At 45.0% G+C, this 61,468-nt stretch overlaps 1 protein-coding gene, 1 non-coding gene and 1 pseudogene across 2 annotated transcripts; 1 reads left to right on the forward strand and 2 right to left on the reverse strand.

Moving 5' to 3' along the window:
* Nucleotides 1–984: 984 nt before the first annotated feature.
* LOC125917949 (SH3 domain and tetratricopeptide repeat-containing protein 2) lies at nt 985–35,287 on the reverse strand. The gene is made up of 12 exons (XM_049624015.1): nt 35,112–35,287; nt 26,426–26,524; nt 23,281–23,408; nt 19,969–20,074; nt 18,367–18,510; nt 17,115–17,316; nt 16,260–16,333; nt 13,614–13,809; nt 5,823–5,956; nt 3,247–3,288; nt 1,425–3,122; nt 985–1,318 (listed from the first exon to the last, which is right to left on the reverse strand). Exons 1-12 carry the CDS (start codon nt 35,161–35,163, stop codon nt 1,134–1,136), a joined length of 3,060 nt encoding a protein of 1,019 aa, XP_049479972.1. The 5' UTR covers nt 35,164–35,287; the 3' UTR covers nt 985–1,133.
* A 2,837-nt stretch (nt 35,288–38,124) lies between these two features.
* Nucleotides 38,125–38,228, forward strand: LOC125917950 (U6 spliceosomal RNA). The gene has a single exon (XR_007456339.1). It is a non-coding gene; the product is annotated as a U6 spliceosomal RNA (small nuclear RNA).
* A 13,398-nt stretch (nt 38,229–51,626) lies between these two features.
* Nucleotides 51,627–53,700, reverse strand: LOC125917948 (dnaJ homolog subfamily C member 8-like; annotated as a pseudogene).
* Between the last annotated feature and the right edge of the window lie 7,768 nt (nt 53,701–61,468).

Genomic DNA, 61,468 nt, shown 5'->3' on the forward strand with positions numbered 1-61,468 from the left:
AGCAACGTTTGTCATTCAATTAGCTTCTCCCCAACCACCTCTCTCTCTGCTCAACACTGGCAATTATCCCTGCTGTATTTTAGATGTCATTCATAATTATGAGTACAACGCCACACTGCTAATCTGTTGCAAAACGAAGTCAGATCTCTTGCAAACCATGCAGAATGTAATGGAATCAATTAAAGGCCTGCTGGAAAGCAGAACGGCCAGCCACACCGCGGGTGAATGAGGAGTAGGCCGATTGGACCCAGTGTGGACGTGAGAGAAGAGAAAACCAGCAGAAGATAGCAGGATGCTTCACGTGAGAATGATTCAAAGGTCAAGGGGTTAAAAGAAGCTTTGGGGTAAAACAGTTAAGGTTTGGTGTATTTTTGCAAAGAGGAGGCTTTTTAAGAGAGGGCTGAAAAGTCAATCGCAAAACAAAGGATATTCCATCGAGCTGTTATGCAATCTTGTGCACACAATTGAGCTAAAAGTCAACAGTTCTTTTGCTGTTTATTCTATGACTTATTGCATGGTTGCAATTCTAACCTAAGTCTCTTAACTGAAAGGTGAAAATAAACTTAGGTCCATCACTTCCAGATGCATTTTAAAGGTAAGGTTGCAAATCAAATGTTTTTACTGTCAAATTTTACCCACCCGCCCCCCACCAGTGGATTGACTTACTTTGTGTCCTTTCTCTATTACCCATTGTCCACAGGTAACCAAGACCTCCTGAGGGGTCCAGTCCTGTATCACTGCCACCTCTCTAAATTAGGCCCCCTTGGGGCTTCCGGGTGGCTCCGTCGGTCAAGCCTCGGACTTCGGCTCAGGTCATAATCTCGCGGTTTGTGAGTTTGAGCCTCGCCTCGGGCTCTATGCTGACAGCTCAGAGCCTGGAGCCTGCTTCGGATTCTGTCTCCCTCTCTCTCTGCCCTTCCCCTGTTCTCTGTGTCTTAAAATAAATAAGTAAACTTTTTTTTTTAATACTATAAGGTCTATGCCACCGTTCTCATCTTTGACGAGGAGGCTGAGGTACAGAGAGATTAGAGAACTTGTTCGAATGTGCATGTGAACTTCACGTCCTGAGGAAAAGAGTGCTGCTTCTCCTCAAGGAAGGTAAGCTGTTTCCAGGGCTGTCCCCGAGCCCAGACTCACCTGGCCGTGTTCAGGTTCCGATAGAGCTGCCCGAGGGACTCCAACAGCCTCCCCTCCATCTCTCGGTCCCTGAGTTGCTGAGCTAGGGCCAGCCAGTGCTCATGGTAGGTGATGCATGCCTCGGGGTTTGGGGATACAGAGCTGTAGAAATGGCAGAGGGATTTGGTGACCTGAAGCTGACCTGAACATAAAGCAGGGACATGAATGAGATCACTTGAGATAGGACGAGGGCAAAACGTGATCGAACACTTTTCTCTGAAGCGTGCAACAGTGTGGGACATACTCACTCTTTAGGTGCCGATGCCTTAAGCCCAACAGCAATGCCATTTCATAACAAAGGCGGCCGCTGGCCAGCTGATGTCCAGATACCAGGACTTGGGCCAACCAGAGAAGCACCTGTACTAATTCCATGTCTGTCTCCACGCTGGTCTGGAGTTCAGAATAGAGTCGGACGGCCCGCAGGAGATAGTCCTTGGCTGGTTGCCGAGCCCAGGACTTAAGAGTTAGGTGGCCAAGATTGGCCAAAGTCACCGCCTGGTTACGCACGTTCCCCATTTCCTGAGCTCTGTTCAAAGCCCGGAGATAGTTCTTGGCTGCCCTGTTCACCCGGCCTTCACCTTGAAGTGCAAGGCCCAGGAGGTTATGGACCACCCCCTTTTGGGTGATGCTCTCCATCTCCTTCTGAGAGTATAGCAGCGGCTCAAGAATGTCCAACGCCTTCTTTGCCTGGCTGGCTACGAGATAAGCCCACGCCAGGCACAGGGAAGACTCGAAGGCCTCCTGCTCACCCAGCAGCTGCCCTAGCACCAAGGCCTGGCTCAGGTAGTGGATGGCGCCATCAGGAGACCTGTGTTGGAGGTACACTTTGGACAGGATGAGACACAGGGCCCTCTGGGTGCTGCGACTGGCCTGCTCTTCACAGGCAACCAGCGCCTGCCTGAGCGCTGGGCAGGCCAGGGCAGAAACTTCACCCCAGCTTAAAGAGGGAACTCCAAGGAGCTTGGCGGTGTTCTGGAGAACCAGGTAGACCTGCCAAATTGGAAGGGACATCCCTTGGGCACTCTGGGTACCACGTTGCTGGACAGAGGCCACCGCAAGGTGTGGAAGATATTTCTTATCGTACAGAAAACTCAAGACGGTGGCCACGGCATCCAGGTCAGGAGGGTGTCCAGAGAGGAGTTGCAGACGCTCGGCAAAGGGCAGGACCTCCTCATGCCGGCCTAGGTCCAGGAGCAATCGGATGGCCAGGAAGCAGGCCCTGGCCTCCAGAACACAGCTGCCAGCCACAATCCCCTGGCGTAGCACATAGGCCACAACGTCAAGCTCATTCTTGGTGCTGGACTCACGGTCAGGCAGGCAGGCCAACAGGGCACCTGCCTTTTCCAGCAGGGCTGAGCCTTTATGCCTCAGCCTCTGCCTCAGGTAGATGGCAGCCAGATTGATGTACAGAGCAGCCACCAAGGATAGGTCCTCAAATGCCCCATCGAGGATGTACATAGCCTCCTCAAAGTACACCCTGGCCTGAGAGAGTTTGACCCTCCTGACGCTCAGCCGGCCCAGGAGGAAGCAGAGCCGGGCATGGGCCCAGGTCATGTGGTTCCTCTTGGCCCACTTCCTTGAGGCCTCCAGGTAGGCCACAAGTTCGTCCTCCTCAGAGAAGCTGTAAAAGGAAGACGTGAGGAAAGAGAAGGAGGAGTCGTAGAGGCTCCTAAAGTGGTCAGCGTAGCCCTCGTGATCCAGAAACGCCAGCATGGGGGCGAAATTCTCAGCCTCCTCCTCTTCCTGACCAGTGTTTAGGTCCACGAGCAGTTCTGGGTCATCGAGGTCATCGGGCTCTGGCAAGTGATAGCTGTCTGAGGCTGCTGAGAGGAGCTCCTCCTCCAGGCTGGAGTCCTCGGAACTGCTGGACTGTCTGGAGCCCACGGCCTGATGCTCCTCCCAGGCTCTACCAGTCCTGGCCTCCTTGAAGCCTTCAGGCTGGGACGCTGTAAGGGACAGGCAGAGTTGGGCAACCCTAAGCACCTGCCACTGTGGGGGCCAGCTCCTGGCAAGAGGGCAGGAGGCTGTTCTGAAGGACCGGAGGTCAGGTTCGGCATGATCTCTACTCACCACTTAGATCGTTTGGAAGATTCTGGATGGATTCAAACCCACCTGGATAGAGAGGAAAGACAGACCTGGTGTTAGGTCAGAATAGGCCACCATGCCTAGGCCTGCAGGTATATACCCCCGACCCGTGGTCCCCTCAGGGCCCTTTGTGTTTAAATTTCTCTAAGAAACTGGGCAGAATCTTCTCCTTTATCATCAGCTTAAGAGCTGTAGGGACCTGGAGAGCATCTTGTTTAAGCCACTCACTTCACGGTTGGGCACTGAGGTAGAAATAAGACCCAGAGCCAGAAAAGAAAAGTGGAGAAGCTAGAAACACGAGCTCTCTTCTAGGAGGTGTGGGAATGGGGAGGATGACAAAATCTAAAGGCCCAAATCTCCCAGGCAGATGACAACAGAGCCATGATCAAAACTCCCAAGCATGGCGCACTTTGTGGCATGTGGCATCATGCCACGTGGACACCCTTCCTTCTTCCTTCCTCCATTCGTTCATCGTTCATCTTCTCAACAGTCATTGATCCAGTATGTACGATGGGACGCGGGACTAGGTGACCAAGGGTGACTAATGAAGCAACTAGAGTGAAGAGGCCACTGAGCGTCCTGGTTTTGGTCCTCACGTAACCTCATGGGATGAGGTAGAAGGAACAGTCTTGAGCACAGCATTTAGATATTTTGAGTCTGAGGTACTCGCAGGGGCTCTAGGCTGAGAATGAAGTAGATCTGTAGCCAAAGAAAAAAGTTGAGACTTGCAAATACAGATTGAGGACCCACAGCCCCTCCCAAGGAATGGGCCCAGGCCCTAGGAGAAGTGTTTGGACAAGAAAGCAAAGCAGCTGGTGGAGGGGAGTTTGTGAATGAGCCAGAGAAACACCAGCATCTCCCGGCAGGTGGGAGGCAGTGAAGGAGATTGGAAAGGCACAATCCGAGAGAAAAGAGACACAGAGACCAAGGTGCCTGTGGGACCATCGCCTGACATCACAAAAGTGGAAGAAGGCTGGTCGAGAACCAAGAAGGCACCTTGAGTTTGGCAGCAAAGAACTTAACTCTCTTAGCAAAAGCAGTCATGGTACAACTGTGGAAACGAAGACCAGGTTCGTCTCCATGGGACAGGGGCTTCTGGAAATAAGATTCTAACTCTTCCTGGCAGAGAAACAACAGCTGCCTGTGCCCTCACTCTGCGCTCTCCAATGAACTTTGAGGACAGCAGGCCCTTCACCAAGTCAAGCCTCTGCCTACCACTCTCTGTGAGAGTCGTTGTCCATACTTGAGATCTGTAAGCTCTGAAGGGTAGAAGGCCCCATGGCCAAATGTGGGAGAGATAGGGAACCGGGCTCTGGAGAGCTACCGTTGTGCCCTGGCCCTCCCTGACGTTGAGAGCACATGAGAGTCTCACTGCAGCCATATCTCTCCAGGCCAGGGCCACCAAGAACACAAATGGTGCGTGAGTTGCAAAAAGATGCTCCCTCTGGGAGGAAGAAGTACCCACAGGCACTCCTTCCTGGGGCACAGGACTTGAGGAAGCTGGAATTTACCAACAGGATGCCCCTCTGCTGGTTGCCTTGGTGACAGTGGAAACCTTTATAACCACTAGGCTCTGCCCTGCATCCAACAGAGAGGCACTCTCGCTCTTTAGATAGGAAGCAATCGGCTACCTGGGACCTGCTCCTAGATCTCTCCCAATCATTGGATCAACGGTTGGTAGATCCCTTAGATCCAAGTCTGTGGCCTGCCCCTGCTGAAGGCAGACCCGAAGTAGTCCTGGATTGTCGGACCTCAGCAACCCCTGCCAGACAACGTCCACAGCTTCAGCTTCCTGGTCCAGCCTGGTAAGGGATGTGATCTGTTTGTGGCAAGAAAGTTCTGCCAGGGCTGATGCAGATGCCTGGGCTAGGTGCTCCTCACAAGTGCTCCTTGTGCATGGTGAAAGATTCTAATGCCCACCTCTGCTCCAGGGAGCGGGCCTGTGTGTTCCCTCGGCAGATTCTCTGTCCTGGGCCCATGAACTGTGCCCCATCTGACCTGACCACACAGGGGTGGACACAATATCACCAGCACTGAAGAGATGGGAGAACCACTCAAACCACTCAAACCACTGTCGTCCTTCCTGACACAGAGCAGCGGGCCTTTCCAAAATAAGGAAAAGGAGTGGCAGTCGTTCGCTCAATCAGTCATGCAGAAACTGATGAAAACTGCCAGCACCGAGGTCCCCCCCCCACCCAAAGCCAACACACCCCAACAGACGAATGTCATTCTGTGTTGGGGCCAGTGTGGTAGAGGAGGGAGGGTCCTGACTAGAAAGTGGGGAAAGGCGGTTCTTGGCCTGGCTCAGGCACAAATTCACCAGGAACTCAATTTCCAATCTATAAAATGAGAGGAGAAATCACCTCTTAGAACCTGTAACCTTCTACAGTCCTGCCTTTATCATTGGGGACCTAGACCCCCTTCAGCCCTAGGGGGAGAGACCTCAGTCTCAACTCAGGCAGTTTTCTTCTCCAAGATTAGAAGGGAAGGCTCAATCTGGTTGACCTCGCATGCTATCGCTGAGCTGAGCTTTCAAAGGGGTCTGAGGAGCAAATACTCACTAAGCCGGTAGACAGACGCTATGTCAGTATGAGCAAGGGTGTGGAGGAAGCTGGCACACTCAGCTTTCCTGTCACTTCCCAGGACCCACAGAGAGCATCTTTCCTCATCGCTGAAAAAGGCGGAGCTCTTGTTCCTGCATTGAAGAGAAAAGACATGGATGTTGATCGGTGCCAGGCCCCAGATGCAACCGTTCTCTCTCCAGCCCAGGATATAGCGAAGGCCACAGAGAAACCGCCAACTCGCTTGCCATAGCTGAAATCAGACTCCTCAGCTCATTGTTGCATAAGGTATTTGCCTCTCCTGCCAAGGAAGAAAAGCTATCAGCACCGCACTCATGAAGAGATGAGCTATGCTGCTGCTGAACAGGTCGAAGTGGAGATGAAAACACCCCTCCTGTTGAAACTCCATCTCTCAAGAAAAACAAAGGCCCTTCTCTCGACCCCTCCCCTTTCTTGGAGACCACCCAGTGCCCATTTTTAATGGAAAGAGGAATTTGTTGCCCCCAAAGGGAAGGGTTGAAAAGGGACCGTTAAGAGATATTTCTTTGTCAGGGACGGGTGGCACAATCTAGAGGAGCGATGAAGAAAGTTTGACTATGGTCAGAAGGGACTTTTCACAACTGCTGTCATCTCATTTCACGACACAGAACAAAAGCACTATGTGGCATTCAGAGAGTGGATGGGAAGTGGGGAGAAGGAAGGTCAAGGGCGGCAAGAAGTGACTGCAGATAACAGAGATCCTTATACTTGCTGTGCTGTATAAACTCGTTGTTAAAACCAATTTGCTTACTAGAAATTCGCCATCGAATCAAAGAATGTGGAAGCTAGAAGTGCTTTGGGAAGAATTCAATCCAGAATCTACCTGAACAATTTTTAAGATCTCTTTCAGGTCTAAATCAGGCTGGGTTTTTTTAAACCTCAGAATCCATTTTTTTAAACAAAAATAACTTGGAAGGCCCGAGAGTTAATAACGGCTACTAGTTGGGGGGCGGGGAGCTTATCGTGAATCAGACCGTCTGAGCTCATATAGTCTACACAATTGCCCTCTGAGGCAGGAGCTATTCTTATCACTTTTTGCAAAGGATGAAACTGACACACAGAAAAATAAAGTCGGTGGTTAGGAAGTGGTACAGCAGGATGTAAAAAAAGCTTCTCTAGTTCAAGCTGAATTGAGGGAGGGGCAGGGATGAGAGTGCTGTGGTCTGCCACCTACATTTGTCCCCACAACTCAGGTCAACCCGGTGATGAGAAGGCCAGGAGCTAATGTGAACGGCTCAAGGTGGCACCACCAGTTCGTGGCAGAACGGGCACGAAAGCTCTGTCCCGACACCGGGCCCAGGACTCTTTCCATGACACTTACTGACTCTGCACCTCTCTGGCCTGACTTCCAGATTCTCCCAGACCATGAGAGCAGCCATCCTCAAAAGAGCACCTAGCTGAAATCTACAACTAAACTTAGCTGAGGTTAAAAAAAAAAAAAAAATTATAGGATTTCAAATCTCTGTAGAACCCTTACATTTTACACAGGATTTCCTGAACTCGCTATTTCATTTAGCAACATGCTCAGAATGACACAGCTAGAAAGCGGTCAAGCTGAGACAGAAACTGTGATCTTCTGCCTGTGTGCCTGTTGCCTCATAGCTGATCTGCTAATGGCCTGAGTCCCAGCTATTTAGAAAGAGTCCAAGATGCCTCACAAATTACATTAGGGTTTCCCTGGCATGGAAATTGGGTTAGAATGGTAGGACTTCTAGAAATAGGGCAGGCTGAGCTGCTCCACAGGGGGCTACTCTCACCCTCATACACAGACAAATCCTAGATAAAACGTGACGTGGATGAATATTCTCATACATTCTTTAACCTGAAAGGAAGCAAAGGAAATGCCTGGGAGCCAGAAACAAAAGGAGAAACCAAAGTCAAGTTGAGAAGCCAGAGCAGATGGCCCAGAGACCCCAGGGGTTCTCAGCTGGGATACTTGCCCTCAGAGTTGGGGCTCACCTTATAATGCCACACAGGGACAGGAGATGTGACTTTGGGTCTATGTGAAGCCGGGAAGCTGAATTGAGCTCCCTACATAGCTTTGAGCTCCCTTTGAGCCTGAAGTCTGGAAGAACTACAACTTCTGTAAAGAGGAGATGGGAAAACTTGCCTGCCAACAACACATTTTCCATCTGTGTGAGTCTCTGGAAAAAATCAAACACCTGGACTCACACCATTAGAAGGTGTGGGCTCTGAATTACACTGTACAATGGAGGTATCAGAGTCAGAGAGCTTAACATTGAAAAACCAGCTCTGGACCTTGAGTTTCCTTGAGTTCCTAAGTTTTCAAGGAAAACAAATGCCAAAACTGCTCTACTGGGATGTTTTCTTCAGTCCGGCTTCATGCAGAGACCATGTTTTAAAATGTTGGGAATTCATTCACGTAACCAAAAATACAAACGCGAGGAAAGGAGCCACGGACAAAGAGTGCCAGCAGGTGCACAAATAGGTAAATGAACACTACAAAAGCTAGAAATAGCAACACCCTAAAGAGTAATTTATAATAGGCATGGTTAACATGATGAAATAAAAGACTGAATAGAAGCTACAGAGAAAATATGAACCTGGTCAGTAGCAACAAGTATATGTGAAAAATAGCAAAATACAAATTCTAGACATGAAAATAAAGGCATGGACACTTAGGACGACATGAGTTGAGTTAAACGGCAGGTTTTGTCTCAGCAGAGGAGAGAATTAGTGAAACTGAAGACGGTTCTGAGGAAATCACCCAGAATGCACCTAGAAGAACAAAAAGATGAAAAATGGAAAAGAACCGATTAAGCGAGATTGAGGATAGAATGGCAAGTCCAACATACCTCTGATAGGAATATTCCGGAAGAGAGACTAAAAAGAATGAGAGAGAGGCAATATTCAAAGGGAGAATGACTGAGAATTTTCCAGAATTGAAGAAAGACATGAGTCTTCAAATTGAAGAAGTACACCACGTCCTAAGCAAAATAAATAAAAATAATAAAAATTTTAACATGACTTCCATTTCTTTAGGGTTATTGGTCTTTTCATGTTTCCCGTTTCTCCTAATCCTTCTTTCTGGGTTCAACGATCTATTACTTGACTGTTCGATTTACAGGATGAAAGTTAAACAGAAAAGATAAGGGCATAAATTAATGAAATAAAAACAAATAAAGTAGAAGAAAATAATAAAGGTAAATGTGAAATTAGTGAAATAGAAAACAAACAATAGACGGTCAACATCAGAAAAATTGTTTCTGAGGATTAATAAAATGGACAAAACCCTGGCAAAACAGATTTGAAATTTTATATTAATAGTTATTTTCCCCTCCACTTTGAAGGCTATTCCATACTCAGCTAAATTATCATTCACAAGTATTTTTTAAGTATATTTAAGACAAACAAGGACTGAAGACTGAGAGTAGTTACAACTCACAGATCTCCAATGAAATAACTACTAAAAGATACATGATGTGAACAAGGGAGTGGACACCTTGCGATAAATATGTAACAGAAAAATCACATCTAAGTATATCATAGTACAAAACATTAGTAAGAATAACCTTTAAAAAATGAGGAAAAAAGGTGCCTACCTGCCAAGAAATGGCTGTGAGATTAACAGCAAATTTATCATCAGCAAAAATAGATGCCACAAGAAATGGAATTATAGGGACACCCGGGTGGCTCAGTCAGTTAAGTGTCTGACTTCGGCTCAGGTCATGATCTCACGGTTCGTGTTTGAGCCCCAAGTTGGGCTCTATGCTGACAGCTCAGAGCCTGGAAACTGCTTCAGATTCTGTGTCTCCCTCTCTCTCTGCCTCTCCCCCACTCATACTCTGTCTCTCTCACAAAAATAAAATATTTTTTAAAAATTCTTTAATAAAAAAAAGGCAGAGATAAACAATATGAAGTATAAAAAAGGGGATGTAAGAAACAGAATTTTTCAAACTTCTAATACTATGAAATACTGGCTTTACTCTTATATTCTTTTATCTGATATTGAGTGCATTAATTTTTCAGTTTTGCTTATTTTTTAATTTACACATTTCAATGTATACATTTCCTTTAAGTAACACTTTGGTGAAATGAACTATATCTACTATAATGTGAATATCCTAAATTTACCCTATCAACTGAAAAAAAGGCCAGTTACAGAAAAAAAAAAAATTTATATACATTTTTAAGTACACAAAACTCTAGTATGTTGTTGTTGTTGTTTTTGCAAGTGAACATCTATTCCTAAAATGTATCAGAATAAGGACTGGGAGGATACATATCAAATTCAAATAGAGTCTGCCCCTGGGGTAAGAATCAGGACCAGAAGGCAAAAGTCAGAAGGAGTAAAAAGGGTCTTCAGTTATATCTAAAGACATTTTTCCCTCAACACACACACACACACACACACACACACACACACACCAAATACTCTTTAAAAACACAAAATCAAAAGAAAAGAATGGTCTGGCATTCTGTCACCATCAGAAGCTTTTAAATCTCTAAAGGCACTCTGGCCAAAACAAATACCATGTCTATTTAGACAGAATGCCTGCCCCCACGTTTTAAGAACTGGTTTTCCAGCTGCTGTTGCTGTGAAACTACGTAGCTGATAGTGAAATATGTGCTGTTAAAAAAAGGAAACCCTCAACTTTGCCTCCTTGGAAAAACAGGATCCCTTTCCCATGTGTCAGAGGCACAGACCAAACCTGTCTCACAAAACAGCTTCTGTGAAATTTCACTCTTAATTGTCCCAATCTGGTTAAATAAATACAGATGGATGGATGCATGGATGGATGATGGATGGATGGGAGGGAGGGAGGATGGATGGATGGATGGATGGATGGATGGTTGGATGGATGAGTGGATGAATGAATGAATGAATGAATGGATGAATTAATGAATGAATGAATGTACTCTTTAGGGAGTAATATACTAGCACAGGGAGGGAGACCATGGGAAGAGGAAGGACACCAGCAAATGCTAGACCTTCTTCAGAAACCTGATACCACATGAGTACAGACTAAGAGTGACACCCAGTGGCCAGACCACCTGCATAACACACAGGATAATTCCCAGGACCTCCACACCCTGACTGTTGCTTGTGACCAGGTGGTTTATGGACTTTGACTCTCATTGCTGTGATTTGGGGAGGTCTGTAATCTAGGGAGTGCTTTGGGGGAAGAGGGGGTGTGATAAGCCACTCCCCCTGCCCCGCTCCTTCTTCCCTCTCTCCCTGTCTCCTGGCTCACTTTCCCCTTCCCTACCCAATATGTAGTCTCTAGTGATGGGGTCCCACAGGTGACGAGGTAGAGAGGCCATCAGAAGACACTAGAAACAAGGAGAATTTCTCATGCCACCACTTCAATACAGGGGGTTATGTTCTTCACAGTGAGAGTGGGCCCAACGAAGTCAGCTAAAATGTGGTAATCAAATTAATTTAGAGGTACAAGTACCATTTGGGGCAAGGTACGAGGTACAGAAGTCCCATAATGTATGACATCTGACACATTGCCCCCGACATCTTATTCAAACTGCTTCTCAAAGATTACCCATGGCAGTAACAGCACTAGTAAGAGTCAATGCGTATTGGTCATATACACACACACACTGTGCCACGCACCATTCCAAGTGCTTTACATGTACAGTATTAGCTCATGTTACCTCCTGACAACCCTATGGGCAAGTACTAACATTGTATGCATTTTACAGTTGAGATACCTGAGGCATAGAGACACCAATGGACATATCCAAGGTCCTGAAGCTGGGAAGCTAGCGGAGGCACACAATGTGCTCACATATCCATAAATGCCTCTCAGGCAGTCTGGCTCTGGAATTCTGATCACCGAGCTATGCTGCCTCCCGATGACCAGTGACCTCCCCATGGTCACAGACCTCTCAGTGACCAGTGACCTCTCAACGGCCAATCCCAAAGGCCTTTCAGCAGGCCTGCTTTACCGCTTTGCAGCCTGCAACAGTGTTCATGATCTCCCCACCTCCCTTCCTCCCTCCGCCTCATCTTGCCCCTTTGTTCCTTCGTCTCCTTTGCTACATTTCTTCTTCCTCTGCGCTGTAAATTGTTCTTCCCCACCAAATCTCAGTGCTCTTTATTCTTTCTCCCTCTTACCAGGACCTCAGCTGCAGAACTGTGTTGCTGAAAAAAGAACGCTAGCTTTAACATCAGGATTCTGGGGTCCCAGACGCGGAACCTTGGGTTCAGCCCTTTCACTCCTAGGGTCCGCACTAGCCCCCGCGGTAAATGAGGGGGTGGCTTGAGCAGTGTTCTCATTGTGGCTGCATATTAGCCCCACCTGGGGAACTTCCATAACCATGGCTGCCCAGGGCCCACCTGCACCAATGAGATAGAATCTCTGGGGGCAGAACACAAGCATCCATATTTATAAAGCTCTTGGAATCTCTAAATTCCTGTTGACTGGTCCACAGCAGTGACCTCTGCTCTCCGTTCCTTCCACCCCTTCCTAAGTGCCAGCCTCAGCATTCTCACTGGTCTCCTGCCTCGAGCTTCTCCCCTGCCCATGCACACCTCGCTCAAAGCCATGGTTAGAGAAGTTCCAGGCACATCATTTGTCACCCTTTCTCAGAGACACTCGCTGGCTCCCCGTTCTCTGCCAGATAAAGGACACAGGCCCCTGCACAGGCATTCTCCGTCTGCCACCTCATGGCCACGTCATGCCCCGCCAAGTCTTTGCCACACCAGTGCTCTCCTGATGACCTGCTTCTCAATGAGCAGGAGCCATTCCTCAAGCATCCCCCTCACTTTTCCTACCTGTGTTCACGTTTCTCCATTTCCATCAGTTGAAATATCTTGCATCATACAAAGCTGGCTCAAATACTGCCTATTTCATGAGAGTTCTCCGAACACCCTTTTCCTCCTTATAAACTCCCATTCACTCCATAATCCTTTAGGGGCTCAGTGAGTCTCTTCCTTGATTAGACTCACTTGGATTCCCACATTTCTGTGTAGGGAAAACGACCTTCTGTCTCTTCTCCCTATAAAGGTCAGGGCTTAGAAGGAGATTTTGCCCTTCTTCCACTCTCTTCAGTGGCTCTTTCACACAAAGGAAGGGATTCCAGTCCGAGTGTTCAGGGCCTTCAATAATCCTTGAGCCACGTTTTCCCTGTGTCTCAATGTGGCAGCCAACTCTGTTCCTTCTGGTACTTTCTGGGCCCAGGCTTCCTACTGTTTCTTATCCTCATGCAGGAAGGCCAACCCAGGGAGACTGGTCAATATTCCTGCTGCTCATTGGTCACACGATCTGCTTCTCAGAACCAGCCCTCTAGACTCCAGGCAGAAATGAGTGGAAGATATACTCTACCATCGTGGCCAACACTGTTGCCACACAATTAGCTTTCAGCAGGTAAACCTCCATGGGAGGATCTCTCCTTTCCCTGAGCTGTAATCTATAGGTCCCTGTGCAAGCCCTTCCCTAATGGGGCCCCTTGATTGGATGGGTAAGTGGCAGAATACAAGAGCCAACACCACACATGCAGGGATGACAGCAGGCCCTTCACCTTGGGGCCATGCTTCTCTCCTTACAGGAAGGCTTTCATGACCATCTGCTGAACGGAACTGACCTGACTCATTCTTGATCACTCATCCTCCCCTTCCCATCAGCCCTGGGGACAGCCTTGGTGGTCAGAATGCACTCTTCCGGCTCTGTCTTGCCAGGCAACCCTGGAGCTCATCTCAATCCCGTTCAGGATGGGGTGGGGCCACTGGGAAGGCGCCCGCTCCAGGATCCCAGAGGGCCTCTCTGCCATACTCACACTGGGGAGTAAGACTCAGGATCTATGTTCCTGGTGGGGACAAAGCCCACTTCTCCTGAGCGTGTCGACTTTCCAATGAACCACTGAAGCCCAGGGATGACAAAGCCGATGATCTCGATGCTTTCTCCCTGGTGAAAATTCAGCTCATCCTTTTCTTCCCTCTCATATTCTTTCCAGGCCTTACATTTTCCTCTGCCTGTGGGGAGATAACATCCATGTCAACTAAGTAAGGCAGAAACTGCTTCCAGCATACTATGAAATGAAGGGTCCCCAGAATTTAGAATTTCAAGGACCAGTAAAATCGTCTCCCCACCACACCCCCCTCCCCACCAAAAAAAAAAAAAGAAAGAAAGAAAGAAATTGGCAGGAATGACACAGGGTAACTGGCTTTTAACTTTGCCAAACTAGGACATTCAAAGAAAGGAACTACCATCCACTGTCACCTTCACTTTACAAAAGAAATGACGTATTAACAAATGCAGGAGAGATCATCTCAGAATACTGGATATACGCTAAAACTGAATAAAGTTCACTCATGGCAAGCTGAAAAGCTTCCTATATCGTCCTACTATGTCTGATTTGCCATTATCACATAAATACTTTGTCATGCTTAGCACAAATTGACAGACCAGTGTGAAAAACATTGTGGGATCTCTCCATTTCCTTCCAACTCCTTTGGCCACTATGAGCCTCGGTTTCCCCAACTGTACAATGAGAATAATAAGAATGCTTGTCTCGGGGCGCCTGGGTGGCGCAGTCGGTTAAGCGTCCGACTTCAGCCAGGTCACGATCTCACGGTCCGTGAGTTCGAGCCCCGCGTCAGGCTCTGGGCTGATGGCTCGGAGCCTGGAGCCTGTTTCCGATTCTGTGTCTCCCTCTCTCTCTGCCCCTCCCCCGTTCATGCTCTGTCTCTCTCTGTCCCAAAAATAAATAAAAAATGTTGAAAAAAAAAAAAAAAAAAGAATGCTTGTCTCATAAATATTAGGAAAAGCCAAAGCGATTACATGCCCCAATGCCTGGTACCTAATCAACCCTCCATAAATGTTAGCCTCGTGTCACCGGTGAACAGAAAACTGCTCAGGACCCAGAGGGATTTGGAAGACTTCCCTTCTGACGATGGTCATTACTCAGCTTGATGAGTTTCCCAGCTAAGATCTAGTAATGACATATTTATAAGCTCCGTACCGTCCAGTTTACAAAGTACTAATTAAGCCCATTTTCTCAGATCCTCCCCAGAGTCCCAAGGGGATCAGAATCCCCTTTTTATAGGTTAAAAGGTGGAAGCACAGAGAAGGTATGTGATTTGTCCAAGGAACTCAGTCTCTCAACTTCTGGTTAGCACTTCTTTCCGCTAATCCTGCTTTGCTTGGAACGATGGTTTTTATGTGTCTTAGTTTCGGTATTTGCGTTAGGTGTTCTGCTGAAGCTACTGGCTTTTTTTTTTTTTTTTTTTTTTTTTTTTTGTCCCCTGACATTTTTGATCAAGTTATTATCGGCTGTGTGTTCAAGGTCAGAAATTCCCACCACTTCGTGGGTTGATGGGATCTGTAGTGCGTTAAACACCTGCAGCGCGAAAAAACCATACTAAGAGATTTTCAGATGTCCTTTGGTGGATTTCTCATGATATTCGAAGTCAGTTTTATGGTAACATTATACTCATTAGGAACATATGGCACAGTAATCTTGTGAACCGACGGAGATCACGCTGGTCTTAAGGTGTGGAGTGAGAATCTGAACCCAGAGCAGACGTCACAGCCCTGTATTCATAACTCCAGGGAATGCTTTTACTGCCTCAGATAGCTGAAAATCTTATTTATGGTCAACTGATTGATTAGATCTAATATCTGGGTTCCATAATTCCCTGCATTTCTTTTTATAAAGTGCTATTTGGGAAAAAAAAAAAAATAAAGTGTCATTGGAGCCCAGAGCGTATAAAATTGCACTTGGGCTAAGTTGGTTGGGAGTGGGGAGGGGCTCTAAGGGTGAAGATGAACGGAATTATATTTCAGACACTTAGAAAACATTACAGTTCATTTCCAGTAGATACACATATACTTATAGCCACATGTGTGTATGTGTATTTATGTGTACTCACATCCTTACACATGCGTACAGAGATTACCTAGAATATACGCATATATACATAATACATAATGTTGCATATATATGTAAATATATATAGACTTCATTTCTCTATTCAACAAATATTTACTGAGTATATCCATTGTGTGCCAGGCATTCTGACTCTTCCTACATTCAAGACCCATTTCACCTAACTTTAAGGGAAACTGGAAAAACGTTTTGACCAGAGATTGAGAACAGGCAGCCTGCGGCCCACATGCGGCCCACACAAGGCTGCTTATTCACCCATATGTCTTTAAATCCCTATGGTCCCTACCACTCCCCTACCTCTCCTATTCAGGCCCTCTCTGCCCCTGGGAGCATTTGTATCAATAGCCCTGGGTTGAGACTTCTCATTTCACAGGCAAGGAAACCCAGGTTATAGAGAGCAACCACTTTCTCCAAGTCCAGGGAGCAGCAGAGGTTAAACAGGAATTCCCATCAATGGACTCCAAACTTGCAGATAAAGTTAGGAGGCAGGGCGATATGATCTCCCCGACAATACCGTCTTCAACTCAGCCATACCTATCTGATAGGAGCCTGTCCAATCCCTCTTCCTGGAAAAGCCACAGCTTCCTGGGTAGTTCTTTAGGAACCATCTGCCAATGGAAACGCGGGGTTTGCAAACACGGATTTCAAAAAAACTGACAACAGCGAGCAGAATAGGCCGTTAAAATAACAATGAGGGTGATAATGGGTAAGTATCATGGTTATTATTCCTATTATAATGATGACTGACATTTATTGGGCATTTAAGCACTGTGAAAAGGAGAGGAATTCAGCAGGCCTGGGATGATTTTTTTGGCTCTGCGATTAGTTGGCCAGTGAAATAACTAACAAGGGATCCCTTTCCATTATCACTGTCAAATTCTCTGCCAGAGCCAACCACACGGTCCACAGCCTGGAATCGTGCATATTGTCACTCGGTATGTGACAATCTCCCGGTAGGGATTTTCAAACTTTAGTATGGAACACATCCTCTTACGTTCAAAGGGAGCTTATATAAAATGCAAATTCCTGAATCTAATCCTAATAGAGTCTGAAGATGGCCAGGGGGGCACTGAATTTATAGTAAATCCCCAGATGATTCTGATACAAATGGTCCCCAGCCCCCACATTGAGAAACATTGCATTTGGAGATCAGGCAGTAGGTTTCCTCTTAGGTACAATGTCCATCTGAAATTTTGAGTTGTCTCCAGTTTCATCAAGTTGTGCAAATTTTGACCATTAAAAAAAAAATGACAAAAGACAAAAAACCATCCAGGTTTTCTTCCCTCCCTGGCACCATAGATGCCCATATGTGCAAAAATGTCTCCTCTGTTCCGTGCAGACCTCAGTTCTGCTCTGGGACCCACTCCCAAGATGCAGGTGGCTACTCACTGGTGGAAAGGGAGCGGCAGAGGTTCCAGGGCTGACACGGGCACCAGGCCCCGATGACCAGTCACCAGGGACACGCCCTCCCACTCGGATCCACCTTCAACTATTTTCACGGAGATTAACTCCTTCTTCCAAAGTGTCAGATACTCCCCTTCCTTCTCAGGCGGCTGAGCCACAGAGCACACGGCTCTGCAGAAGAAGTGGCCTGTAGATAATGAGAAAAGCCCCTCCAAGGAGTAGAAGGAAGTGAAAAGGGATTATCACACAACGTAACATTTCTAACAGAAGCCGAAATACTTTTCTTCCTGGGAGTCAAGGACACAGCCAAGGGAGAGGCATCCCAGAGAGACTTTGGGATCCCAGAAGAACTGTACCAGGGGGGGAAAAAAAGCCACTGAGAGGGAAGGCACTTAAATTAGACACCACAAGCTCTGAGTAATTTGTGAGAATAAGGTTTAATTGGGACTTTGCCTTGAAAAAAAAAATGAAACAAAAATTAATGAAAACACATTTAACGGAATTTCAGTTACAATTGCAAGCTTCTGCTTAACCTGAGGACCAGAAAAGAATAAGTTGATTTGGGCGAATATAATTTCTGCAACTAGATTTTACAGTAGCACAGTATGACATTCTTTCCTTCCATTGTGATTTGTGCAATGCAATCATAAACAGCATCATTTTGCAAAAGATTCTATGCAAATCTGGCTTTTTCACTGTGTCTGTGACGTCATCAGTTGTTAACTGATTGGTTGTAGCCCTGCTCAGATTCCTCCTTGTTAACAGATCAGCCGGTGCTCCAAGAAGTTCCCTGACACCATTTTCCTCAATTTCATAAAATCTTGCGGGGTTTGTAAGATCTGCAATTTTATTTCACAATCCAATCATATATATTTTAAAAAGGGATTCTTACTCTCGGATGCACATTAGTATTGTCTGGGCAACTTTCAAAAAATACCAAAGCCTGGCTCCTATCTCTGGAGATTTAATTGGCCCTGGTGGAGCCCTGGCATGGGCGTCTTCTAAAAATTCCCCAAGTGGTTCTAACACCAGAAAATCAGTGAGACTGACAAATATAGCTGTTCGTGGGATGTCAGTGTCAAACCAAGAGATATGTTTGGAGTAATATAACAGGTGGGTTCTTTATGAATATTCTCACCTTTGAATGATTTTTGCCTCTCCGTGTATCCTAATTACTTCAGGGACGCTGATAATAAATATCCACATAAAAGCCCATTCCACCCCACTCCAAGCTCACCTTCCTGTATCAGAAGTCCCAGGTATATTGTTTCCAGGTGTTTCTCATCCACGGAAACTTGGATCTCTGTATCTTCCACCAATCTGCAGTTGAGCCAGTACTTATGGTCAAAGAGGAGATGTTCCAGACATGCAGATACATAGCCTAAGAAATCAAGCCAACAAGATTCCTGGACAACGTGATTTCTGCCATTAGCTGAGCCCAGGAAAGGTTGAGAAAGCTCCTTTTGGAAGTTCCTTCTTGGACTTCCATCCTCAACCTGACCCCATTTAACTGGCATTAGAAGAGCATAGAGAGGTAGCTAGAAAATTTCTAGAGTGAACTGATTCTTCTCAGCATCTGTTGGGAAATACAAGTCATTTTTAAAGGATATTTACCATTTCCAACACGTTTTGAATGTGCAATGAGCTGACCAAACCTAATTACCTTTTTCTAATACATCCATGGAGCAATCTCCAAGATCATAATTTGGACCCTGGGAGGTCCTGGTCACCCCCCACCCCTTCAAGTTTTCCTGACTTGAGTTTCAAATTTCTATGTCCCAGATGATGCAGTGGCTGATGGGCTGCCCATGACCCACAAATGAGTCAGGATTTTCTTTAACATCCCCTCTCTGACCCTCTCCATCAGTCATGCTCAGTATGGTCTCCCTTGTTAAAACCAGACTGGAAACTCTGCAAATTGCAACTATGGGTAATAATTCACACACGCCTATAAATGTGAATGACTTATGTTAAAATTTTGCTTCTCTTTGAGACTGCCTCTTTCTTAAGATGCAAAAACCTGTTTTTTTCCATTCTGACTCTCCATTATACCTGCTTAGGCCTCGTGTGTTTTCTATAATTGTGCATCTTGTACTTTAATTGCACATAAAGCACCTGGGGATCATATTAAAATACAGATGCTGGGCCAGTTGGTCTGGGATGGGTGCTGGGATTCCACTTTTCTAACAAGCTCTACATGAGGCCAATGTTGCTGGTCCATGGAGTACACCTTAAACTGGAGGTGGGTCTCTAAATGGTCACAGGAGATGCACAGTATGGAGAACAGAAAGTCGCCATGACTACAAGAGAAGCTATACCTTCTAGCCAAGAGTGATCTTGACCCCTCCCTCCCTCCACAAGGTCATTTCCTAGAAAACCCTGCAATCTGAGTCCCCTTTAGCAGATAACTTCCCATCCCTTTCTTTGACCCTTTTCCAAAAACATGGGCTACAGTATCCAGAGCTTTACTATTCTGAGCAGCTACTCTGATCTTACTGAAGACTGGTTTCCTTTTTTTTCAAAACCATCAATCTGTATCTCTCCCAGTCCTTTGAATTTAGTAGATCACTAAGAACTTCCTGCCAGTTGATTGATTATCTGAGAAAGTAGTCTCTTCCTGAAATCGAAGAAATGTGGCACATAGCATTTGAGGGTAGTAGTCAATATTTGCTTTAGATTTAGTTCCAGGTAGTTTGTGACATTTCAAAAGTTAACCACCCACGTTAGGGCTCTACCTCTTTCAGTTATCAGAGCTGGGCCAATTCCCCAATGTCAAGCCTTACATATTGGCTGAACTTTGATGTAGTTACATCCTCCAGCTGCTTGCTCCACATCATACCTAAGTTCAAGTAGGTGGAAAACTTCCAGATTTCCTCCATGGTCTTGAAGGTGATGAGGAACTGAGCCTTCTGGGACTGGATACCCACCAACCTGGCTGAGAGGTCCTGGGTAAAGAGAACAGTGAGAAGACCTGGGGTGACAGCGTCTTGTTAATGATCTCATAGACACGCAAAATGCTTCATATGAATTTCTTGATTGTGGCATTGATTTGTTTTTATATCACCAAAAAAAAAAAAAAAAAAAAGGAAACAACCTAAATGTCCATCAATAGGAGACTGGTGAATTATGATTCATCCACGCAATGGAATATTATGATATTACTCAGCCATAAAAAAGAATGAGGAAATTCTTGGTGCTCTGACACAGCTCCAAATATACGCTGCTAGATGGAACAACAGCCACAACAGAAAGAAAGCAAAGTGCAAAGAATACCTTTTGTGTTAAAAAAAAAAAAAAAGGTGTATAAGGGAAGGGGAAGGATAGATAATAGAAGGCACCTTGAAAGAAACTTTGATTGTGAATCTATGTCTAATGAGTATTTTCATAAAGCTGACAGAAAAACCAAATTACACAGAAACAAAAATCATCCACAATCCCCCCTCCTAGAGATCATCGATGTTAACACCCTTGCGTATTAACTCTGAATCCTTTTTCCTCTCCATGAGTTTGGAAGTAACTATTTTTTTTTTAATTTTTTTTTTTAACGTTTATTTATTTTTGAGACAGAGAGAGACAGAGCACGAATGGGGGAGGGTCAGAGAGAGAGGGAGACACAGAATCTGAAACAGGCCCCAGGCTCTGAGCAGTCAGCACAGAGCCCGACGCGGGGCTCGAACTCACATACTGCGAGATCGTGACCTGAGCCGAAGTCGGACGCTTAACCGACTGAGCCACCCAGGCGCCCCTGGAAGTAACTATTTTTATATAAGTAGAACTACATTATGTAAGTTGTTTTGTAATCTTTTGTAACTAAATAATATTTTGTGAACCAGCTCCCTTGTCATTAAATAATCTGCATTCTTCTTAATGGTTACATATGTCATTGCTACATTAATATAATTAATTCTTAACATTGCCTTATGGTTAGACATTTGAGTTGTTTTCATTTTCTTACCATCCTAAACAGTACCGTGATAAACATCCTAGAGTTAAATCTTTGTACACATCTTTGATAGTCTTGATGCAAGTTATTCTGAGATGTGCATTTGGGAATGCAGACATTCATGTTTTCAATCTTAAAATGCGGGAGCCAAACTGCCCTCCAGAAAGGCTGTGCTAGGCCAGTTTGCATGCTCCCCTACCCCAGTTTTTTTCAATAACTGAGAAAACAGGCCTGAACCACTATGCAGACTTGGTTTTCCCTTAAAATCTTTTTTCTGTTTCTTGTCCAAGCTTCTACAGTTGACTATAAGGACTGATGGCCAGAACATCCTTTCTCCCCCAAGCCAGGTCCTGCCATCAAAGATCAACCCCCGGAATACTGTTCTGGGAGAACCCTGTGGAAAGAAGAGGATAGAAAGAGAGGATATCTACCCTGTGGATAGAAGAGAAGAGGACAGGAGAGAGAAAGAGCCCTCAGGTCAACAAAGTCAAAACGCTGGGGTTCTCCCATACCAGGCCCCAGGAGTCCCCAGATCCTTGGATGTCGATCCTGTTGCTCAGAGAACGGGCTCTAGATAAAAATTGATTTCTGGGAGATTCATCAATTGTCAGGCACCTCACAAAGATCTTTATGAACATTGCCTCATTTACTCCCAATAACCCTGTGAAAAGAGTACGATTACACTACTGAATACATTCTAAGATGCACTTTTCCCACATTTGACCATTTCTGAAACAAGAGAGAAGGAAGCACGGCATCATACTTAATTGGCAGTATTTCTTTTCTTTCCTTTGAGGTATATAAGATGTTGGTGCGTTTTATAATCAAATGGCACCTCAGGTTTAATAGAAAATGGTCCTCTCCACGTCAAGAAGGGCCAGGCACTTCTTGATTGCCAGGTTAAGCAATCTGCCCATGGTCACCTGTGTGTGTGCCATGGCACCTTGGCTGGAGCTGAGATCCAGCTGACTCCAGGTCTCAGTTCTGGCACACAAGTTTGCCTGGCTCAATCCTCAACCCAGCAGACCACCTGGCTCAATCAAACCCAGCTCTTGCCCACGCCGAGAGTGACTCAAATTTTAAAAAAACTATGGTGCCAGTTAGCAGCTCGTGCCTCCAAGTTTCTGAATTCTGGAAATTAAAAAAAAAAAAAAAAAAAACACTACTATTTATAATTTGTCTACTATTTATGGAGTATATACCACCACCCAAGCAAAGCCAAGCTCTCTACAGATACTGACTCACTGACTCCTCCCAACAAACCAAACACTTTTTTTCTTTTTTTTTTTTATACGTGACAGATTAATAGAACACATTTCCCTTTATAATTTGTATCAAATTAATTCAGGGACTGTAAAAATAACAAGAACATATTAGTTTATTACATAAGGTAATATTCTCTCTATCCCACCTCTAGTTGCAACAATTTTTAACCATTTCTGACTTTGGCTCTCCTAGTAAGTCCCTCCTAAGCTGTAAATAATTTGGCCATACCCTTCTTCCTTGGTGTAACAACTGAAGATACTAGCTACCCACTATGAAAGAGGACGAATTGGTTTTTTACTTCAATGCCTTTTTCCCTCCCATTCTAAAATGTATAGTTACTAATTTTTGATTGGCAATTTTGGTAATTTAAAAAAATACATACTTATTGGTTACCAGTGTTGAGGAAAGGGGACAGAGGAGAGTTATTGTTTAGTAGGTACAGAGCTTCCATTTGGGATGATGGAAAAGTTCTAGAATGAACAGTGATGATGGTTGCATAACAATGTGAGTGCACTTAATGTCACCAAATTACACACTGAAAATAATTAAAGTTGAGAGTTTATGTTATGCATATTTTATCACAATAAAAAACAATAAAATTCCAATCAAAAAAATTAATTTCATTTTTTTTTTAAAGTATACTTGATAGATATCATAACGATTCCCATCCTACACAGGTAAGTAACTTGTGGAAGGTCAAACAAATAACAGTGGCAGATTTGAAACCGTTTTCTCTGACTCTGCAACTCCTCGCCAGCTTCGGAGTGCTGCCTATTCTTGTTGGGCAGAAAATATGTACATTTTCATTCATTGTTTCCTTCAGTCAGCCCTGTTCTTGAGGGCCTACTTTGTTCCCGGCACTGTCCCAGGTGCTGGTGAAACTTGCAGCGGCCGGACGAACACAAGGCAGGCTCAGAATCGCACCCCTCCATCCAAGCTCACCTTAAACAGTGCACGCACCTCCTGGTCCTCATTCTCCAGCGCCCAGAGCCGCCTCCTGGCTGCTTCCTGCAGGGGGCCGTTTACACACCTCCTGGAGCGGCTCTTCACACTGAAGGAGAGGGTCAGATCTTAAAGAGAAGAGAGAGAGAAATGCAATCAGGTCAGGCTGGAAATGCAATAAAAGGGAAGAAAGAATTAGATGAGGCCCAATGCTTCCCACACCTAAACCTTAAATTGATATCCTCATTAATTAGAGATTACAAGTACTCCTAACTACCTAACAATCTTCTGAGCACCTTTTGAAAAATGTCCCCCAAGGCAGAAAAGAAAAAGAAAAGGCTGAAGCCCCAGCATGTTCTGGAATCCGAGGAGTTGCTGTTGGTTATTCCTGCTTTGAACAAGGTATATTTCTACGCTGCCTGGCACTGAATGCCGATACAAACAGGTAGACATATATTGCCTCCTGTGAATGATTTGTGAAAGTTTTGAACAAATACCAACTTATCCATTCATAGGGAAATGTATTAATATGTCAAATGTATGATATGTCATAGATATTATGTACTTTATATGCTATGCATACACCATACGTTTTTCTCTAAACCATTTCTTTCTAATAATGTTTCTATTAATGTTTGTCAGGGTAACTGGTAATGTATTAAAGTCTACCTTTAATTTCTTCAAAATGCACATTTATTCAACCACTATTGTGAGCAGAGGCTGCTTCAGGCACTGGGGTATCACAGGAACAAAATAGACACGGTCCCTGTTCTCACAGAGCTTGTATTCTAGGCAAGTAACCCATTCGGTGAACACAATAATTTCGGAGGGAGAAAAGTGCTACAAACTAAATGCAATCAGGCGAACAGACAGAGGGACCAAGCACTTGGAGGCTGAGGTATGCCTTTGAATAGTGTTGTGAGGAAAGGTCATGCTGAGGAGGTGCATCTTATAACCGAACTTTGCCACATGCCTTCTTTAGACAATAAGTAGCCATCTTGTTAATAATTAGCAAACGCAAGGAGCCAAAAAGGCATTGGACTGCATAACCATGGAGGTCTCTCTTCTAATCCTAACTTGCAGGGACTTTGCAAATCCCTGAGCACTTTAAAGACGGCCCCTTTCATGCTGACCTGGGTAACACAAGGCAGCCTGGAATCCTACCTGTAAGAGGCCCATTTTTAAACTAGAAGTCCTGAAAATGTTGTGGCTGCCGATTGGCTCCAACAGGACACGCCCAACTGACCTGACATTGGTATGAACTGCGGGTGGATGTGTGTTCCACTCCGTTCCTCCCTGGCCTGCGATCTAATCTCATCCAAGCCGTCCATCTTCAGCAGCCGAGCGGATCCAGTCTTCTGGGAGCCTCACTGATCAGCGCGCTGACCTCTCGGAGGAAGCAGGAGGCGAAGCCCAGGGAGGCGGAGTCACACAACCTGGGCTCAAGGCTGGGCTCCGCGCTGGCTAACTGCCATGCCCAACAGTTAATTACCTCTCTACACTTGACTTTTCTCACTAGCAAAATGACTTGTCGAATAACCTATCTCACACAGCTTTTAAGAGGCTTACAAATGAGATTATGCATATAAAGCTTTTTGTTCAGGGCCTCCAACATAGCAAATACTCACTTAACACCTTAAACGCTGGCTCTTGACCCTCACAAACTTCCCACCCCCACCCCAGTGCTACAGCAATTCCTGATCTCTCTGCTCTCATCTTGTCACACCTGTAATCAACCTTGACTCTGACTGATTCTGGGATGCCTTTTTGCCAAGCCCATCGCTCCTGTCCTTCCAAAGCCTGACCCAAACTCCCTTCCAGAATCTCTTGCAATAGCCCCGAACGAATGACAGTCCTTTCAGTGGGGATCTCCTTGCCCTGCATATGGATCCGTGGATGTGTCACTCAAAAGACCGGATTTAAATAAGCAAACTGCTTTTGAGATCCCAACAGGTGAGAGCCATCCGTGAGAGCCTCCTGTCTGGGATCCTACAGTGCCCTCAGCATGACCAGACTGGGGAATAGATCAAGTTCACTCCAGCGTTAGTGTGAAGTGCATTTTGTCATTTTTTAAAAATCTTTCTGAAAACTGGTCGTTTAATCATGCTAATGTATCTGATTGATTTTGTCTACGCCTCTTCTGCATAAAGGAGAGATTGGCAGCTGGAGTAAAGTGTCCCCTTCTCACTCCGTGACTTTCCTGGAAACAGCGTCATGGAGGAAAACACTGAAAGATGGAAGAGACCAGCCCCGGTTGGATAAATTTCACCTACACGTACCCTCTGTTCATTGGCCTTCATGCATCGAGAAGGCAAAATGCTGACTCCACTGCCTTCAGGAAACAACAGATGGCAAGTTACCTTTTTTTCCAGGATGGCCCAAGCTGACAGACAAATAAGCAGACTGACACAAGAACAAGAAAGGGCAAGGTTTTTCTCATCATCAGCCCAGCAGCTGGACAGAATTGAAAAAATAATAATAAAAATAAAGAACCCGTAATGACAAGTAAGCAATATCCATTTACCTAGTTCATGTCGCTTGTAACATTCATAATGCAAATCTTTTTCGCAAATCTAACACTTGTATGCCAGACAGGAGCACATGCTTGGAGTGGCAGTGAAGCATGGTGGTTATGAACAAGGACCCAGGTTTGATTGCTTTTCTCGTCACCTACTAGCTTTGCAGTGGTGGGGAAGTTGCCTTTCTCTCTGGGACTCTGCCACCTTTGCAATGGGGAGTTTGGCGGCACCTCCTAGAGGTGAGCACGTGAGAATGAGACGCGATCACTTAGCACATGCTTGACACACGATTTGCCCTCAAAAAAGGTCCCTGATGATAATATACTTTCTTTAGTATAGCAAACATATATGGAGCTCCTAATACGTGCTGGATCATGAAGAGCTTTGAGTGTCAGTCTGAGAAGCTTTAACTTAATCCTGCAGGCAATGGAGAGAGCACCGGAAGATTTGTGAGCAAGTGAATGTCATAGTCAAGCCCATGCCCACAACGATGCATTTTGTGGTGGTGCCTAGAAAGGATAAGAGGAAGGGAGCTTGCAGATGGGAGACATAAGGAGGTTACTGTGGTATTCGACATGGATAATATTTGTTTCAACAAATAGGGCTTCTCTTTAGGGTTTACATACCTGGAGTCATATTCTGTGACAGGAAACATTTTTCCTTGTCTTCAGATGAGGTTATAACCTCACTCGATATGGTTGGATCCTTGGAAGGAGTTTCTTTACCTGGAGGAGAGCAAGTGAAAGATCATTTGTGTGGGTGTAAGCAAGATAGAAGCATGGACTGTAAGTCCTTGTCAAGTGACAATTTTTTTCTCCAGGGCTGGTGGCATGGAAGAATTCTCACTGCTTGCACCATTACCTTGTAATTATTTAGTACTCAACTGTTATCAAAGACCTGTCACACATGCTCCCTCAATCCTGCAGTCGCCTGGGTGCCCCTGTTTTATTTAAAATAAACAAGGGCGCCTGGGTGGCTCAGTCGGTTGAGCTTCCAACTTCGGCTCAGGTCATGACCTCATGGTCTGTGAGTTCGAGCCCCGTGTCGGGCTCTGTGCTGACAGCTCGGAGCCTGGAGCCTGCTTCAGATTCTGTGTCTCCCTCTCTCTCTCTGACCCTCCCCTGCTCATGCTCTGTCTCTCTCTGCCTCAAAAATAAATAAACATTTAAAAAAACTTTTTTTAAATAAACAAACAGAACAGATTCGTGCTCACACGTCAGACTGGGTCCCCTGGCTGAGTACCCTGAAGATGCTCATTCTGTGTTGAGCCTTCAAGGTCATTATAGATCTGAGGTCCATGGGTGGATCACAGAAGTGTTAGAGCAGAGCAAGACAGAGTGGTGTCATTAGGGAGATGACTGAAGCATGCATGGTTGTCATGGACCTGAAATGTACGATGGTCCCCAGACTGCCCACTAGAGTCTTGTATGAGATCTCCAAAATGTTCCTATCTTCGCAGCTGTAGAATTGGAGTGAAAGGAGAAGAAAGAGGGTCATGGCATAGGCTAGGGTTAGGAAGGAGGCTATTTTGATGGCAGAGAGTTGAAAAGAGAAGCGAATACAGCCATAAAGCATGGGGCAATGGTTATAAAAGAATAGAAGGACATTTCACAAGTATCACTGGGAAATGTGGGCCTCCTTCGTGGTATCCCGAAAATACAAGAGAACTCATTGACACATTACTTGTGTGGTTACTCTGTTCCTTTGACCACGAAACTGCTCAAGGACTATCCCATGGGATCAGCATATTATGAGCACTACCTTCTCCTGGAAAGAGGGGTTAGGAATCTTGGCTCAACCACTCTGTGGGAGGCACAAGGTTAATTCTCCCAGTTTCTTCAACTGTAAAACTGTGCTAGGTCAGACTCAAGGAGACCTACCAGCTTCCCATTCTGGACCTGTTCTTCTACTGATGCAGCCCAAGAGTGATAAGGGACCAGCAATCACACTCCATCCACTCACTGCTGATTGGTGCCGAACCCAGATTCTCACACTGCTGCCAGGGGTCTTGGCCTCCTCTCCATGCCTATGCAGCAAGATTTTGAGGCCCAGGTGGAGGGCCTTCCATTTCTTCATAGCAGGAGCAGTTAGCACATTTGGGGGTGATGTATAGGGAGAATGAAATGGATTCGGGTTTGAATAGGCAGAAGGAGGGGCCCGTCAGCTCACAGCCTTTCATCCAGTCCATCTCGTTAGGCATTCAGTGCTGAAAGCAACTTAGCTGGAAGGCTGGCAGTCATGAGCTATCAAGCTATCGTTGAACAGGATTATTTTGTGGTTCTGCTCCCAGGAACCAAAGGCAACGGTAGCAAAAAGCCACAGGCTTGGGAATCGTGAGATAAGAGGTTGAGCACAAATCAGATTCTCCCACACCCTAGCTAATGACCTTGGGCAAGACATTTCACCCATCCATTTTCTGAGGCTTCACTTTGCCACTCATAAATGTCAGACTGATCTAAGTTAGTGTTTCTCAACTCTGACTGCCCACTTGAATCACTCAGATGGGTTTTTAAAAATAGCAGTGCCTAGGCCACATCTCCAGAAATGCTGACTTACTTGCTTCCTAGTGCAGCCCAGTCATAGACATTCTTTTAAATTCTCCAAGTGATTCTAATTGGGCCCAGTGTTGGGAACCATACACCTAGACTGGTGCTTCTCAAACTTGAATGTGTGTATGAATTGCCTGGGGATATTGATAAAATTTAGATTCTGTCTCAACTAAGTTGAAAGCCTACGGTTCTGCCTGTCTAATGTGCTCCCTAGTGGAGCTCCTGCTGGTCCCAGGAAAACACTTGGAGTGGTGGCCTGCTTCCCTACTCTGAGACGCTGAAAACTGATTGACTAGAGGCCAGAGGCTATAACAAACCCACAAGCATCTTTTTTTCTTTTTTTGTTCTTTTTTTGGTCGTCTCTTTTCTTTTCCTCCTCCCAACCCCCAGAACAGTGAATTTTTTAAAGTTTAAATTTGAATTCCTTGACATCATTTAGAAACTGGGATACTCTCAGAGAGGGAAGGAGGCAAACCATAAGAGACTCTTAAATACTGAGAACAAACTGAGGGTGGATGGGGGGGTGGGGTGGGGAGAGGGGAAAGTGGGTGATGGGCATTGAGGAGGGCACCTGTTGGGATGAGCACTGGGTGTTGTATGGAAACCAATTGGACAACAAATTGTGTAAAAAAATAAATAAAAATAAAATAAAGTAAAACATATATTGATCGTTGAAAAAAAAAAAAAGAAACTGGGATATTCTACATAGCCTAGATGCTTGGCTTCGCTTTGAAAACTGGAAGATCTGTAGCTCAGGGCCCTCATGTGACAGCAGTCAGCTGGAGCCCAGTGGTTGTTGCCCCTCTATGGGAATTTGTTCTTCACTGACCACCAGCATCCCCACATTGTCAAATTTACTCATTTACACCTGGTTCCAGCAAGCTTTGTCCTGATTGTAAGACTGCATGAAAAGAAACAACAGCCTAAGGATGATGAATGCCTGTGAGGTAAGTCCATCTCGAAGGAGTAAGTTCATGGCCACCATTTTGCATTCCTATCAGCAGTGTGAGAGAGTTCCAGTTCCTCCATACCCTCACCAACATTTGATATTATCTTCTTTTTAAATTTAGCCTTTCCATAGGTGTGCAGTTTTATCTCATTGTTTCAATTTACATTTCCTCAATAACTAATGGTGTTGAACATTTTTATGTTCTTATTTGCCATCCATATATTTTCTTTTTCTTTTTTCCCCCATTCATGATTTTATTTTTTTTATTTATTTTTTTTTTGCTTCAAACAATTTTTTTAATCTTATTTTTTAAAATTTACATCCAAGTTAGTTAGCGTATAGTGCAACAATAATTTCAGGAGTAGATTCCTTAGTGCCCCTTACCCATTTAGCCCATCCCCCTTCCCACAACCCTTCCAGTAACCCTCAGTTTGTTCTCCATATTTATGAGTCTCTTCTGTTTTGTACCCCTCCTTGTTTTTATATTATTTTTGTTTCCCTTTCCTTATGTTCATCTGTTTTGTCTCTTAAAGTCCTCACATGAGTGAAGTCATATGATTTTTGTCTTTCTCCAACTAATTTCACTTAGCGTAATGCCCTCCAGTTCTATCCACGTAGTTGCAGATGGCAAGATTTCATTCTCTTTTTTTTTCAATATATGAAGTTTATTGTCAAATTGGTTTCCATACAGCACCCAGTGCTCATCCCAAAATGTGCCCTCCTCAGTACCCATCACCCACTGTCCCCTCCTTCCCACCCAAGATTTCATTCTTTTTGATTGCCAAGTAATACTCCATTGTATGTATATATACACCATATCTTCTTTATCCATTCATCCATCGATGGACATTTGGGCTCTTTCCATATTTTGGCTATTGTTGAGAGGGCTGCTATAAACATGGGGGTGCATGTGTCCCTTTGAAACAGCACACCTGTATCCCTTGGATAAATGCCTAGTAGTGCAATTGTTGGGTCGTAGGGTAGTTCTCTTTTTAGTTTTTTGAGGAACCTCCCTACTGTTTTCTAGAGTAGCTGCACCAGTTTGCGTTCCCAACCATCCATATATTTTCTGAATGAAAGTATCTTTATAAACTTTTTGCTCCATTTAATTAGGTTATTTACCTTCTTATCACTGAGTTATAAAAGGGTTTTTTTTATGTTCTGGATACAAGTATCAGATACATGGTTTTCACGTATTATTTCCAAGTCTGCAGTTTCTTTTTCATTCTCTTGTTAGGTTTATTGGGGTGGGTGGGGGGGAGCAAGGCTATCAGCAAAGAGATCAGTAGGATAAGGGGGAATGAGCTTTGCATACACATGAGAGAGCAAAAACCAGTCTTTACATACCAGAGAAGTCAGTGATCATGGGGCTAAAATTGATAGATATGGTAAAGGTAGGAGAGGGAGAGAAATGTAGAATAGAAACAGCGAGCAATAAGGAGCCATGAAGGGAATCTTGAGCCTGGGGATGGCAAAACAATATTGGAAACTCTACCTTGGGGGGTAGCACAAGAAGGACAGGGAGAAGAAAAGGCAAAAGGCGGGGAGGCCAGCTTGAATGGCAATAGGGAACATAAAGCGTGAGACTGTGGACTGTGATCTTGGCAAATGAGAAGTGAAGGAATACAGTGAATCACGTGGTATTTTCAAGTAAGGAAAGAGAAAGCATCTTGACGAATTGAATACGAAGGATAAAACTAAGGGAGAGACAATCATTATAGAAAAACGAATAGATAGAGGGATCTGAGAGATGATGTAGTTCTACTCCTCATTTTACCGTGGAGAACCTAAGGCCCAAAGAGGAGCAGTGATTTTACCAAGGTCACATAGCGAGTTAGCCGCAGAGTCAGAGGCCATCCAGATCACTGGGGTCGGACCTCGCTGCCACCATTACCTTAACCCTAACTGGGAATTCAGGGCTCTGAAGTCTCTAATCTGGAAGCATCTCCCTTCCAGAAACTTGCTGGACAAAAGCATCTGCACTTACTTCTCTGCTCCTTGCTCTTACCCACCACCCCGACTTTAAGAACCAAATGTTGCCCTGCGTGCTTTCTTCCCCCCACCTACGTACTTTTTCCTTCTTTGACCTGACAGTCACAGCACCAGAAGTCTTTATGATGGAAGCCTAGTCTGTCCTGGTTGGGGCAAGTGTCAAATTAGAACTACAGCTACATCTATCTCCACAGACATATCTCTAATCCTAATGTTGACGAAGAGGGGAAAAAAGAAGTTGCACGATGCTATCATCTTGTTTAAGTATCAAAATCTGCAGAAGAAATTCTTTGCAACGATTACGGGTACATGGACATGTACTAAAAGCACGAAACCGCTGAATTAATGAAAGTAATTAACTTTAGGGAGAGAGGGGGGGAGGGAAATGCGACTAGGAGAGAACTACCAGGGGACCCTACTTGTGTCTGCAACGTTTTCTTTTTTAAGTAAGAGAATAAAATAAAGATATTCTGAAGCTAATACGGTATAATGTTCAAAACATGCTAAAGCTAGACGGTTTATTGTTCCGATATTCTCTATTATGAGTAAGTTCGAAATGCCCCACAAGCTTTTTAAAGTTCAAATACGAAGCATCATTTACTATTGGCAGCATTCTCCCTCAATTTCCTATTATTATACTCATGATTCACGTCTACCAAAAATGTTGAAAGTTAAAACCACCAATGATCAACGTAGGCAAATGTTCTCTCTCACATCCTCCGTTTCAGAGTGTAAGGCTGCCAAATTTCTTCAAGAATGTGTTGAAGATAAGGGGGCAGTGCTAGAAGCTTTTAGATTGATGAACTTTGACATGACTTGCTCTGGGCTCCTAAGGGAGCAACTATAATTTATTAAACTGTGGCAAGAATACCCAAGGGTCCAGGAAGTCAGACAAGACGGCAATTGACCAGAACCAGCATGTGCAATCGGGAGATCTTTGTGAGGAAATGAGAAACGTCACAGGGAACAGACGCTTCAGGCGGAGCCCATGTGTGAGAATACATATCACCTGGGGTCGCCAGAGCCAACACTCCTCACTGTGTGACACCCCAGCAAGCCGGCGAGGCATCGGTCCAGAGCTCAGTGCTACCAAGAGCCTTCTCCTTTCCTGCCTCCCTCACCCTGAGGACTGTTGGCCCTTGCTCTTTGCTCCCCCTTAAACAGCTGTAATGGCAGAAGCAGCCAGAAACAGGACCACTGTGGAGCCAGGAGTTAGGGAAAAGGGTTGTGGGAATAGTCTTTTCTAGTGAGCAAGAAAACAGCCCACAATTACTGAGGGGTTATCAGAACCCAGCCCCTGTACTTAACCCATGAGATGAGTTACCTGATTTAATCCTCACCAAAAATTCCATATGATAGATAGTACCATTAGATCCAGGTTACAGATAGGAAACTAAGGTTTGAAGCGTGTAAGAGACTCGCCCAAAGTCACAGAACTACAGAGTCGCTCCAGGATGTGTCGCATACCTTGTTCCATGTCTCCAGGATACAAGGGGGGCCGAAAAGGCGATGTTTATATCAACAGTCCTCAGACTTACAACAGCCATATCATCCTCCCTAGGGAAAGTCCCCGACAAGCACCGAAAACAGTTTGGAAAATGGCACGAAAAGCCTCAATAAAGTAAATAGCAGGTTGACTCTTGGTGAACTAGTGGATTCAGGATCCCAACCACTTACTGATGCCACAATTCAGGTGAAACAATAAAATAACTGGCCAATAAGGTCGTAAGAATTCTGAGGATGCTTTCTTCAGTGTCGGTCGGTCGGTTGGTTGGTTGGTTGGTTGGTTGGTTTGGGGCCACGGAACTCTTGTACCTGAAATCTTGGGCTGAGGACAGGGTGTCAGACAGAGGCAGGGCTGCTCCAGCTGAACCTGAGGGTCGGAGAGCAGGAGCAGAGCTCCCTAGGGCTCCTTTGCAGGCCGAGCCTACAACGCCTCATCTTATAGATGAGCAAACAAAGACCTAGAGAGAGAGCTTGGTACGTTAGGGTCATAGAAATGTAATTAATATGTGCTTAATTTCTTGTGCTTAATTAACCGTGTGCCAGGTCGGTTTAAGTGTTTCACATGTAGGCTTAATCCCTACCATAGCTCTATGGGGAATGCATAATTATATCATAAACCTATAGACAAGGAAACTGAAACAGAGAGGTTGAGTAAATTGCTAAGGCAAGTCAAAGAACCAAGATCGAACCCGGACGCTTTGGCCTCAAAGACCAGGCGATTAACCATGATGATGCCTGCCCAGTTAAAGGTAGGCTGAGTCAGATCTAGATCACTGGCTTGTGGACCAGTGATCCTTCCTGTGCCCCCACACTCTGTTCACTGTCTGTTCCCATGGGGTACAATGGCAGCAGGACTTAGGGGAAGGATCCGAACAGTTTATAAACCTTAGAAGTCTGGAGAAACAAAATGTTTTCACAGCTAAAGATCATGTCTTTTGTGCTACGGGCATCATTTGGGAATTTGTTTGCCTTGGCTCGGGGTCCTCCTGGGCTCCCCTTCCAAGGAATCACGTGGTACTTCTGGAAGACATGGAATCCTAACAAGGGTTAGGAATGATTCCTTGGCATGGTGCTCTCTTATCTCCCAAGTAAGTCCTCCCTGACTCTGCCAGCTTCCCACAAAGCTGCCACACATCCTGATAAATGCCATACCCCAGATGGCAGGGCCCCACCTTGGCCTTGCTCTGAAAAGAAGCAAGAAGCTTGCGTTAGGGTGACTTAACCACACTGGTTGCCTGGGACTGTCCTGCTTTTAGCACTGACTGCATCCTGAGAAAGTCCTCGGGCCCAGGCAAACTCGGATGGTTGGTCACCTAATGTCAAGTCTCAGATGACTTGACAATTTCACAGAGCAACAACTCTCCATCGTCTCAAGATGTACCAAGAAAGGGGGGGGGGGGAAGAAAGAGGGAAAGAAAGAAAGAAAGAAAGAAAGAAAGAAAGAAAGAGAAAGAAAGAATGAGAAAGAAAGAAAGAGAGAGAAAGAATGAGAAAGAAAGAAAGAAAGAAAGAAAGAAAGAAAGAAAGAGAGAGAAAGAAAGAATGAGAAAGAAAGAAAGAAAGAAAGAAAGAAAGAAAGAAAGAGAGAGAGAAAGAAAAAGAAAGAAAGAAATCAGGGGCACCTGGGTGGCTCAGTCGGTTAAGTGTTTGACTCTTGATTTCTCTTCAGATCATGAGCTCGAGTTTGTGAATTTGAGCCCCACATTGGGCTCTGCCATGACAGTGCAGAGCCTGCTTGGAATTCTCAATCTCTCTCTCTCTCTCTCTCTCTCTCTCTCTCTCTCTCTCTTTATCTATCTCTGCCCCTCCCCCCAGTTCTCTCTCTCTCTCAAAGTAAATAAACAAACTTTAAAAAAATATATCACTCTGTAATAGGTAGGAGGCAGGAAATTGCCTGTTTTTCTCAGGTAACAGCGACCCTGATGAAAATAGGGTTGTGGGACGGAGGCCAAATTTGTGACCACGCATGGGCCCCAGAGACTCACTGCCTGAGGTTTCTTCCTGACCTAGGGAATCCTGGGAAGAAAGGATGGAAGGGGTTAGTCACACCCTGCAAGCCAAGAGCAGCACTGGCTCCCCACAGAGTGAGCTCAAAGCCTCGCCCTTCAGGAAAAGTAGAAGCTTCCCAGGCTCAACTCCTTTCTCACAAAACCCGAACAGCAAATACTGAATGAGGGACGGAGGAGAGGGAGCCAGAAAGCACGGCCATCTCCCCGTCTTGGGAAAAGCAGCTTCCCCAACCCAGCAGATCCCTGAGCCTTCACTGGACCAACCACCTCAGCCAAGCCACGGGCCCGGGCCCCCCAGGAGACTCACCTGGGCCCCAGGACAGACTCGGCTCCCCAGGAATACAGAAGCAGCCACCCATGTGTGCATCATCGTCCCCAGGTCAAAGTCCCTGGGAACACCAGCCAGAAGAGCTGGGAGGGGACAGCCTCCCAACGGTGTCCCTCCTCCCGCCTCCTCCCTGGCACAAGAAGGACCAAAACCCAGTTCAGTGCACAAAGCAGCCTTTGATATCCAGCTGCAGCAGGAGGCCCAGGGAGGGTGGGAGGGGCAGCCCAGCCCTCAGGACCCATAGTCCTTGCTCTGTCAGGCCTCTGACCAGGGAACAGAGCTCCTCCCTGCCTCTCTGCAGATTGCTCCATGCCTAGCAGGCTCTGGCACATTCCTCACATTCTAGGATTGAGATACACAGTTTGGTTCCTGTGGGGGTGGCCAGGGTGGGGGAGGAGGGCAGGGAGCATCCCAGGAATCAAGGCTGCTGTGCTTGTTTTCCCCCTGACTGCCTTGGCCCTCACGGACTTGCCTGCCAATGAGCAAGTGATCCCCACCCGGCCCCTCTCTGCAAACACCTCCCTGAGCGATCTGGGCGACACCGGAGCTGTGGGCGCAGCGTCTCACTTCGGCTCCAGCAGCATCAGGGAGCCAACCCCTCATCGGGGGGCAGGGGGGTGCGTGCAGAACCCCAGCCCCTGCTCCTAAAGTCAGGAGGAATCTGGGAAATCGCCTGATGGAGCCCAGCACCTTACACATGAGAGGACAGAGGACCAGGTATGGTAAGGTTACAGGTATGCACAAAAACCTGCTCCCACCAGACCAGCCTCTTTTCCTTTGGGGACAAAGCAGAGTTTGCAGCCGATACAGAATCAGATACAATACAGAAAACCTTCCATGACATCTTCCCAAGGAGGCCGAAAAAATATGGTTCAATGTCAACAAGATGGGCAGAGGCACGACTGACCTAACATCCAAGCCCAAGGCTTGCTAATTACTTATTATTTTCTTAATGCCTCGCACAATGTTCAGTGGTGAGTGACCATAAGAAGGAGGAGGTGCGGCCGAGAGGAGGCAGCATCCTAACCACTGGCGTGCGGGCTCTGTGCAGGCCGAGCGGGAGGTCAGCCTCACGAGCATTTTAAGGAGGGAGGTGGCCTGGCCGTGTTTATATTCTGGGAGGGGCACGGGGGTGACAGTGTGCAGGCTAGCCCGGGGCTCAGTCTCACTGGTGTGGTCACGAGTATCTACTGCACACATCAGCTCAGCCCCAGGTGGCAGGGTCGGGCTTCGGTTTCAATGCTGACTCATCTTGACTCATAGTCAACTGACTTTGCCACGGACCAGCCACTCACCATATATTACCTCATTTAAATCCCGTAGCAGCCCCATAACGTAGGCACTACCAGCTCTCTTCTGTAAGTGAGGAAACTCATAAAGAGGGGTGGATAACTTGTCCAAAGCCCCACCATCTATGAATGTGAGATTCAGGACTGGAGCCAGATCTAATCGATTCCACAGCTAAGGAGCTTCATTTCTCCAATACACGAGCTCCTTCCACAACTACAATGAAAAATGATTAGATGATCTGATAGGGAACCCTCAGAGCTTTCTGGCCACGATAGAAGGCCCAAGAGAAGAGGGCTGAGGCGGGGGCAGGGAGGCCAGAGGGACAGGGTCTCTCGGATCACAGTGCTACCGTGGGGCATGTTGTCTCTGTGCACATTTGTGTAAAGTATCCACTTCCCATAATGTCCCATGCCTTCTCCTTCATCAAAGCAGTGTTTTAGCGTTTTAGCAGTGTTCTCTTGGGCCTAAGATAAAAGAATAAGAGTTTCTTTAGAAAGTTGTCACTCAAGGGGCGCCTGAGTGGCTCAGTCGGTTAAGCATCTGACTTCAGTTCAGGTCGTGATCTCACGGTTTCTGAGTTTGAGCCCCGCATCGGGTTTTGTGCTGACAGCTCGGAGCCTGACGCCTGCTTTGGATTCTGTGTCTCCCTCTCTCTGTTCCTCCCCTACTCGCACTCTGTCTCTCTCTCTCTTTCAAAAATAAAGATTAAAAAAAAAATTAAGAAAAAAAGAAAGTTGTCACTCAAACTTTGGGAGGTACATGAGAATCAGACAGTGAAAAGAAACCATGGTTTAACTTGCACATGACGACAAATGCTCAGACTTATCATTTCTCCTCGACTTGCCTACATGCCATTCTTACACAAGTGCAACAACAGTGATCAGAAATTGTAAATGACCAAGACTAACCAAAGGAAGCCCGTCTGTCCCAGATGACACCCTGTGGCAGGTAGCTGAGACACACATTTTGGCAAGTCCATTCTGGAAACAGTCATTGCTTCTCTTGAGATGCAAGAAACTAGCGGTCTTCTGTGTCTGGGTAACTCAAATGAATGAACCTGAACAAAGGGCTTTCCAGACAGAGAGAGCAGCAGGTGCAAAGGCCCTGAGGCTGGACATGGGTGGCAAGTGAAAGGAAAAGTCTGTGTGGTCGGAGTCCATGAGGCAGGGCAGGGTATAGAGATGAGGTTAGAGAAAGCAGCTGGAGGCCAGATTGCATAGGACATTGAAGGCCATCAAAGGACTTAAGCTTCTCCTGCGAGTGACATGGGAGACAATGGAGGATACTAAATAGAGGAGTCTCATGATGGACTTATGCTTTTAAAGGGTCACCCTGGCTTCTCCTTGAAAAACAGGCTAGAGCTGGGATTCCAGGTATGCAGCAATTATAACATCCAGGAGAGAGATAATGATGGCTGGAACCAGAGTGACAGGGTAAGAGAAGCTTAGGAATTAGACGTGTATTTCAGAGTGAAGAGTATATTAACCAAGGTTCTCCGGAGAAGCAGAATCAATAAGGTATAAATATATCTGTGGTGTGAGAAAAGGCACTGCCCCATCTAAGAAGCCCCTGCTAGGCTCCAGGCAATGAGGAGTGAGGTGCCATGTTCCTCTGGCGTATGGCCAGACATTCTGATTTGTCATGGAAACCAGACATCGAGATTGTCAGGTGAAGTTCCCAAACTTTTTAATGGTCACAAACCAGGCTTGCTTCAGCAGCCCATGTACTAAAATTGGAAGGATACAGAGATTGGCATGGCCCCTATGCAAGGATGACACACAAATTCGCGTGTTTTGAGGATTGCGTGGGATCGTTGAATCATTATGTAGTTCACTGGAAACTGATATAACACTGTAAGTATTAAAAAAATTAGCGTTCCCAAACCAAGTCAGAAAATCTTCCAAAGCACCGTGCATAGGCCAGCACTTTGGAGCAGACAAACATGGCTGCCAGCCAAATCCAACCCACGAGCAGCCAGTTGGACCCTTCTGAGGTAAAACTGAATTTGTTTCCCTCGGGAAACTTACAATCTAGTCGGGATAATAAGATATACACTTGGGAACTATATAATTCAAGAGAAAAACCAAAAGGCTGTGTCAAGGGTGGCATTCCGTCCCCTCCAAAAAATGATATACTGCAGACTTAACCCCCCAGTGCCTCAGAATGTGACTTTATTTCAAATTAGGATTGTTGTAGATATAATGATTTAAGTTGAGTTCATTCTGGAGTAGGGTCGGCCCCTAAGTCAATATGACTGGTGTCCTTATAAAAAGAACACCCCATGAACACATCACAAGCAGAAGCGTCTGCAACAACGAGGGGAGTAGAGTTACGCATCCACAAGCCCAGTACCACCCGGGATTTGCCAACAAACCACCAGAGGCCAGAAAGAGGCAAGGGACGATTCTCCCTGCAGGCTTCAGAGGGGGCATAGCCACACAGACCCCTTGATTTGGGACTTCCAGCCCTCAGAACTATGAGACGATAACATTTCTGTTGTGTTAAGCCACCCAGTTTGGGCAGCTTGTTAGGACAGCCTCCACTCCGGTGTGTTCGTACCTCTCAGAGGTCAGTTTGGGCATTCGCTTTGTGGTCAGAAGACCAAAGTTCGAATCCTGGCTCTGCCATTTTCAAGTTGTATATTGTTTGGCATAGTCCCTCCTTTCTCAATAACAACGATAGTAATAGTTACATAGAGATCACAAAAAAGTTCTCCCTCGTAAAACGGTTGTGAGGACTTAAAACGGGATTTATAGGTGGGTTGTTTACTTGTGCAAATCTTGCACGTGCACGTGTGTGTGCATGATCACTGTTACGCTAGTGTTTGGCATGTTTTCCGTGCGTCTAGACTCTGAGGAGGAAGGGGCATCGTTGGTGAGTAGAATGTGCCTATCAGCCGTGATAGAGACAAAATCTCAGAGTTCCAATTAGAAAGTCTACAAGGAAATGCATCCAAGTGAAACTAGGTCTTGCTGTCTTCAGATCATCGGGAAGACTCCTTTCATTACCTCAGACAAAGGCATCCAGCCTAGCCACCCTTGCTGTATTTCTCTCCTTACTCCTTGGCTTGCCGACATTTTCGATAGACACGAATTTTGCAAGCAGTTTACTTAAGAAAGAAGAATGAAATCCCACGGTCAACCGTTTTTGTCATTATGATAGTTGGCCTTTGTGATCTAGCGAATCTGTTGCAAGCAAAAGGAGGGGCACCTGGGTGACTCGGTCGGTTAAGCACCCGACTCTTGATTTTGACTCAGAGCATGATTTCACAGTCGTGAGATCAAGCCCCAGTCAGGCTCCAAGCTGAGTGTGGAGCCTGCTTGAGATTCTCTCTCCTTCTCTCTCTGCCCCTCCCCCACTTATGCTTGAGCACATGCACATGTGTGCATGTGCTCTCTCTGTGTCAAGAAAAAAATTAAAATAAAAAAAAGGAAATGTGTGTCTCTTTCCTTTTCTAGGTGTTTTGTTTTGGGTTTGGGGTTTTGTTTTAGAGAGGGTGTGTGCATGCATGAGCAGAGGAGAGGCACAGAGAGAGAGAGAGAGAGAGAGCCAAGCAGGCTCCATGCTGTGGCTTGATCCCACAAACGGTGAGATCATGACCTGAGCTGAAATCAAGAGCCAGACCCTTAATGGACTGAGCCACCCAGGTACCCATCTAGGTGTTTTCATTGATAAATTTCATTGGGTGACCTTGGAAAAGTCAGCCATTTTTCCTTTGGTGCTTTCCTTGCATTCCTTATGTAATGTTGCTTTGGGTCCCCACCCATTCGGGTCTTGTTCCCGTGATGACTTTGTTCAAGTTCCTTTGGAAGTGGAGTCCCCAGATCTCCAGCCAGCTGTCTAGGACAGCTGCGTATTCTGTACACAGCTCTGAGGCCCTGTCCCCTCCTTTGTTTCATGTATTGTACTTCTGTTAATAGAACCCAAGCTTACATCAGCCAAAAGGAGTCATAAGGGTAGCTCATATTCTATGCATTTAGAGAGATTTATCAAAATTCAGATGCCTAGATCTTACCCAGCCCTAGTGAATCAGAATCTCTGACTAGACCCATTCCAGGTAATTCTGATGTGCATTCGGATGTCAGCAAATAATTCTCCAGGGGTTTCTTTTGCAGGGATAAGGGACAGGCCCAAGTGTAAATTTCAGGGATCTAAATGTCCCCTCAGGTCTCCTCTTCATCTCTGATATACACCAAAGTTAATTAAAAGCCTTAACCACAAGGGGGCAGCACATGCAGGAAGTCTAGCTCTTCCAATGAAAAGACTGCAAGAGGGTCCCTTTCATCTGCAAGCTTCAGCATCCATAAATAACCAAAAAAAAAAAAAAAGACTTACAGTTGTTCAGGGGTTCTCTATTGATTAAATCCTCAATCTTAATAACACAGCAGTTGGACGCGCCATTTTATAAGCAATGAAAGGGTTGTGTGAGCGAAGTCAGGTGACTTCTCCAAGGTCTTGCAGCTAGCAATTCATAGAGATGGCTTTTCTCAAACATTCCAGCCAGCAGCAGCACATACTGGAGGCTTCACCACTTAAGACAGCCGGGAGGATATAAACCAGACACGTATCCACAGCATCCCAACCCCCAACCCCTCCCTCAAGCAACATCTGTGCAGTAATAAAGATCAGAATAATCTTAACCTCCACAGAACCACATATGCCCAGAGGTTGAGCAAACAAGCAAAACAAATTTATCATACATGCACTTCACTTAAAAGGTTTCAACAATACGTGAACATCCAGGGAAAGCAGGAAAGGAAACCATTTACATACAATGGACCAGGGCTTCTTATACTGGAATATGGACATTAATGATCTGGCATCTGGGAAGAATAACGCCCCCCAAAGATGTCTTAGTCCCCAGAACCTGTGACTATGTTACCTTACGTGGCTAGAGGGACTTGGTGGATAGGTTTAAGTTAAGGAATTTGAGGAAGGGACGTTGTTTGGGTTGACCAGATGTAATCACAAGGGAAGTACGAAGGTCAGACTCAGAAGAAGATGTGACAAGAAACCCAGAAGCCAGAGGTCAGAATCAGAGAAAGCAATTTAAAGATACTGCTGCCATGCTGGTTGTAGATGGAAGATGGGGCCACGAGACGGGGAATGTGGGAAGCCAAAAGACACGGGACGGATTCTCCCCTAGAACTTCCAAGAGGAACACGGCCCTGATTTTAGCCCGGGGAGACCCGCTTCGGACTTCCGACCTCCAGAACTCTGAGACTAGAAAGCTGTGTTATTTGAAGCCCCTAAGTTCATCATTTGTTACAGCAGCCAGAGGAAACGAAAACACCTGGGAACTGGCAAGATGCAGGTCCTGATCCTGGGTCCACGAAGGGGTGAGAAGTTCCAGTGGGGCTTGCCTGCGGTGCCTGTGTGCTGCTCTTTGGACCACACTTGGAGAGTCGAGGCAGTCAGAACTCCCCCGCAGCTGGTCCTTCAAAGTCTGGAGACTTCACTTAGCACGGGATGGGAGCACGACCCCACGGACCCCTCAGTTCCTCACCTCTGACTCCCCAGGCGTCTGCCCACCTATTCCTTTTATTCCTATTTCTGCCCCCTGTTTATTTACTTTGGAGATTGTAGTCCTAAATCGGAGTGTTCACGTTCCTGCTGCCCCCTTCCCACCGTGCAACACGGTGCCTGGCATGGGATAGGCACTCTTAAGTGAATGAGTGAATGAATGAATGAATGAACGGATGAACTAAAAAATCATGGAAACTCTTAGTTGTTTTCCAAACAGCTGCCTGACCGAATCTCTCGCAACTTGTATTGGCACAACTGAGTTTGTTTTAAGCTACGTAATCCAAACGTAGCTTGGACTGAACCCAGGAGCTTAATTTTCTCAGGCTGGGCTCTATGTTCCAAGCAGATGAAACCAATCTGCACATCGATTCTTCCTCCCCCAATTTGAAAAGCCTGCTGCAGCAGGTCAGTGCCCAAGAGGCAGACTCTGAGAAGAAGATTCGCAGGCAGGAAGCGTATGGCGTTCTGCTCACAGGATCCCTGGGGGGGGGGGGGGGGGGGGGGGGGGGGGGAAAAACAGGACCAGGCAGAGGATGGAGTGGCCTGTGAAGCACACGCAACAGAGTCCTCGGCGGGTTCCTGCAGGGAGCTCGGGAGTAGGCAGGCCCTGCAGAGTCTTCCTGGGACAAGGGTACCTGATAATGACTAGTCACTGGACCAGCTACATCCTCGTAATGGCCAGTCATTGAGGGCAGGCTGACCCGGGGCGTGGGGAGGGAGGGTATGAACTGGAGAAGGCACTCTTCCGTTCTAGGCAAGCTCCAGAGAGGGACTCAGCTGAGAGCTGTCAACCACGAAAGCCGCCAGCCACTGGAGGATGGAGCGGGCCAGTCGTGATAGGTGGGGATCCAGGCAGACTCCACAACATGCACCACACATGCCTTCTGTTTCCTCAGGCACTGGGGGGAAAGCAGCTATTTAATCAAACTAAGCCCAGAATAGAGCTCTGCGTCACACCAATAGGACTAGAGAGGAGTAGACTAAAGATGCAGAAGGAAGAAGAACACTGATGTAGAAGAGTCCAGAAGGGGGGCGGGGGGCGCCTGGGTGGCTCGGTCAGTGAAGCAACCGACTTCGGCTCAGGTCCTGATCTCACAGTTCATGGGTTCGAGCCAGGCTTTGTGCTGACAGCTCGGAGCCTGGAGCCTGCTTCCAATTCTGTGTCTCCCTCTTCTCTGCCCCTCTCCCACCTGCACTCTGTCTCTCTCTCAAAAAATAAATAAAACATTTAAAACTTTAAAGAAAAAAAAAAAGAGTCCAGAAGGAGGAGAACTGGGATGGCCTTGAAAGTGTGCACGGCGTTCCTCTGAGGTGGCATGAGAGTACGGAGGAATGAGCTGTGCATTTGGAGTAGCCCGTGGGTGAAGGCCCCAGTATAACCAGGGAGGAGGAGAATAAAGGGGCCCACGGGGGTAGCATAGTGAGACGCCGATTGCCAAGGAATGAGAGGGCTGCTGGGCCCAGTGAGGGGCAGGCGGGGCGGCTGTTAAAAGTCTGCAGGGGCCCAGTCATGACAGTGTATGTCTCTCTTCCAGAAGCCTCAGGACAGAGCAGGGACAGCACACAACAGTTCAGAGCCGGCAAAGCAGGGGTGTCAGGGGGCTGGTGAGAGGGTCACTGAAATGGGCCACCTTGGAGTCAGGCTGGATGAGGAGGCCAAGGGGGATGAAAGGGGATAAGAAATCCCCGTGTCCCGAGGTCATACGGAAAAAATCCAGCAGCTGGGGGCGATTTCAGGGAGCGGGAAAGCGAAAAGGCGGAGCCTGCAGCGGAGAATTTCAGAGATGGCGTTTATAGTGGTGGAGGGTGAAACGGAGCCCATGTAGAGGGTGGTGAGGAAAGTACTGATCCGCAGGAAGGCCACCTATTCAGTTTGAAACGGTGTCATCACAGTGACAGTCCTATATATCTGGAAAAGTCGACACCACCTTCAAACCACTTTGCTCCTAACCAAAGCCCAGCGCCCTCCCTTGAAGGCAACCACAGGCCCTTTGCAGTATCCCATGAACTTTGGCTCTACATCCTAGACATGTGTATATGCGATCCCATTTCTGTAAGGAAGATTATATACACACATATGATCCTATATAGGATCATATTATATACGTTATCATATATACTCATTTGCTCACTGCTTCTCTCTCTGCCTGGGACTTAGCCCACGTTGTGAGAATGACATCTCTTGACCTGGCCTGTTGCACTTGACTTGTGACTGTAGCTTTGGGTTGAAAAGATTGGAACTCTCGGGGCACCTGGGTGGCTCAGTCGGTTAAGCATCCAACTTTGGCTCAGGTCATGATCTCACAGTCCATGAGATCGAGCCCCACATTGGGCTCTGTGCTGACAGCCCAGGGCCTGGAGCTGTGTCTCCCTCTCTCTCTGTGTCTCTTCTGTGTCTCCCTCTCTCTCTGCCCCTCCCGCACTCACACTCTGTCTCTCTATCTCTCAAAAATGAATGTTTAAAAAGATTAAAAAATGGGGCGCCTGGGTAGCTCAGTCGATTAAGCTTCCGACTTCGGCTCAGGTCACGATCTCGCAGTTTGTGAGTTCGAGCCCCGCATTGGGCTCTGTGCTGACAGTCCAGAGCCTGGAGCCTGCTTCGGATTCTGTGTCTCCCCCTCTCTCTGCCCCTCCCCCGCTCATGTTCTGTGTGTGTGTCTCTCTCTCTCTCCTTCAAAAATATATAAACGTTAAAAAGAAATTGTAACTCTTGTGGAAGAGACTTTGTGAGGACAGCCCTGGCAGCAGCCTGTGAAAGGTGAGGCCACAGCCATGGGTAAAGCCAGCCCCGAAAGGGTTCCTCTTTCCTCTCGCTAGAGGCAGAGCAAGCGAGTCCCAATGGCTGAGCCACGTGGATTTCTAACATTTTCCTGTTTCTAGGTGAGAGTTTTTAGTCTCGCTTCCTGGAATCGAAACAAAGTTCAAAACAAATTTCTAAACAAAGGGATCCTCTGCTTCCCCAGATCTCGATTCCATTCCCTGAGAGGAACGAGCCAAGGTACTTCTCCTCTGACGACTTTCCCAGCAGAGCCCCGTGGCTTCCTCCCACACCTTCCTGGTGGCCACCAATTGTTGTGAACATCCTCATGGGTGTAGATTTTTATTTCTATTAACCTTTTCTTCATGTCCTCATAATTATGCAGGGAGAAAGAAGACTGTTTTCCCAATAGAAGTTATTCGAGACTTTTCGACGGTCTAGGGTTCAACGGTCTCTCCTAAAAGCCAGCACCCAGCTGGGCAAGGTGAAAAGGATTCTAGACACATTCAAGTCTGATGCTGCCTCTGCTCAGCCTCTCAGCAGATGGTTCGAGGGTGGGGTGCATCCGCTATCAAGTGGGAAGGTCACTCCTACCTCCAGGGCTTGACAAAGTGGTTGCGAGGAGAAAATTAGAAAGATCCTTGGAAGCGTTTTGTTAATTGTGAGGTGCTGGGAAGCACGGAATGTGTTTCTTTAAACTGAGTCCACACAACTGGAGGGAGATTAATCGCAGCCTGGAATAAAGGGAAAGGAAACAGAAGCACGTCGCCTTCAAATGTGAAGTCACGCTGCTTTGAAAGCACTTGCAGTCAGACCCTCACGAGATTGTGAAATGAAGAGGCAGGCTTAAATTCTTACTGCCTTTGCAAGAGAAGGCATGGAGACGGGGCAGGAAAGCCTGAAGCCTGTTCTCCTGGTCTTTATCTGCGTACTTCCCCGCAAGGAGATGGAAACAGGGACACAGGCCAGCCTCATTTAGCATCGTTGTAATTGGCCCAGAGGAAGGACCACACCCTGAAATCCTCGTGGCAACAGAGCTCACCCCACATTCCCAGGCAGGGAAACGCTGTCAGGAACAAACTGTGGGAAGGTCCAGCAGGGCTGCGTGAGAAGAGAGAGGATGGGCTTGTCGTATGGGTAGATGTAGGTGAATGATGATAACGGCAGTGAAAGAACATGGACCGCTTCATATGGACGCACTACACCTAGTATTTTAACGGATTTACTCATTAAACACACACAACCACCCAGACAGGTAGGTGCCATCATTATCGCCATCTAAAGATGAAGAATTTGAAGGTCTGGGAAGCTGAGTAAATTTCCAAAGGTCACAGAGCTGGCAAGTGGTAGAGTTGGGACTCCGATCCCAGCAGACGGAATCCAGAGCCAGGCTGTTGACCGGGCACCACTGAGTTTGCCTAGTTTTTGCGTTTGGCAAAGAATAAGGCAATCTGCATTTACAGAACCCCAGAGTGGAAGCGATCCTGAGCATCAGTTGAGTGTTTCATTCAAAAGATACCGATTAAGCACGGGTTACAAGCAGGCTCACATCCAGGTTGGGGGGGGGGCGAGTAGCACAGGGGTACAGTGAACAGACAGGGTATATTCTTTCATGGAGCTAGCGAACTTTCCATTGGAGGAGAGAGAGAACAAGCAACAAATCAACTGGCAATGGAGGTGGAAGGGGGTAAGTAAAGCGGCAGAAAATGCAGGCACATAAGCTAATGGGCTTGAGAAATCCCTCATATCCCCAACTTGTCCAACGACCACCTTCTACACTGGAGGAAGGCGTTGCTCAAGACTCTACCATACCACGCCGCTCCCAGCGATGGGTTTATTTTCCTATCATTGTCTAGCCCCTAGGCCTCAGCACCAAGGAAAAGCAAACAAGTGCTCAAACACCCCCTTGTTGGTCCCAGGACACAAAGGACACTTCCATCCCTGCATTACACCCCAAGACCCAGGAAGAAACCCAGGCACCGCTCAGCCTGGACATGCACAGGCGTGTCCAGCAGGTGGCAGCAGCTAGCAGCCGTGCCCCCAGACCCGGACTCCCACCCAGTGCAGCCGCCCCGTGGGCCTGCACCGGGGAGGTCGAACTCCCCTATTTCATTTTGCTCATCTTGGAATACAAGACTCTAGAAGAGGACCGGGATTCATGAACCAGTCGCAGGGGCTCAGGCAGGGGCCTTTGGCTCCTGACACTGGCAAAAAGATGGATCCTGAGGCCTGTCACTGTTTCGAGCCTGGGCAGGATACGCTGCCCTGCAGAGCCCCAGCCCTGGGTGCTGCCCCTGCCCTGCCTCTCTGTGCTCCACGCCCTGTTTGGGCTCTCCAGCCGTGGGCGTAGTCTGGGGTGTACATGAGCTGGGGCTCCAGCCCTGCTCCTACCAGGCATTTGGGTCTGAGGGAGCTGCAGGATGGGGTGCTCGTGCCCTCCCATCCTCCCCACTACCCTCTGCTCCTTCCTGCTCTGACCAGGGCCTACTAGTCCACTTGCTTTCAAAGCCACATTCTACAGCCCAGACTCAGAGGGGATGGCAGAAGGAGAGACGGCACCTGACGATACAGAACTGGACTGCCTTTTCACCCCCCAGGTGATAAGTGAGGTTGGAAGATTGGAGTACTTAAAGGCAAATGGGGTGAAAAAAAAATGAAATGAAAAGTGTTTAAGTTGGAAACTATCCCCACTCTAAAGTGACATGATCTTACAGGTCAAAAATCATAAGGAATCCAATTTTTAAAAACCATTAGAATAGAGGAGTTTAGCAAGGTTGCAGGATATAAGAACAATATACAAACATCAATTTTTTTCTCTGCATTAACGATGAACAATCCAAAAATGAAATTAAGAAAACAATTCAATTTACAATAGCATCAAAAATAATAAAATACTTAGAAATATGTTCAACAAAAGAAGGGCAAAACCTATACTCTGGGAGCTACAAAACATCATTGAAATAAATTATAGATCTCAGTGAAGGAAAACATTTCATGTTCATGGATTTGGAAGATTTAATACTATTAAGATGGCAAGACTCCCCAGACTAATCTAGATATTCAATGTAATCTCTATCAAAATCTCAGCAGCTTCTTTTCTAGAAACTGACAAGCTGACACTAACATCCATATAGAAACTTAGGAACCCAGCATAGCCAAACGGTCTTGAAAACAAAGGGTAGGGGAGCCTGGGTGGCTCAGTCGGTTAAGCGGCCGACTTCGGCTCAGGTCATGATCTCGCAGTCTGTGGGTGCGAGCCCCGCGTCGGGCTCTGTGCTGACAGCTCAGAGCCTGGAGCCTGTTTCAGATTCTGTGTCTGCCTCTCTCTGACCCTCCCCCATTCATGCTCTGTCTCTCTCTGTCTCTAAAATAAATAAACATTAAAAAAAAATTAAAAAAAAAAAAGAAAACAAAGGGTAAAGTTGTCAATTTTACACTTCTTGATTTCAAAACTTACTATAAAGGAATGGTAATCAAACAGTGCAGTACTGATATAAGGATAGATCATTGCAATAGAATTGAGAGTCCGGAAATAAACCCATGTCAATTGATTTTCCACAAGGGGACCAAATCAATGGAGGAAAAATTAGTCTTTCAACAAATGGTGCTGGGAGAACTGCATGGCCACATGCAGAAGAATGAAGTTGGATCCTTACCTCGCACTATTACACAAATCAACTCACGGTAATGGAAATGTAGTATTGTCTTTAACTAATGAGGCTCTGATTCATTTTGGTAATGAGGCAGCTAGAGACCTTCTAGCTGCCTCTAGAAGAAAGTGTCAAATTTTGGCCCTTAAAGCAACTGGGGGAGAAAGAGCCCACACTTTCCCTGCTGCCCTGTCTTGGGCATAATATATATAATATCCCTCAACTGGCTCTGGGCATCCTCTCTCAAATATCAGAATGCCAAAGTTGCTGCTGAGACTGTGCTTGAGCTCCAGGGTAAGCTAAGGTGGTCACCAACCTCCCTGGCTGAGCAAAAATCATCACAGCCTTCTTTTACTGAGGGACCCCTCAACCACATTATATTCTCAAACCTCAGTAGAGTGAAGAGGCTGGGCAGGCCTGGCTTATTATTCTCCCTGCTTCCACAAAATATAAGATGACATGCTCTACGTAGCCCTGGATTTTTTGTACCAACTGTATCAATCTACTATTTTCTAAGTCATCAATTCAGTTATAACCACAGCTCCAAATCCATGGGTAGGACTGGAACAACACTATTCGTACTTTAAAAAGACCCTATTGATCTTGGGGAGCTTGGGCCTTCAGAAGATACTAGGAACGTCCAGTCAGCTGGCAGGCAGATGATATAGCAATGTGAGTAGCCTAGAGAGAAACAGGCCCACTCCAATTTTCTGTCACTTTCCTAAACCTACAGAGACCATCTCACCCCGTCACTGAAAATGAATTCAGGCCCAAGGAGGGTGGGGGGGAGAGGGACGTCCGTGCAAGGCCTCAGCCCTGCCACTTTTGCACTTCCCCCTGGGATGTGGTAGGAGACCATCAACCCTCATTCTTCATGGCTGAATCCTGGCTCATAATCTCATTTGATTCATAATACGATCATGCTCCCAAGTAAGTAGAGCCATCAGCAGCTCATCGGTGCAGAGCTGGCCTGAACAATTGCCGAGTAGGTTGAGTCGAGACGAAAAATGCCCCTCCTCATACCTGTTGCTCTTAAGAGACAAAGCAAAGCCCTTTCCTTAACCCCATCCTTGTGAGACTACAGCGTCCCCACTTCCATAGGAAGTGTCGAAGAGGTTACCGTAAACGTAAAGGTTAAAGAGGATCCATGAGATACAATTTCTTTACAGTTAGGCCATTTCAGCAAAAAGTCTAGGGGCAGGAGACACAACGTTGACGAACCATGAAGCAAGGCTGACTCTAGTCCGAAGGAAGCTTGTACAACTGTTACAACAAGCTCATTGTGAGTCATTAAGAAAAGCTAAGAATTGCTATGGGATGGGAAGTGGGGCTGGAGGAATGTCAGGGGGCTGGAGGAAAATAATCATAAACAATAGAGAACTTTATGCCCACCCTGGCAGGCATAAGCCAAGCTTGGCTAAAACTAACTTTGCTAGCCAAACTTGGCTCAAATTAACTTTCCTGCTGGTAGAATTAGCATAGAGGTAAAGAATTTTTCAAACCAGAAGTTCTTTTAGAAAATACCCAGTCTAGAGTGTATCTATATAGTTTTTAAAGCCTCATCTAGATTTTAAAAGGACATTATTTTTTTTTTTAGTTCAGAATCATTGTTTTATTTTTTTCTTTTTTTTTTAATTTTTCTTTTAACGTTTATTTATTTTTGAGACAGAGAGAGACAGAGCATGAATGGGGGAGGGTCAGAGAGAGAGAGATACAGAATCTGAAACAGGCTCCAGGCTCTGAGCTGTCAGCACAGAGCCTGACGCAGGGCTTGAACCACGGACCGCAAAATCATGACCTGAGCTGAAGTCGGCCGCTTAACCGACTGAGCCACCCAGGCGCCCCCAGAATCATTGTTTTAAAAAGAAATGTAACTTGGAGCTCCATAATCAACAACAAAGAAAATCTTTATGAATCTTATTTACCCTCACAACAATCCGGTGAGGCAGCACTGCTATTGTTCCCTTTTTACAGATGAAGAAACTGAGGTACACAAGACTGAAGTACTTGCCAGGGTCACACAGAGAGGCTGCTGTTGTACAGCAGGGCACAAGAAGAGCTTCCTTGTTTAAAGCAGGGTAGAGGGCAGGGTTCAGAGCGAGGAAGGTGTCAGTATCCCGGCAAATGACCCTTCCCCACAGCTCACATGACCCTGTTTGAAAAAGTCTGATAAGAAAATCAGGAGACAGAGGTTGAAAATGGTGGCGGCTGGGTCCTGGGTTTCTGGGCTGCCAGGTCAGGCCGGGGCACAGCTGAGGACTTCCATGCCGAGTGGGGCCCACGACGCAGAGGGCTCAGCTCTCACATGGAAAGCCCTCACCTACTTTGTAGGGCTCCTTGGCCTGGGAGCAAGCACGCCGAACGTCCTCCTGAAGTCACATCACAGACGGCACGACCCACGTATGTCACCAAGCCCTTTCCCTGGGGAGATGGTAATCATACTCTATTCCGTAACTCTGGCGTGAATTCACCTCCCAGCAGCTGTGAAGATTAACAAAGAGAACCCAGACCGCTACCCAGTTGGGGACCACAGCACTGGTCTGGACCATGACTCTGCACGTGGACCAGAAAAATACATGAGACCCTACGCTTACCTTCCTCACTTGTATCAAATGATGTCCAGGATACTGACCTTCCATGCCTTCGCTTATGGCAGGAGGTGGCTTAGATAAATAACCCACATTGGTCCATGGGGATGAAAGAAAGAAAGAAAACCAGAAGATAAACGGAATCACTAAAGGTTCAGGTAGAATAAAAATATGACAAAGATAATAAGGACAAATCCTTAGGGTCCAGAAACAAGCACGGAAATCAAAGCCCTGTGAATAAATGAGAGCAGGTGCCATGGTGACTCTGAGGTGTTAGTGAGAACATGAGTCCTTGGAGCTGGGGCTGGCCTTCTAATTCCCCTTCCTCCTTACTAAAGATGACTTTGGACCTAGGTCAAGCGGGGGAGCTGGAAAGGCGCTCCGTGCATAAAGCTTGAAGTCTGAAAGTGTTGCTATTTCATCAAAAAGGAATTAGAAAACTTCCTTCCACCTTCCAAGGACCCCCTAAAGAAGCTGTGTGTCTATCTGAGGCCTTGTGTGGAAAAATCAAATACCCAGGCCTGCTCTGTAGGAAGATACAGGATCTGAATTTACCCTGAGGTCTGTAGGAATCCCAATCAGGGGAGTTAGTGACAAAAACTAGCCCCTGGATGTTAATTCTCTAAGGAAATAACAGAAACAATCACAAAACTACTCTTTCACAGTGTAGGGTTAATGAGAAGCCTTTTTTTTTTTTTTTTTTTTTATGTTAAAGAGTAGTTCAGAGTACTTTGCCCTTGAACAACATGGGTTTGAACTGCGCGGGTCCACTTACACACAGATTTTTTTGATAAATACAGGACAGTACTGTCCATGTATTTTCTCTTCCTTATGAGTTTCTTTTTTTTACTCAGTACGTTTAATGGGATGATTTCCACAAACTATACACAAAGTTTCTAACCGTCACAATTCAGTAAAATACAAAAGATGACCTTAAAGATTATGGGAAGAGAAGGCAACACCAGTGGTGACACCTTCCAATCCCGGTGGATCTAGGGGTGGGGAGGGGGTGATGGTTTCTTTTTCACCCGAGCCCCTTATTTCAATGTACAAAGGAATTACTCTGATTGATATTAAATTGGATTGAAAACAAAGTGGACTAAAAAGCAAATCTACTCTATGTTGGTATGGAAATGGGAAAAAAGAATGAGTCTTTCAAAGTAGGATGGGAGACAGTTGGGGAAAGATTCTGTGGTTCACACTGCTCCATTTTTACTGAAAGTAAAATCAGGGCAGCCCAGTATTTCTTTTCTTTAATCCCCTTTGCATATGCTTGCAAGTTTCACCAGCTGTCCACACGGTCATCTTCACTTTCCTCAAAGTTTCCTGCCACTCCCTTTCTCTCTTGGCTTTTTCTCCAGCTTCTATCTTTTCTCCCCCTGTTACTTCCTTTCACGCACCTCTCCCCACCGCTCCTGCTTCTCTCTCTTGCCTTTCAATTTCCAGCTCAGCAAAGCCTGTGGCTGTCTGTTTATACACTGTTTGTTTGAACAGCTCAGGATCCCCCTCCTCCACATGTGTAGGTTTCGTTTCTCCTTTAATTGCTTGTTTCACTCTCTCACAGTGTGTTCTATGTATTCTTTTCCTGCTTGATTTATATCCAGGGTCCTCTTCCTTTGCTCCTGATCCAGGAGCAACTTGTAAGCTTCGTCCACAGCTTCAAAAGCCTTTTGTGCTATCAGCATCATCTAAATTTTTGTCAGGATGCACCAATATGGATAACTGTCAAAATGTCTTTTTTATTCCTTCATCTGTCACTTCAGGATCGATCTGAAGAACCTCAAATGGGTTCAAATTGGAAGTAGGAAGAAACAGGACAGGTCGATCTTTCAATCTGACTTTTGGACGTTAGAACTGAATCTGTCTTTTCTATTTGTTTCACCTCACTGTAGAAGGTCATAAATGTTTCCTCAATGCTCCCTCTGCCAGCTGAATCGCTGCTCATTCCTAGAGCCACCATTTCTCCTTCTTGATGACTGTCTTAATTACATTTTCTTTTCTCCAGCTTGCTTTATTAGAAGAATACAGTATATAATATATATAACATAGAAAATATGCATTAATGCCTATTTATGTTATTAGTAACAGTTCTGATTAACAGTTGGCATTAGTAATTAATTCTGGGGGGAGTCAAAAGTTACACACAGATTTCCAACTGTGCATGGGGTCAGCATTTCTAACCCCTGCATTGTTCAAGGGTCAACTGTAGATCACAGAGAGATACTCATCACACGAGGAAGTTAACTAATGAGAGAGAAACCCGGCAGCTGCAACCAGACAGTAAATCAGCACTGAAAGAATGGGAAATAATAGAGCTAGAAATGAAAGAATAGGCAATTCAAAGTAATTTAAGAGATTTTTAAAATTAGGAACCATAATGAAGCAATAGAGTATTATGGGAAAAGGTACAGACAGATTTGATAAATAACAAAATCGAAGCCCTGGAAACGAAACACAAAGGCACTGCGTAGAAGGACTCACTGGGTAAATTAAATAAAAGATTCAGCACAGCAGAGGAAAAAATTAGTGAGCCCAAACACAGATCTGCAGAAATCACTCAGAATGTGGCAGGGAGAAACCAGAAAATGAAAGAATTAACCAAGCAAGATGGAAGATGGAAGGAGATGCCCGATGGAATCTGATAGAACTTGCACAGGAGAGGCTCAAAGAGATGGTATTCACAGGGAGAGTGATGAGGAATATTCCAGAATGGAAGACATGAATCTTCAGATTGAAAATGCACACCAAGTTCTAAAGAAGGTAGATAAAAATAACAGGTTTTTTAAAAATATGATTTCTATTTCTTTGCAGGTTTTGTGTGTTCAGGTCTTTCCTCCCAATCCTTTTGTCTGGGTTTAATTTCCATTTCATCTAAATGTTCATTTTGGTAAGATGAAAAAAGTAAGTAAAAATATAAGAATACAGATTGACAAAATAAACACAAATAATATGTATAGAAGGAAATAACAGTAATCGATAAAATTAATGAAATTATTTCTATGTTTTAAGAGCTCATTTTCTGGGTACTGTTGTTGTAGAATTATTTATTGCTTCTGTGACAAACAGGCCGTTTCTCCATGGGCAGATCAGAAATCCACTTCTGGGGTGATTTCACTCTCAGTGTACTGTCTATGCAGTCAGTAAAGCCTTCCAGGGGAAACACACCAGCAGGGGGAGGGAGCCTGTGGGAAGAGGAGGGGGACCACCAAATGCCAGAAACTTGACACCAAAGAAACACAGACTAAGAGTGACACCCAGTGGCCAGACTACCCGCATAGCGCAGGATGCTTCCCAGGACCCCCACATCCTGGCTGCTGCTTGTGGCCAGATCGTTTGTGGGGGTTTCCTCTCATTGATGTGTTTCAGGGAGGTCTGTGATCTAGAGAGTGCTTTGGTGGGGGTGTGAGGAGCCGGTTCCCCTCTCTCCTCCTCTGCCATCTATCCCTGTCTCCTGGCTCACTTTCCCCTTCCCTACCCAATGTGCAGTCTCTGGTGATGGGGTCCCATAAGTGACCAGGTAGAGAGGTCAACAGAAGACACGATGGAAACAAGGAGAATTTCTCCCACCACCACTTCGATACAGGGGTGATGTGCTCCATGGTGAGAGTGTATCCCCTACAGCTAAGCCAGTTAAAATGTGATAAATTAATTTAGCGGTACTGACCTCTTGAAATTCAGGGAGAGGGTATAAGATATTGGAGTGCCAGTGCAGACAATCCACGTCATCACAAAAAAGGTCCCGATGAAATTAGACCTCGTTAGATCCACCCCATTTCTGCAAATAGTGCTGCGGGTATGTTTCTAAACTCTCCAGCAACAGCCAACTTGGAGATTGCACTAAGGAAACGCTGGCTCAGATGCAAAAGCCCAGAAGAAAATTATAAAATCTGACACCTATCCCACCACCCAATTAAATCGTCTCTCAGAAGTCACCACCAATAATCACCACCACAATAAGAACTAGCACAAATTGATCACACACACACACACACACACACACACACACACACACACACACACCATGCCAAGCACCATCATAATTGCCTTACATGCACTGGCTCATTTAAATTCTATTAGGCAATCCTATTAGGCAACTACTAATATTATACTCATTTTACAGATGAGAAATTTGAGGCATAGGAAGAGAAATTAATGTGTCCAAAGTCACAGAGCTGGTGAACTAACGAAAACACATGATGTTCTCACATCGTCCCCAAACGCCCTTCAGGCAGGCTGAACCTTGGAGGATGTAGACAATCCTAGGCAAAAACGTGAAGGAGGGTACAAAAAGTAGTGGGAAAGAAATAGATGAAGACTTGGCAGTCAAACGTTCAATGTATGTTTGGCAGATAATACAGAGTCCATATGAACTATGGCCAAAAAAAATTATATGGAATGCAGTATTATGAGTCATGATGATGGGGGGCGGAGAACGGCAGCCAGATTGTGCTGCATGTTGTACATCAGACTGAAGAGATTGAAATTAACCTTGTAGGCAGTGGTGAGTGATGAAGGATTTATAAACGAGTAAATGTCACAGTCAAGATTAATGTCCTTACAAAGATGTATTTGGTTGTGGTGTCTAGATGGTATACAGATGAAGTATGAGTTTGAGCATGGGTCATCCTTTAAAAAATTTTTTTTTACATTTATGTATTTTTGATAGACAGAGAGAAACAGAGCACAAGTGGGGGAGGGGCAGAGAGAGAAGGAGACACAGAATTGGAAGCAGGCTCCAGGCTCCGAGCTGTCAGCACAGAGCCTGATGCGGGGCTCGAACCCACAAACCGTGAGATCATGACCTGAGCCAAAGCCGGATGCTTAACCGACTGAGCCACCCAGGTGCCCCAAGCATAGGTCATTCTTCCACAAATTCAGTCTGTCTTAGTCAATGTACCATGTGCGTGAGAAAAAAAAATATCTGTTCTATAGTGATAGGATATGGTGTTCTCTAAATATCAGTTATGTCAAGATGATTCGTTTTGGGATGATCTTTATTTTTACTGACTTTGTGTATTCTTCCAGTTATGTGTGAATTTTTGTTCTTTTAATTGCTGAGGGTGTTAAGATCTCCAACTGTGATTGTAGAATTTTCATTTCTTCCTTAAATTCTCTCAATTGCTTCTTTGTGTATTTTAAGGATCTATTATTCAGCACCCACATTAATGATTGTATATCTTTTTGGGTACGACAGCCACTCCAGCCTTCATGTGCTTGCAGTTTACGTGATATATTTTCCAATCCCTTTGCTTTTAAACTATCTTTATGTTTAAAATGTACATCTTGTGAAGAGCATTTGTTAGGTCTCACTTTTTTTCCTCAGCTCTGACAATCACTCCCCAGTAATTAGAGTGTTACTTTACAGACTTCTAGACCCCATAGTTTGTGATGAGAAATCAAATGTCTTTAGACTTGATATTTTGTAAAGAAAAAGCATTCATGACACTTGTTAAAGATGTTAAGAAAGACTCTATTTGAGAAGGGACTACTGTAGTGGGGGTTTTACAGTAGGGAAGACAGATCAGGCTCAACTCCGAATACAAGACGAAGTGAAGATTTATAGCCAAGGAGCAGCACAGGGGAAGTAAATGGAAAATTGCTAAAACAAAATATCAGGAATATGAGGATTCTTGATAGTCTTGCTCAACAGAATTCTTGCTGAAGGCAAGCCAGGATGATAAGATATTGAGGGTAGGAGGTGAGGAATTTGATCAGATCTCAAGGGTGATCAGATACTAAGAGGGAACTGTGGCTAAACGGACTCAGCAGGATTCTTGTTACACCTGGGCTAAGTGGACCAAGGGCAGAGCCTAAGGCTGGGACCTAGTCAGACTCAGGAACTTGATTCAAGTTTGGTCGAGGTAGAGAATCTGTCATATTCCACCGTATGCCGTGTGTCATTTTCCCTAGCTCTTTCAACATTTTCTCTTTACCTTTGGTTTTCAACACTTGGACTATGATGTGACTAGGTGTAGTTTTCTTCTAATTTATCTTACGGAGCTTCTTGAATTTGTACCTGTGAGAAGATGTCTGCCCTATTCTACCCCCTCCCCCTTTCATTTGAGGAGTCCAATTATGTGGGGAGTCTATAATGTTAGACCTTTTGATATTGTCTCCCATGTCCCTGAGGCTCTGTTGACCTTTTTTTTAATTTTCTTTGAACAGTTTGAGGATTACAACAAAATTGAGATGAAGATACAGAGATTTCCTACATACCCACTAGCCCCCCCTCCCCCAACACACACATGCATAGCCACCCCTGTTAACATGACTGGTACAATATTTACCAAGGATGAATCCACATTGACACAGCATAATCACCCAAAGTCCATAGTTTGTCATAGGATTCATTCTTGCTGTTGGATATGCTATGGCTTTGGACAATGTACAATGACATACAGTCATCATTATATCATACAGAATATTTTCACTGCTTTAAAAATCCTCTATGCCCTGCTTATTCATCACAACCCCCTCCCCCACAATCACTGGTCTTTTTACTATTTCCATAGTTTTTCTTTTTCCAGAGTGTCATATAGTTGGAATCATACAGTATACAGCCTTTTCAGAGTGGCTTCTTCCACTTAGCAAGATGCATTTAAGGTTCCTCCATGTCTTTCTGTGGCTTGATAACTTGTTTCTTTTTAGTATTGAATAATATTCCATTGTCAGGATGAACCACAGTTTATCTATCCTTTTACCCATTGCAGGACATCTTGGCTGCTTCCAAATTTTGGCAATTAGGAATAAATATCCATGTCCAATTTTTTACATGAACATAAATTTTCAACTCCTTACAGTTAACACCAAGGAGTGCAATTACTGGATCTTATGATAAGACTATATTGCTTTTGTAAGAAACCACCAAACTGTCTTCTAAGGTGTCTGTACCATTTGCATTTCCACTAACAATAAATGAGAGTTCCTGTTGCTTCACATCTTCACCAGCATTTGGTGATGTCAGTATTCCAGAATTTGGGCATTCTAATACGTATGTCATGGTATAAATGTGCATTTCCCTAATGACAAATGATGAGGAACATCTGTTCATATACTTATTTTCCTTCTGCATATCTTCTTTAGTGAGGTGTCTGTTAAAGTCTTTGGTCTGTTTTTTAATTGGGGTGTTAGTTTTGTTATTGTTGAGTTTTAAGAGTTCTTTGCTTATTTTGGACACCAGTCCTTTATCAGATACATTTTTTAAATAAATGTTTTCTCCCCAACTGTGGCTTGTCTTCTCATTCTCTTGACATTGTCTTTCACAGAAGCACAAGGTGTTTGTTTGTATTAATTTTAATGAAATCCAGTTTGCCAATTATTTCTTCCAAGGATCATGTCTTCCCAAGGTCATCTAGGTTTTCTCCTATGTTATCTTGTAGGAGTTTTATCGTTTCACATTTTACATTTAGGTCTGTGCTCCATTTTGAGTTAATTATTGTGAAGGATGTAAGTTCTGTGTCTAGACCAGACACAGGCCCAGATGTCCAGTTATTCCAGCACCATTTGTTGAAAAGACTGTCTTGGCTGCATTCTTGTGCTTTTGTTCCTTTGTCAAAGATCAGCTGACTATATTTATGGGAGACTATTTCCTGGGCTCTCTGTTCTCCTCCATTAATCTATTTGCCTATCTTTTCCAATACCACACTGTCTTGATCACTGCAGCTTTATAGTAAGTCTTGAATTCAGCTAGCATTAGTCCTCCAATTTTGTTCTTCTCTTTCAATATTGTGTTAGCTCTTCTGAGTCATTTGCCTCACTCCATATAAATTTTAAAATCATTTTGCCAATATCCATAAAATAACTTACTGGGAGTTTGATTGGGATTGCATTGAATCTACAGATCAAGCTGGGGAGAACAGACAGCTTGACAATATTGAGTCTTCTCACTCATGAACATGAATATATCTCCATTTATGTAGTTCTTTGATTTCATTTATCAGAGTTTAATAGATTTCCTAATACAGATCTTGTACATACTTTGTTAGTAAGTATTTCCTTTTGGTGCTAATGTAAATGGTATTGTGTTTTTAATTTCAAATTCCACTTGTTCATTGTTAGTATTTAGAAAAGCAATTGATGTCTATATGCCAACTTGTATTTTGAAAACTTGCTATGACTACTTATTGTACATTGTCCAAAGCCATAGCATATGATCATGTCATTTGTGAACAATGATAGTTTTAAGTCTTTCTTCCCAACCTGTATACCTTTGGTTTCCTTTTCTTGCCATACTGCATTAGCAAGGACTTCTAGTACAATGCTGAAACTGAGTTCCGAGTAGGGATATCCTTGCCTTGTACCTAACCTTAGAGGGAAAGTTTTGAGTTTCTCACAATTAAGTATGGTGTTACCTGTAGGTTTTTTGCAGACAGTCTTTATCAAGTTGAGACAGTTCCCCTCTATTCTTAGTTTACTGAGAGTTTTTATCTTGAATGGGTGTTAGATTTTATTAAATGTTTTTTCTGCATCTATTGATATGATCATGTGATTTTTTTCTATGGGATGGATTATATTAATTGATTTTCAATGTTAAACCTGCTTGCATATCTGGATAAATCCCACTTGGTCATAGTATATAATTTTTTTATACTTTTTTGGATTCAATTTGCTAATATTTTGTTGAGGACTTTTGCATCTATGGTCACAAGAGGTATTGCAGTTTTCTATTCTTGTGATGTTTATGTTTGGTTTGGTATTAGAGTAATACTGGCCCCATAGAATGAATTAGGAAGTATTCCCTCTGCTTCTATCCTCTAGAAGAGATTTTAGAGCATTGATATAATTTCTAACTTAAACATCTGGTAGAATTCACCCAGGAGCCCATCTGGGTCAGGTTCTTTCTTTTTTGGAAGTTTATTAATTGTCAATTCAATTTCCTTAATAGATAAGGGCTTATTCAGAGCATCTATTTCTTCTTGTGTGACTTTGGACAGGTTGTTCATTTCAAGGAATTAGTCCATTTTGTCTACATTGTCAGATTTGTGGGCATAGAATTGTTCATACTATTTCTTTATTATCCTTTAATTTCTGTGGGTTCTAATAATAATGTCCCCTCCTTTGTTTCTGATATCAGCGATTTGTGTCCTCCCTCTTTCTTCATCTATTTTATTTTTTATATATTTTATTCATCTTTTCAAAGAGCAGTTTTGAGTTTCATTGATTTTTCTCTATTGATTTCCCGTTTTCAATTTCATTGGCTTTTGCTCTAATCATTACTATTTCTTTTCTTCTATGTACTGTGGATTTAATTTGCTCTTCTTTTTCTAGTTTCCTAAGGTGGAAACATAGATTATCAATTTCAGATATTTCTTTTTTTTAATAAACGCATTCAATGCTAGAAATTTCCCTCTAAGTACTACTTTCATTGCATCCCACAAACTTTGATAAGTTATGATTTCCATTTCATTGAGTTCCAAATTTTCTTTTAAATTTCTCTTGAGATTTCTTCTAGAATCCATGTGTTATTTAAAAGTGTGCTATTTATAGGGCACCTGGGTGGCTCGATCGGTTGAGTGTCCGACTTCAGCTCAGGTCATGATCTCACAGTTCATGAGTTCAAGCCCCACATTGGGCTCACTGCTGTCGGTGCAGAGCCTGCTTTGGATCCTCTGTCCCCACCCCCACCCCCACCCCCTGTCCCTCCTCTGTTCACACACGCCCTGTCTCTCAAAAATAAATAAACATTAAAAAAATTTAAAAGTGTGCTGTTTAATCTCCACATCTTTTGGGATTTTCCAGTTATCTTTCTGTTATTGATTTCTAGCTTAATCCTGCGGCAGTGTGATAGCAGAAATCGTATGATTCTATTCTACATGAGGAGTGTTTTAAAATTTTTAAAATGCATACCTAATATTCAATACAATCATTAAAAAAACAGTCAAGCTAAAAGAAGACAGGAAAAGAAGAAAATGGAACAAAGGACAAATGGAACAACAACAATAGCAACAAGAAAAAGGTTAACAAGATGGTAAATTTAGGCCCAACCAATAATAATTACATTAAGTGAAAATGGCCTAAACTCTCCACTTAAAGATTGCCAGATTGGATAAAGGGAACTAAATATATAAGTATAAATATAAAGATATAACTAGGTTAAAAATAAAAGTATAAAAATAGAAATGCCATTCAAACACCAATCAAAAGAAATGCCTCATATTGATTAAAGCAAATTTCAGAACGAGGAACATGATCAGGGATAAATAGAAACATTTTGTAATAATAAAAAGGATAACATATTTAAAAGATATTAACAATCTTAAAAGAGTATGCACCAGGGCTCCTAGTTGGCTCAGTCAGTGGGGCATGCAACTCTTGATCTTGGGCTTGTGAGTTCAAGCCACTATTGGGTGTAGAGATTACTTAAAAATAAAATCTCTTTTTAAAAAGTGTATGTACCCGCCCTCTGCCCCTCCCCCACTCATGCTCTGTCTCACTCTGTCTCTCAAAAATAAATGTTAAAAAAAATTTAAAAAAAAAGGGGGGGGGGGTACCTGGGTGGCTCAGTCACTTGAGTGTCCAACTTCG

This window comes from Panthera uncia, unplaced genomic scaffold (assembly GCF_023721935.1).
Source record: "Panthera uncia isolate 11264 unplaced genomic scaffold, Puncia_PCG_1.0 HiC_scaffold_326, whole genome shotgun sequence".
Taxonomy (NCBI): domain Eukaryota; kingdom Metazoa; phylum Chordata; class Mammalia; order Carnivora; family Felidae; genus Panthera; species Panthera uncia.

What these genes read in the sequence shown, in the direction of transcription:
- LOC125917949 (XM_049624015.1), bottom strand. Translation starts at nt 35,163, where the DNA reads ATGGGTGGCTGCTTCTGTATTCCTGGGGAGCCGAGTCTGTCCTGGGGC. An exon ending in AGGTGCGTGCACTGTTTAAG is followed by an intron (nt 20,075 to 23,280) that starts GTGAGCTTGGAT and finishes CTCTTTACCCAG; the next exon opens with GACCTCTCAGCCAGGTTGGT. An exon ending in CCTGAGTCTTACTCCCCAGT is followed by an intron (nt 5,957 to 13,613) that starts GTGAGTATGGCA and finishes TCTTCAATGCAG; the next exon opens with GAACAAGAGCTCCGCCTTTT.